The sequence below is a fragment of the Ahaetulla prasina genome, chromosome 6 (assembly GCF_028640845.1).
Source record: "Ahaetulla prasina isolate Xishuangbanna chromosome 6, ASM2864084v1, whole genome shotgun sequence".
In the NCBI taxonomy this organism is placed as follows: domain Eukaryota; kingdom Metazoa; phylum Chordata; class Lepidosauria; order Squamata; family Colubridae; genus Ahaetulla; species Ahaetulla prasina.
This window is the reverse complement of record NC_080544.1, coordinates 55118369-55190457: the sequence shown is the minus strand read 5'-3', so window position 1 is coordinate 55190457 and position 72089 is coordinate 55118369.

The following is a 72089-nucleotide window of genomic DNA, read 5'->3' as shown; positions in this document are numbered from 1 at the left end:
TTGTTTTAATTTCCTGCCAACTACAAATAAAATAGTTTTCTTCTTTACACCTTGTAATTATAAAACATTCTTGTTCTATTTTTTTTTTCTTTCAGTGCTTATCAATTGAGCCAACAAATTCTTCATTTTTTTTTCGTTATTTATTCATCATCAGACAATTCCTTTTTTTTTTTCAGGGAAATGTCATGTACAGTTCCTGCTTTTAAAAAGTTCACACATGTTGAAGCATTACAGGTCTCTTTTGCATGTATGCAGAGTTAATCCAATTATGGCATTGTCTGTGTTTTATTAATTTGGGCTTCTTTATTTCTTTTAGAGATTTCCTCATGTTCCTCTGAGGCTCAGTTTGGCAACTTACAATACATGTGTTGCACTTCTTTATTCCAGTTGTAGGAGCAATTTTATAGCTTATGAGGGTTGTCTTATATTTGCCTTGGTCCTAATAAAATAATTATTTGTTAAACAACTCATGTTCTGTTCAATCATCATTTCAGAGTTATTCCCTCACCTAAATAGAGAAACAGAATGACTGAGGGTAGGCAAAATAGCAATAGGAGAAAGAGTTCAGACTATCTTCCAGCTTTCCCATTTAGTTCCATTGTGAAAATCTTACAGGGAGCATCTGAAATCTTATTTCCTCCTGTTTCTTCCTTTCTCCCTTCCCTTCTCTTTCCAGCAGGCAAGAAAGTAGCTACCACTAAGAGGAGAAGGGAGCAAAGTATTAGGAGACTGGCAGGGAAAATGTCACAGAAGATTGAAATAAAGATCACATGACCGCAGCAACACATAGCAGCTAACTTTCCCTCAGATATCATGGGTCTTGGATCTGGGGTACATTCTGTCAGTTAACAAAATTGAGGTACCTTGGTTCAAAAATGTTTGCCCTATGATGCACTGTTTTGTCCAGTTAAATGTCCTGACAATTAAACTTTTAGTGGCATATAGATTTATAAAACCTCTATCCCAATTATTATGTTTCCAGGGAAGGGATTGTCTTAAATGTGGCTCCACATTTTTTATTTTTAGCAATCTCAGTTGTCACAAGCTCCTCTAAGAATGGTTAAAGTTACTGATTCTTCTTTGTCAATAGTACTTTTAAAAATTATGCTTTATTATATTGCCAACAATCAATTACTATATAAACCTGTCATTTGTCATTTCAAGTTTTGTCAATAGTTGTATACATAAGTGGTTTTCTCTCCAGATCCAGTATTCATTTTCCAAACTTTGAGAGTACTCATCAAGTATGCTTAATGATCACAAGCCATGGAATATCCATGTTCTGCCTGCATGTATCTGTCAACTGTCCACACAACAAAATAGGTAATTGTAGTATCTGGGGAAAAAATCATCTTACTGCATGTTTAAGGAATAGAAGTTTGTTGACAGAACTTGCAGCTGCAGCTGCTATGTTAAGATCAATAGAGAGTGATGCTGAGTATATTTCAGCTGGGTAAAGTATTCAAGATGAAATGTTGAAAAATGCAATAAGAAGGACCATAAAGACAGAATTCAGAGTCACTTCTAATACTATTTTCATAGGGAAGGGACAAAATAACTTCATACCGAAAGTTAACATAGTTTCCAGATAAATGTGAAACTCAGAAGAGTAACTTACCATTGAGCCCATTGTTATAATTACTGCTTTCTTACATACAGATTTTTGAGTATGCTCATTGATAATACACTGTAATCTTCTCTTTTTTACTAATATAAAGCAAAAGACTATTAATAACCCAGTGATAAGCCACAGCAGTCCTAACTAAACAATTACAATGAATTATAGATATTCAATGGAATTTCTTTTGAAGATTGTTAAATAATCCATAAACTACTATTTCTATGTGGTGCAGCATTAATATGTCTAAAAATAACCTGTAATTCTTCAACTATGCAATTTTTCCATTTCTATTCTCCTTTTTTTAGTGGCTAATTCAGTGAAAAGATAAAGAATGTTATGGACAGCTACCTTAATTCATAAACAGAGTATAAAAATAAAGCTAATAGAAGAACATACACATTCATACAGTTTTTAATAAATGAATCTTAACTTTGTGTGAAGTATTTATATAAACATATTGATGTAGAATAGTCTCATTTCACAGATAGATTTCTTGCTTAGGGAAGTTTGTCTATATGAAAACCCAATAGTTTTTACTTGCAGTGCAGTTATATTTCAATCATTTATTATTACTTTGGTTATGGTAGGGATTCCAAGATCCCCAAGAAAGTAGATGGAATGGATTCTTCCAGAGTTTGGAATCAATTGTGCAGTTATTTTACCACCCACCTGATTCACCTTAATTTAGCATGAAAAGTTTACAAAGGAATAGTAAACAAATAGTATTTTTATATCACCCATTCGTCAGACTTAGAGTGGTATACAGAAACATGAAATCATACCATAGGGGGGAAAAATATCATATCTCCCCAAGCCAAAGTAAAATAACTCTCCCCAAAACTAAACATATATAAAAGAAACAGTACCATCATTCTTTGAAGCTCTGCGTAAATAATCATTTCACAGCTGTACTAAATGCCAGTAACGAGGCCAAGTAAAGTAACCAAAGCACTGGAACCATCACAAACAAGGACTACCTTCTAGTCCCTGATCTTTACCTCCAAGGACTTGGAAGAGCAGGATCATTCTGTAATACGCAGTTCTGATACAATTCAGAGCTATTGTCAGCCTCCACTCCAATCTTCGTATACTTTTGAATGATTATATCAGTAGATAGAATGTGAAATGTTTATTTCTGTATTATAAAACTATTAAGGGAATGAGATGTATCATACCACCGTACGGGGTAAGGGAAAGGTATGGATATATCATTGGTTCAGGTTTTCTTAGGCCTCACAGCCGGGAGAACTTGACTTGACTTTTTTCAGTGCTACATGACAGACATGATTAATAGTACCCATAGTTCTGATTTCCCTGAATTAGGTTTCTATTCCGCCTAACCTTCCCTGAGTTAGATGCATAGTTTTGCTCTCCCTGATTTGGGCCCCTAACTTTCCCTGAGTTAGTTTTACATTCCTGAGTTGGGTTTCTATTCAGGTAAAATGCATGATTTCCTGAAAAACACGTGGTATTTTGCTAATACGTATACTCTAAACGCTTGCTGATTGGTGATGTTAAGTTTCTATATGCTAATTCCCTCCTTGCTGTAGTTACCCCTCCCTGCTAAAACTGCATAATAAAAGAGACTGTTGCGATCTAAATGGGACCCCCCTTTTTTACGATTCCTTTCTACAACCCCTTTCTTCGTGCTCTCTCTCTTGAAGAACTCCTGGTGTGGTGTCTTTTATTTGGCTTCTTTCGTCCTTGCGAGGACCCACTAAATTGTCTCAGCGAGGGCTGAGACCCGTTCCTCGGAACCCAGGACAACATTAACAGGGAACCTAGGACAACAAATAAGTGTTGCAGACCAACAGCAACATCTGGGGGCTCGTCCGGACCTGTTGTGTTGTCCAGAGGCGCGATCGTTGTCTAGCGGTGCGTCACCTTCACCCTCATTGCTTACCCGTCCGGGACGCGACACGTGCACACGTAAGTAATGGGCTCCTCGAACTCGAAAGTCTCATCATTGCATAGGAATGAGCTTTACTCTCTGGTGAAGAAGGCTAATTGTTTGCAAAAAGTTAATGGCACCACTGTCTATCCTCTTTCTAAGAAATCTCTTACCTCTTTTCTATCCTATGTTCATGAAAAGTGCCCTGCCTACCGGAGGAAGGTACTCTTAAGAAGGCTACCTGGACGCGCTTGGGAAAATTCCTCCATGACCACCCTCGAGCTCCGCCTGATATTCTAGTGACTTGGCGGGCTATTACGGCTGCTCTTGGCACCCTCTATCCTAATTCTCCTTCTACTGATTCGGCTGCTCCGCTCTCTTCTACTACGGATGAATCCCTACCAACGGTCTCTTCACCTCCGTATGAATCTTCTTCTGTCTCTGTAGCTGCCTCTGCTCCCCCTGCAGACACAGCTCTTTCTCCTTCTGCAGCGTCTCCCCCCCCGCCGGAGGATACAGACATAGCTGCAGGCACTCTTTCTGCCTTGGTTGCCCTTTCTTCTCTTTCTCTAAGAACTGAACCCCCGATATCGGCTTACCCTTTAAACCTCAATCCAGCAGGAGGGGGACAGCCGATACATGAGAACATCAATGTACGGGTGCTTAAAAATTTAAAAGAAGCTGTTACTTCCTACGGCATTCACTCTCCTTCAGTTCCTATGTCTGCTCATTCCTTTCCCTCCTCCTCCCTTTCCCCCCACTCTGAACCTTCAAAGCATATTGAGCTAGAAAGCATATTGTACCAAATACCTGTTTCTTCCATCCCTGCTTTGAAAACTGCCTCCTTTCCCCTGCCTGCCTCCCTTCCCCCAGAGCACCCCTCCCTTTCCCCCATGGGTGCTCAGCAACTTATTTGATTTAATTGCTTCTCTATATCTGGAAACAATCTGGAAAAAAATTTGCTCACAGCGACTACATGGGAAACATTGGGAACTTTTTTCCATGAAAGTCCAAGAGCCCCTGCAAAAATTTTGTCCATCTGGCACATGATCTTTGAATGCCTCATTTTACTTGCAGACGTCACTTAGATCAAAAATGACTTAAAAGGATCCACAATCACAGTCATGATTTAAACTGCTGAGTTTTCTCAGACAATGTTCCCCAGGTCTGTAAATGTTGTTTGATGATGTGTGTGCTTGTGTATGTATGTATGTGATCATTTTCAGACCTGCATAAGAATTGTAGAGATAATTGTGATGCTTGATTTGCATGGAATGTGTGTATGTGCAAAACTCATTGAGAAGGTGTGAAATTTCTGTGTTGTCTTTTGGATTTGCAAGAAATGTGTGCATGTGTGAGAAATTGTCTCTGCATGTGTGTGTGTGTGTCTGTGTGTGTATCTGTCTGCATAAATTCCGTATGCAAGCAGCCAGGTACTTTTGGAAAAGAAATAAAACATTTTTTTTTCCTTTTGCAAGCAAGTGAGTTACTTTTGGACATTTTTTTCCTCTTTATATGCATGAGAATGTCTTTCCAGTGAGTTACTTTTAACTTTTTTTTTCTGCCCTCTGGCTTATCTTAACTACTCCCCCCTTTTGTTCCTTGCTGTGCCAGGGAAAAGGGTGGGCTACGGGGGAGAACCATTCACCCCCACTCCATTTTTTTTTCTTCTCTCTCTTCTTTCTTGTCTGAGAAGGGAGGGACAATTAGGCTCTCTGGAAGCATTGCTTTTGTAAAAGGCTATGTAAAAAACTATGCAGATGTATTTTCTTTTTCACCATGAAAACAATTTTGATTTTAATTTTTAATCATGCATACAATTTTGATTTTGCTTTTAATTTTTAATTTTTATCTTTTCTGGAACTTTTTGAGGTTTAACCTGCCTGATTAAACCTATACCTTTATAAATGTTTTCAAAGCACTGAGTTGACTAAAAATGTTTCATTTAGCTTTGTATTTTTGCAGCTGTTCACATACATCATTAGAGTTGGAAGGGACCCTTGGAGGTCTTCTAGTCCAACCCCCTGCTCAGGCAGGAAACCCTACAGCATTTCAGACACATGGCTATCTTCTTATGTATGGATGCATTTTTTTTAAGCGTAAATCTGTTTTTTGGAAAATGCATTTAGGTTTTCCACACAAACTGACTCACCCTTATTTGCTGTTTGTATTGTTTCTTTTTCTTTTTTAGCAGCACAATATGTGCCCTGTTTTAGGAACTATTTCAGAGATGAGTTAGAAAGTTATAGGATGTGATAAGTTAGAAGGTTGTGGTTTGTTTTTGGAAGTTTTTGATAGCATGGATTTGTTAGTGACCAACTTCCACACATGAATAAGGGTGGGAGTTGGGTTTTTATTGATTGATTGTCTTTTTCTCTGTCTTCCACATAGTATGTTACTCAAATAGTAAAAACTATTTTTCAATCTTACTTGTCCCCTTCTCTTGATTCTAATCTCACTTCTCTTTTCACAACTTTACAGTCTCTCATTTACAAACGTACACATCCCTATTTTGTTATGTAGCAGACGCTGCGGCCTCTGCCTCCTCTCTTTTGACACTTTCTCCTGTCTCTCCTTGGGACAGTCACTCCTATTTTCATCAAAACAAAAAGGCGCTCATGAAACAATTTGGCTTCACGGCTGCTGAGGCATCTGATCATACATCAATGCCCTACTTGCAGCCGCCAAGGTAACTCTCTTCCGATGGGGGTCAACCCCAGAGGCCTGCCAAATTTGGCAAATGGATGTAACTCAATATCCATCCTTTATACATATTCAGGTTTCATCATGGCAACCTTGCAAAGGGGTGAAACCGCAAAACAAGTTATTAATCATTGTATTCGGACTTTCGTAACGTTGGGATGTCCAAAAACTCTAAAAACTGACAATGGACCAGCCTATACGAGCTCTGCCTTTGCACAATTTTGCCATCGCTGGTCAATAATCCATAAATTCGGCATTCCTTTCAATAGCCAGGGCCAGACTCTTAAACAGGCCTTGGACAGACACTTGGGGTCAAAAGGCATCAGCCCCCCGACACTCCCGGCGTTGCAAAATGTATTAAATGTTTGCTTGTATTCATTGAATTTTCTTAATCTAACCGGATCTCCTGCCTCCACTGCTGCCTCGAGACAGTTTTCCGCTCCTCCCCTCCCCTCTTCTCGTCCTCTGGTATATTATAGGCATCTTCCGGATCCAGCTTGGAAAGGTCCAGCTCAATTGATTACCTGGGGAAAAGGCTACGCTGCAGTTCAATTGCCTGATCGAGTCCTGTGGGTTCCAGCTCGCTGTGTTCGCCCCTGTCATCTCAATCAACCAAAAAAGAAAGATGAAGATCCTCCTGATCCTATCCCTGATCTCTCTTGCCTCTTCTGTCTCTAATGCCTCTTCCTCTCTTCCTAAATGTACTTTCCTTGAACGTTTAAGTGCTTATATAAGAGTTCCTCATTGTAGAATACTAACCCCTCTTGGGGGTCGTGCGGAACTTGTTTGCAGACAACGCCATCCCTTGCTGCATCCAGCTCAGTGGACATGGCTAAAGAATGGATATCCAGTCCATCCCTCTAACAATACTTACATTATATCTTCTCCCTGTTCCACTTCTCTGTTAATTTTTAACATCTCAGCTGAAGACTACAGCACTTATGCATGCTCCCTGTTTTTCCCAAAGCAAGAAAGATCTTTTGACATGAAAATTTCTCTTCTCTCTGCTACTCATTTTTCCCCTGGCATATTTCGCTCCTTGCCCTCTTCCCACGTTTCTACCTCTGCAGCTCTCCGTTTGCAGCGCTCCTTATCCGGAGCACAGCAGAACCTGCATCGTCCCGCAAATTATACTTGGACTATTTTGGACTTCCAAGGAAGCGTCCTTCATTCCATCTCTAATCGAACTCTGTGGCCTTGGTTTCCTGCACTCTACTTTGACTTTGCTGAAATGCTGGTCGGCGCCCATGGATTTAAACATAAAACAAAATGTAATCCTTCCCCTCGGGACGTCTGGTCAATTGGTCCAGGCCTGTATATCTGCCCAGGACATCTTACTGATCTCTCCCACCTAGATGAATGTGGGACCATCTCTGATTGGTATTGCAAGTCCTGGCAATGTGTGTCAACTGGAAAGATTTGGTGGACTGCTCCCTATACTACTGACTATATCAAAGCTGTACTAGGCCCTGATAACAATTTGCCTTGGAATTCCTGCTCCAATTGGGCCTGCTGCGGCGTTCGCCTCAATCCTATGACTGTTACTTTTACATCTCATGGAAGGAGTCTTCCGATTACTGAATGGCTTAAAGGGAAAAGATGGGGGGGAAGGTCGGGAGATAATTCCGATTACAGACATCCAGGAAATATATTCATAATTCGTCTTACCATGTCCTTAGAAACATCCCCACCTGTGGGCCCAAACAAACAAGTCAATTCGCCCTTTTTACAGCCCTTGATTAAAAGCAACAATCCATTGGTGTCCTTGGTCTCCTCTGCACATGATGCCCTTGTGGCAGCCCGTACTTTTCCTAACAATGATAGTAGATGTTGGCTGTGTCTGTCTTCTCAACCCCCTTTTTATGAGGCCATAGGTTCCGCCCTACCTTTTACCAATAGCACCTCAGATACCGGTTGTAGGTGGTCTAACTCTTCTATAACAATATCCTCAATTGAAGGTCAAGGTTGTTGCCTTGGGTATGTACCCTCTAACTTTTCTCACTTTTGTATCAATGCCTCCTCGGATGCCTATACTTCCTGCACAATATACTTATCCAAAGAAAGGCTAGGACTTGACACTGGAGGGTGGACTATAATATACACTACTCTATCAACTGCAGATCTTTCCAAACGTTTAAACGGTCAGTTTTTTATTCCTTCCAATGGCTCTATTTGGGCCTGCTCTACGGGTGCTACTGCATGTGTCAGTGGAGACATTTTACACATCAAACACGCTTTTTGCATTCAGGTTTATCTTCTCCCTAAAATGTCTGTTTTTTCCAATAATGAGTTCTTTTCTCGCATAGAAACACCCCAATACCTTCCACGAACTAAACGGGAGGTGGTTACTACTATGACTTTGGCCCTTCTCCTGGGCCTAGGAGCCACTGGTGCTGCAACTGGAATCGCAGGAATGGTTGTGGCTGACAAAAACATCCATGAGCTCAGTATTGAAATAGATGCTGATCTCAAACGCATTGAGCAATCTATGGTTGCCCTCCAAAATTCCCTGACCTCTCTCTCCGAGGTTGTATTACAAAATAGAAGGGGTTTGGACTTGCTATTCTTAAAACAGGGCGGTCTGTGTGTAGCTTTGAAAGAAGAATGTTGTTTTTACACTGAAAGTTCTGGTGTTGTGCTTGACTCTATGGCAGAATTAAATACCCGATTGAAAGATAGAGAAAAAGAGCGTTCTCAATCCCACACGTGGTATCAGGGAATGTTTAATCTCTCTCCCTGGTTGACCACCCTCCTCTCTGCCCTAGCTGGTCCTCTGATTTTGTTGCTCCTTGCATGTACAATTGGCCCATGTGTCATGGGGAGAGTTCTAGCATTCTTGAAACAAAGACTAAACAGTATTGGAGATGATGTCCTCTTGCTAAAGCACACTGTTGAAAATGAATATAAACAACCTCTTTTAGAATTAGCCTCTGAGGCTGATGAAGACTCTGAATCGGGAACCATTCCTTTGGAAAAGCGTACTGGCTCCCTGCGGGCTCTCCCGGAGGGGGGATCCACTGGGGATGTCATAGCTTTAGAAGAATATTACCCATCTTAAAAAATAAAAACAGAGGACATATGGATATATCATTTACCCATCTTAAAAAATAAAAACAGAGGACATATGGATATATCATTGGTTCAGGTTTTCTTAGGCCTCACAGCCGGGAGAACTTGACTTGACTTTTTTCAGTGCTACATGACAGACATGATTAATAGTACCCATAGTTCTGATTTCCCTGAATTAGGTTTCTATTCCGCCTAACCTTCCCTGAGTTAGATGCATAGTTTTGCTCTCCCTGAATTGGGCCCCTAACTTTCCCTGAGTTAGTTTTACATTCCTGAGTTGGGTTTCTATTCAGGTAAAATGCATGATTTCCTGAAAAACACGTGGTATTTTGCTAATACGTATACTCTAAACGCTTGCTGATTGGTGATGTTAAGTTTCTATATGCTAATTCCCTCCTTGCTGTAGTTACCCCTCCCTGCTAAAACTGCATAATAAAAGAGACTGTTGCGATCTAAGGGGGACCCCCTTTTTTACGATTCCTTTTTACAACCCCTTTCTTCGTGCTCTCTCTCTTGAAGAACTCCTGGTGTGGTGTCTTTTATTTGGCTTCTTTCGTCCTTGCGAGGACCCACTAAATTGTCTCAGCGAGGGCTGAGACCCGTTCCTGCGGGAACCCAGGACAACATTAACAGGGAACCTAGGACAACAAATAAGTGTTGCAGACCAACAGCAACAGAAAGGAGCCTATTAAGAGTGTCGGCTGACATAACAGTGTGGGAGGGGGGATTAATGGCTGATTGTTGCCAGCGCGGGGTTTTTCCAACAGACACTGCATTCCTAAGATGACTGACAACTAGAGACCTGTGGAAGAAGATTACCACGAGGGGCCGAGAAGGAGCTGGCATTGGACCAGACCAGCCTGACCTCCTGAAGGAGGAGGGACAGTTGGGGGGATATGATATGTTAGCCATATTTTGTCTCAGATCCAACTTAGCTAAGCTGCTATCAAGACTGTAAATAGTAAAAGTACTTTTCTTCATTCCAAATGAAGTCAAGGTGAATTCTTTCCTAATTATAGTCGGAGGTAGCCTGACAGCTATATTTTACAGATGATAGCACAATTTAAGAGAAATTAAGGCTTGAGCAATCTGAACACCAGACCATTTAAGGTTATTTTTATCTCTACAATAATGGAATTGTAGTGACTTCCTTGTCACAGGCTTGTGGGCAATAAGGAAGACGACATTCACAGGGTTATGCCAGATCTATTACCAAAGTGATAAGAATAAAATGATGTGATGCAAAACAGGTAGAAAATATGCATGAATGGCTTTGACTGATACCTTCCTAATACATATTGGTATAAGAAAGTAAAGAGACATACCACAAGTTTATGTCATTATAGCTATTCTCAATAAAAGAAAACTTAGCCTTCTTGTTGAATTGATGCAACTGAACTACCTAGTGGAGCTGAAAAATTCCATGTACAAAAAGAATAATTCGTCATAACTTATGTTATTATAAAATCACATCTGATTATTCTACAATCCTATTTTATTTTATTTTTTCTTACAGAGACATTACTTAAAGGTTAATAGAAGCAAACATGCCATCCACGTGTCTCTGCCAATCATCTAATTTGGAAAGTGCAATCAACAGTGCAACATCTGCTAAGCAGGTACAGTTATCATGGGACATTTATTCTTACAGACCTCAAAAACTTTTTACTATATTTATTTGCAGAGCTAAAATTATAGCTGTTTTAAACCAAGCTTTTTAAAAGGTTAACTTCATTTGTAATTGAATTATTTAGATATTAATAAGTATAACAGAGTTGTGTTTTCATTGTCGCACAGAGCTATGATTTTACTTAATTATATATTTGCCAGCTATTAAGTTGGTTTTATTTCCCATGTTTTTAGCAATTGCTGTTACTTGACAAATATGATGATTTCCCAAGATGATTTCTCATTGAGATAAGCAATCAGTGAGATCATCAAAGAATGTCTAATATGGCTAAATCAAAACAAAAGCAATATTTATGAACACTTTGGGGGGGGTCTCAAAAAATGCTTCCATTTGGTCTTTCAGTGGATAACAAAGGTCAGAATTAAAATAGATTCTGTATGCACAGGTTCATTTTTAGGGCCAAAAACACCACAGTAGCAGAAACATTTTCTATATTCTAAGGATTGATTATCTCAATATAATGACTGGAATGAAAAGCCTGAGACTGGAATTTCATAAACTAAAAACAGGCAGAGCAAGAAATAAATAGGGGACACAACAGAAATTCCTAAACATCTATTTTATGGTTACTTAGAGTATATAGGTTACATAGAGTAATTAGCTACACTCTCAAAATGCCCTCACTTTTAGAAATTATTGCCTTCCTGTTACTTACATCCATTATTGAAAGTTCTATATTCTGTGTGGTATTTTTTCAAGTGTGTTGAAATCACAAAACCATAATCCTCATACAGAACACAACAGGTCAAGATCTTTAAAGATGATGAAGTTATTGTAGTAGAATTTCAGATGGTAAAGACTTGGTGGAATCCTTCCCTTTTCCTGTATGCATGTTCTTTTTCTTTGTTAAAAAAATCCCTTTTAAATGCATATTGGTTTTAACCAGTAGTTGATGTGTTATTTCATGTGCTTTTGTTTACAGAGTGTGATATAAGTATAGTTTTATCTCAGATCCTTAAACTAATGTGAACTCTAATCAATTTTAATGCTCATCATCTGCAAACAGATAGATTCAGTAGTGTACTGAAGTCTTTGTTGTTGTTGTATAGCCAGAAGCCAAACCCCTAGTTTTGAGATAATCACTCACAGATAACCTCAGTAAACCAATAGAACTGTATCTGGGTTTTGGTACTCTAAGAAAATGAAAGATGACTAGTTGGCAGCTGAGAAAAAATAAATCACCATAAGTGTATTTGTGTGAGAGCACATGTTTACAACTTGCCAGAAGAGCTCTGTTGTGTGGTGAAATGTGCTGTCTGAAACATCAAGAGAGCTAATGGAGGTTTGAAGTCTCGTTCTGATAAATTTACATTGCATTTTACAGAAACAATCAGTCACATTCAATCCAACTTGGATGTTATTATTTTGCAATTTAATAATGATGAGACTCGCCACCTGTTCTTTGGATCTATACTAACAGCTGCCAATACTGGGTTTAACATTTGAGATCATAAGTAATTAATGCTTCTTTGGAGCAGTATATGGTTTATACAAAATTAAACATCAAATGACTGCTTTTTTCACATTTTCTTGCAATTAATGTAATTAAAAGATATATTTTATATCTTACATTTACACCTATAATCTAGAGTCTCAGCAGTTTTCAGTAAATAAGAGCAACAACAACAGCAGAAATCATAAACAGCAAAAATAAAATTACCAAAGATATAAAAACACAAAACAATAATGTTGCTAATAATTAATCGAGGGTGCCATATCACTCTCCCTAAGCCCTGTAAAATAATTTCATTTTTAGTACATTTTTAGAGGGTAAACAATGTGGGACATGTTTAATTTATAAGGAGACATTATTCTGTAGCATAGGTGCAGCTACCAAGAACTGCTCCAGTGAGCCTTAGCTCCCATAATTTATGAAAGCAATGGATTTCAAGCAATTTCTCCCAGGGCACACAGATGAAATATGTTTATTCTGCCTAGAGATGATAACCCTGCCAGTACATCAGTGCCATGTTATATAGCAAATCCAGATAATTAAAAAAACAACAATAGAATGTTTGTAAAACACCCTTTCCCAGTGTACACATGCAGTGCAGAAGTCTACCATTCTAGATAATATGAAAGGCCACCCAAAAATCTAAAAGGACCAGAAGGGGTTCACTAACTCCAATCAAATCCTTGACAAGTTCTTCAACGTGGATAAGCATTCAGTGCCAAGATCTAAATCATGCCTAAAAAAGGTCCAGATAATCTGCAACCTCCACAGTTGTCCAATGATCACAGTGTCCTTCCTGTTGAAGACTACTTCAGCTTCAATCGCAACAATACTTTTTTTATTTATTTATTTATTTTGTCACACAGTATATATAAGCATAAGCATGAAATAACTATAACATATATAAGCATATATATAAGCATGTGTATGTAATAACTATATTAATTGGATATAAGAAAGGAAACAATAGGACAGGAACGGTAGGCACACTTGTGCTCTTATGCACGCCCCTTACAGACCTCTTAGGAATGGGGTGAGGTCAATAGTAGACAGTTTTTGGTTGAAGCTTTAGGGATTTTGGGAAGAGACTACAGAGTCAGGTAGTGTATTCCAAGTAGTAACAACTCTGTTACTGAAGTCATATTTTCTGCAATCAGGATTGGAGCGTTTAATGTTAAGCTTAAATCTATTGTGTGCTCGTGTATTATTGCAATTGAAGCTGAAGTCTTCGACAGGAAGGACATTGTAATAGATGATTCTATGAGTTAAACTCAACTCATGCCGAAGACGGCGTAGTTCTAAATTTTCTAAACCCAGGATTTCAAATAAACACGCACACAATAGATTTAAGCTTAATGTGAACCGCTCCAGTCTTGACTGTAGAAAATATAACTTCAGTAACAGAGTTGTTAATGCCTGGAATGCACTACCTGACTCTGTGGTCTCTTCCCAAAATCCCCAAAGCTTTAACCAAAGACTATCTACTATTGACTTCACCCCATTCCTAAGAGGTCTGTAAGGGGCATGCATAAGAGCACCAGTGTGCCTACCGTTCCTGTCCTAATGTTCCCTTTGATTGTATCCAATTTGTATGGTTATTTCATGCTTATACTTATATATACTGTTGTGTTTGACAAATAAATAAATAAATAAATAAATAAATAAATAAATAAATAAATAAATAAATAAATAAATAAATAAATCACCATTCGTTTAACTTCACTTAAAGGACTAAATTAGACAGGGGTAAAAGTTGTCAAAAATGATACGGGTTCAAGAAGTGCATCTAGATGCTAGCAAAAGATAAGACTTTCAGTTGCCATTTTGCTGAACATTATCAGCAAACTGAATTCATTCCAATATTATTTAACCTTGGTTTTGGACAGAAATATTGTTGCGGCTGATAAACAACTCACAAATGAATGTAATGTAAGCTTGTTTCTCAGCAACCTCAAGTGCTACCAACCAGAATATTTTTCTAAACTAAATTAAAATATAACACTGGGTCACTGCTTTCTAGAGAAATATTCTAAGTTGTTGTAGTTGTTGTTTTTGACCTTTGTCCTAAAGTTCATATTATTGTGAATAAATGAACAAATTCAGATATTAATTTTAATCAGAAGGATGTGTATCATCTTGACTCTTTTTTCATCTTGTTAATAGTGGCCTATAATGCGATTGCTCACAATATTTGTTTTACTTCCTCAGATTTCTTCAGGCATAAGTATTTCACTAATATAATTATGACCAAAATTTCTAATATTGCCTGTTGGATTCTAAAATCCAAAATATAATGTAAGAGCTTCTTAATGGGTATATGGATTGCATACATCCATATTGCTCATTGGTATACTTGTTCTTACAATATGGCTAACCAATGGAGAAACTCTCTTTTTGTCTGTCAAACAGTTATTGATTTACAACCTGAAATAAAGCACCTACAAAAGCATTAAAATTAATTATACGGCAAATGAAATGAGGACAGTGTATAATAGTTTTGATCATTATTTTTTAAAAAAATTCATAAATTTCTTCCTCTTTAATAAATCAGATGTCAGACACAGAGTAATAATAAAAAATGTGATATAATTAATAAGATTTGTATTGAAAACATCAGATAAAGCACACAAAAGCACTATTATCCTCTTCTGTATGAATCCCTGCTGATGAATTATTTGAAATAGTGTAGCCTTTGGCTGTCCACTGCCCTCACTTGGTCTGAAACAGCTACAAAGATACAGTAGATTTGGCAGAAGTTAATGGGCAGTGATAAGAGAGTACAAAATATATTCTGGAATGGAAGAAATGATGCCAAATGTAAAGAGACGCAATGAAATACAAAACTCGGATAGGTACAAAACCTTCGAACAGCTTTCAGCAAACCTCAGACCTACAAAACCTTCGAACAGCAAGAAAGCAAACCTCAGACCTGAACTGAGTTTAAATATAGATAGAACCTGATAGTTACCTTCATCTTGAAATCTAACCCTCCAATTTTCTTTTGTTGGACTATTTGCTTTATTAAGTTACAAAAACTGTAAGTATGAGGTTTTCAATTACTGACAAAAATCACCTTTTGATAGTTGTATTGTGGGCTTGAGTTCCCTTCTGAACTACAGTTTCTCAGCTCTACCATCAGTTATATTAGTATCACTCTTATTTCACACCGATAAGGATCACATCGTTTTCCACCAGTTTTTCTGACTCACTGTTTTGAGCTATGAAATTCCCACAATGATTTCTAAAATATATTACATTCTGTCCAAATGTAAACTACTTTGTATCCATTCTAATAATATTTTCTGGTTGAGAAGAAGTCAGCCAGCCATTTCCCTGGAGCTTTATTCCTATATCCAAGATATGCTATTATAGTATAATTCCATTTTATGAGACCAAGCACCATGGCAGCACAATGCACACTGATACTGGAATTTCCCATCATATAGATCTCACTATTTTTACATCTTTCTGCATCATGGTGATTAAAAGAAGCAGCAGACAGGGATTTGCTGACACCTTCTGTGGGACTTCCATCTCTCCATGACTTCTGTGATCACTTGGGATGCAGGCTGTTATTGCATCCTAATCAAGGAGAGCAGCAACCTAGAACTAAGGAGAAATTTCCTAACAGTGAGAAAAAATTAGCAGAGGAATGACTTGCCTTCAAAGGTTATGAGCCTCTGTCGCTGGAGGCTTTTAAGAAGAGACTGGACAGCCACTTTCTGGAACAGTATAGGGTCTCCTGCTTGAAGAGGGGATTGCACTAGAAGACCTCCAAGGTTCCTTCTCTCAATGTTATTCTGTTATATTACTCTTTCTACATATTGAGATCAATTGGCCTATGAAGAACAACAAAAGAATAATCCACTTTGGAGATAAAAGAAACTTTAAAGTTTCCATAAATGCTCAACTGTTTTGCAGACATGATAAGAAGAATAAAGCATTATACTCTGATTTCTAAGTCATTTTCTTTTCCTTTTCCATTCTTCTGTTCTTTTTCTTCTGTGTTATGCCTTTTTAGAGTGCAAAACTGTAGGAGGCAAAGAGATTGACTACAGAAACTGCTTGCACTGTTAACATAAATCAATCCAAAGAGCATTTCTTGGTTTGCTTTTACATACTTTTTTATGTATTCTGTTATTTGACCTCAAGATGGATGGAATATTTTATTTTTGTATCCCAGTGGCTAAGTGATTAACATTGTGATATATATATTAGAAGCAAAAACAGCTCCCAAATTAATTTAGGGCATCACCATATTCAGTCTTATTGAGCTATGAATATTTAAAAAATGTAATGGAAACAGATGTACAAATTGAAGTGCTGAGCAATTTGTGTAGTTGGTAAACATGTAGAAGTTCACCTTCATTTATTATCAAGAGATCATTGTTCAAAAAAAGTTCATCCTTCTCATATTTATTCCCTCAGTCTGAGAGCCAATTTCCACATTAATTGCAGCAAACATAGATACTGTATGCCAGGAAAGTCAAGAAGTAGCTAATTCTGTATGATATACATGTTTTATATACACTGATATATCCTTCAAATGGTAGCACTATTTTTTTCCACTATTCAGCCTTCAGTTGATCAGCTGGACAGCAGGAAGACATTGGTGGAGACCAAGCACCAATTCAACCACATAAAAAAAAAATCATTTCCCATCTATGTTTAACATTGCAAGAAAAACAATCTATAGTCCCTAACTTTTCAGTGTTATTCATTCTCTGAGGCTCTATAACTACAGATATTCACTGATTGGATAAAATATATAACATAAATTAATAAACATGATATAAAAGAAAAGCAGATGTGCTTTTTTAGAACATTATAAAACACCTGCTATTTATACAAAATGTATTATAGCCGTCATCAAAATATAAATTCACAAAAATTAGAACATCCTAAATTTTCATGTTACTTAGAAACTTTTTGTGTGCACTGAAAGACACAATTTTCTTTTGACAATGGAAGAAAAGTTTGATTTGAATCTTAAATCAAAGCTAGAATTTAAGTTTTTTTTAAAAATTGATTATGATATTCAAGTTTTGAATGCTGCCAATTAAACAAAGGAAAAAACGCATCTCAGCTAATGTGTATTGTTAATTTTTTTAACAACCATAAATGATAAATAAAGCAAGAAAGATATTATCACAATCATGCATCCAAATGAATGTTTTTCAAATCAAAGTTCACAGCTGTTAACTCCTGATGGAGACTTACTTTTAAGCTACTGACTAAACACTTTAATATGGATTTCCCCCAGTTGTAATGAACTGGTGCTTTCTCAAGGTGAAAAAGAGCATAAGCATATGGAAGGAGACATGTTATTCTGTTCCCAAAAGGAGAGCATGAATTAGCAGTGATACCCTGCCTGTGCAGTCAATATGCCATTCCATGATAAATGGAAGCCCAGTCTGTCAACAGCTTTCTGAACTGACTTTTGCTCTTGATAGAGGAAACCAGCTCTGCTATCTATCTACAGCAGCTCTTTCCTTGCACATAGTTTTAATTGCTGGAACAGAATGAGCGGTGGTGTAGAAAACAGCAGGAACAAATTGCCATCTTTTGTCATATCACTGTTGATGGAGCACATCCATCTGCTTTGCTGGAACTCCTTTTTGAATGAATATATGGTAAAAAATGTATTCCTAGTTAAGAGAGCTTATTTGCATAACTAATTCTTAGCATGTTCATTATTTAATACTTAGTATGTTGATAAGTACTAAGTGTGAACATATTTAGTATGTTCATTATATTATTTAGAAGCAGTAAAAATATTTAGTTATAGTGGCTGGGTTCCAAAGCACAGGATCAAGAAAAAAGCTTAAACTAACCCTGTGGAATTTGTGACTTTGCTCATATTCAGACCTCTGCTTTACTATGTATTCTCTCATCTTGGCACCAAAAGATGAAATCATGCCATTGTAAATATTACTACTCCCACAGTTACCAAATTTTCAGAACTGATCTGTCCATACAGTTTTAATTGCAACATTCTAAGGAATGTGATGGTTGTTCCTCTAACTCAAATTTCAGCCCCATCCAACATCATTCAGCACATAAAAAGTCTTTTCCAGTTGTCATGCACAACATTGGTAATTCTATACACAGCATTTTTTTCTTTTTTCTTTTTCATTGTATCATCAACTGATTCATTTTTTTAATTCCTTGAAATAACTAGGTGACAGTAAAGAGATTTTTCATCTCCTGAGTGCTATTCGTAGTCATGCAACTAAGATAACTCCTGTTTGGAGAAAAGGAATTTGAGAAAAAAATTCCTTTCCTTGTGAGCAGATGTCATTGAGAAGAAAGTTCCTTGCCAGACTGACTAAAGAAATACAAGTACCAAATGCTTTCAATTACATTTTCAGCAACATGTTAAGCTGGGCATGGGATGGTAAATTTCAAGGCTTGTATTGTTTTAATATATATGAAAAATACTGACTGTTCTATTCTTTTTGTAATTATAAACAAACTTAAGATTGCCAAAGAGACCAGGACCAGACTGAAGGGGTTAGCCTCATAAGAAATGACAGAACTAGTTAGAACTACTTTATAAAATTAATATCATGGAGCTGAAGCAGGTCATTTCAAGCTGTCTCTCTGAAATATGTTATTGTTTCTACATTACTTCCATATAGCATTTTGTTGCTAGATATTACAGAAACTGCACTTCCAGAGCCTAGCAAATTAAGTTATCTTTGGCCAGTCTCAGCAACCAGAGAACATTGAGATAGAAAAGGAAGCAAATAGAGATATAGTCAGGTAATCTTCAGTTGGCTATCTTCAGAACAAGGAAGCTATGTGTATTTGAACTTACTTTTCTTTCTTGGAGCCATGTGCCTTGATCTAACATTGGCTGCTTCTGAAACTATCCTCCATTTCAAGCCAGTTTGCTATAGTCTAAGAATATACAGATCAGTGTAAATAAAATCTTTACTTTCTAATATATAGAGGATATTTGCACTCTGACAGATTTATGCCTACAATTTATTCAATATCCAAACATAATTCACTACTCTATTTACAAACTGAAGTATAGTCTTACTTTTGAAAATGTATGGTGTAGCCAAGAATATTGTAGTTTTTTTTTCATTCCATGATAAAATTTCCTCATATACTGTACTTATAGTATATAGACAACTCCTTTTTGTTGTTGTTTTAACTATTGTGTATATTTGTATTTTACCTGCCTGTTCACCGCCCTGAGTCCTTCGGGAGAAGGGCGGTATACAAATTAAAATATTCATATATTCATTCATTCTTTTGTCTTTCCAGAAAGTTCTGCAAAGATAAATTACTCATTTCAGAGAACTGATCTGGTATGAACCCAGACAGAGGATTTTCCAGGAAGGAAGGAAGGAAGGAAGGAAGGAAGGAAGGAAGGAAGGAAGGAAGGAAGGAAGGAAGGAAGGAAGGAAGGAAGGAGGAGGAGGAGGAGGGAGGAGGAGGAGGGAGGGGAGAGGGGCGGGCAAGATGGGATAAGAATTTCTAAAGAAGAATAAACACTAGCCAACTTTAATGTTTATTTTTCATTAAGATCTTTGGCAAGATTCATGTTTGAGAAGGAGAAAAAATTAAAGGCCAATGCATTTTTAAAACAAGTTCATTGGATTCTGACTTTTGTGCCCATGGGCACAAAATCCTAACTTCATAATGACAATTTTTTGCTGATACTCTAATAACAAATCACAATGCTAATAAAATGTTAGTAGGAATAATTAGCTGAAAAAGCCATTAACTAGGGGGGACATTCATTTTCTTTCAGGAATGCAACAATATATGGGGTTTTCCCAAAGGTGCTTTTTCAAGAGGCAATTGGACTTTTGGGTTTTTCTTTGAGGCCTTGAGCTGAAGGAGCTTCTTAGATGAAAAGCAAAACATCTTCAAAGAAAAACAAAAAAGTCCAGTTGCCTCTTGAAATAGCACCTTTGAGACAACCATGATCTGGATGACTGAGAATCTTCATAGACATTCAACATATGGAGTTGTTTCAGTATTTCCAGTTTCCACTATCCAATTTCAGAAAAAAACGGGCTTCCTCACCACTACATTAAGATGCTCTCACACAGTGCATAAACTGGAAGAAAAACTGCCTCGTTAACAAAATACTGCCCATACGTACAACCACTATTTTTCCTTGGCAATGGAGTATAATAGGGATTCTATTTATACAAGAAGCAGAAGAAGAGAAGAATATTTATTTTGGATCTTCTGCTGACTGTTTTCTACCATTACAGAATAATCAGTAGACAGGTCCAAGAAGACATTCTCTGCCACTTCTCTCCCCCATTATTTCTCTCCTTACTCCTTCTCGCCACCTGACACAAAAGATATATGGAGAGAACGATGGAAACAAGATTGGAAAGCTGGCACCAGAACTGCCATTCTTCCCATTCTTGTGAAGCAGAGAAGGTGAAGAAGGGGATAATTTTCATACTAGTTCTCTTGACATGCAAACACCTGCTTTTCCCCACAGCTGGAGCCTTTACTTCACATTAATTTTCACAGAGAAGGGATATAGAATCAGTTGGCTTGTAGACAACAGCTCCACGGGGAAACCAAGGGCAACTTTATCACAAACATGGTGGCTGCAGGACCACAGCTTTTCCTCCATCACTGGAGTCACAGGCACCTTCACCATCATTTTGCCACCCATAAGATCACTTTCATCCCACCCAAATTTAATTTACCCTTTGGTAACTTAAACCAAATTAAAGTGTTAGTCTGGAACTGCTGTCTTCAGAGTTAAGGCTTTTCTGACAACAGACCTTTGACAGATCTGCTTATACTTCCACTCTGATGTTGCAGTCAGCAGCAACCACAGTCAAACTGCCCAAGACTATTGCACAGAAGCAAAGAACACTGCTCTGCCTTTTTTTTTTTTTGTATATCCTAACATGAGCCGGCTGTCATCATGTGCTTTACATTTAGATAAGCAGGTTCTTATTTGTCCAACAATAATAAGTAGATCACTGTAAAGGGTTGGATATTTTTTTGCTTCCATTACAATCAGTCTTTAGCCTGTTAAAGGGGTATGTTCTTTTCAACCAGTTTGAGTAAAAAGGATAAGTAGTAGTTAGCATACAAGTGAAATGAAATGAATACATTTGTTGCTAGGAGAAGTTTTAGCTGTGCCATTCATAATGTGCAAATATAATATCTGTCTTATCTTTAAAAATAAGATCAAGCTTTAAAGAGATCAAGCTTTCTGTTTCACAGTATCACCAAAATATTTGGCTAGAAATGAAAACTACCACAATTAAGCCTACTGACTCAGGAATATACAGGTGACCCTTGGAGCGAACAACATAGATCCCTGACTCCAGGAAGGACAGTGTATTGGTATACTATGGAACACAAGGAATTAGGGTTGGCTCTGAAATAGGAAATGTAAAGCTTTCATTGTACATCTCTTGTGAGGACAAAATTTCTCTTATAATACATTTTTATGAATAACTGTGCACACTCTGTATCTTGACTGGCTTTGCCTTTCCCTGCGGTCTATGGCAGAAGCTTGCCAAATGTCATGCCTTGCTGGCTGTATGAGACAAAGATTTCCCACAAAATAGACTCACATACCCCAGAAAATACACACTTATACACAGCCATTCATACAAAATCTTTCTTCTGTAGATAATGCAAAGTATTATTTTTACATTCTTGGTAGGAAAACTATCAAGGAGATAAAAGTTGTACGATGCCCTGGTAATTCATTGTAAGAATAGAATTGTTAGCTTCCCCCCACTGGGGAATATGCTAACAAAAAGGGTCTTCTATAATTTGCCAGTGACCTGATAAACCACTTATCTGAATTACGGTATTTAGGAGATGGGTAGGCCCTTCTTTATGTGCACCATGGACATAGTCTACTCACTCTTGCTATCTGGACTGCTTTACTAGTTCACTTCACAGACTTCCTTTGCTTTACTCTACACTTTTGGGATATTTATTCCACTGAAATTTAGAAACAGATGCCATTTTCCCAACCAAACTTCTGGTAAGTAATTAGAACAGCTAATAAAATTGAAGTAACATTTATGTTTCAGATAAAATAACTAACACTTATACTGAATCATGTTACTAAAGCCTCCAAAAGAGGAACCACATAAGTGAAGTTTTCTTCATGCCAAAAAGACACTGTTCTCAATACAGGAAAACATTCGTGCGTGATTTTCTCATTTCACCCAAAAACACTACTAGGAATAACTGAAGGTTGAAGCAACTGGAAAACCTGAATCTGCAGTGCTTCAAACTAATATAATAATTTTGCTGTCTGTTAATTTTCTGTAAGCTTACTTTCAGTGACATCATGTTAGGTTCAATATGAAAAGAAAAGAATATGATTCAGGTCATGGACAATCCAGTAATCAAGTACATTTTGATAGACATTTTGATGATTGCATCTATCTACTTTGCTGGGTGCAGATGATATGGGTCATTTAAACATTTGATGAGAATCTGATTCATGGAATTGCACTTGTGCAGTTATAGCCTAGGAAGTAAAAGATTGCAAAAATTTCTTTCTCCACTGCAAAGTGTGATTTGTGAGAACCCCTGCCAAGGAAAAATAGTTCTAAGAGTGGTATTGCAAAATTTATAGGCATTCTTTTCAGACAATAACTATGGACATAAACTCAAAGGAATCATTTTATGCACATTGTCTTTAATATTAACATTAAAGTACACAGATTTCTAGTGTTGCTCATTTCTTGACTTTAAGTCAGTCTTGTACTTTTTCTGTTTGTTTGTTTGTTTGTTTGTTTGTAATATTAATAGAAATAAGATAGATAGATAGATAGATAGATAGATAGATAGATAGATAGATAGATAGATAGATAGATAAGCATATAACTTTTCAGCTTTTAACAGTTATATAAAACAAAAAGTCTGAGTATGTGTGTAGTCTGTATCCTTGCAGGTTGGAAGACTAAAGACAATAATAAGTTTGATGTATCAAAAAGCTAATCATTAAATTTAAAACTTAGCTTAATGTGAGCATGCTCAGAGTAAAACTGGTCTTATGCCGCAGTGGCCAAAAAATGATTGTTATTCTCTTTACCATAAGCAGACTGCACAAGGCATTGGTTTAACATACTATTCTCTATATTATTAAAAAATATCGTTTAGTGGTGTGTGGAAATGCCTTTTAGGAAGAATATAAGAACTGTTAAGTAAGTAGTAATTTAATTATCAAAAGGAAGATGTAATAAAAAAGAAATTATTTTCTTTGATTTTGTTTCATCTTTTATATTTTTATGTATTCAGATTTTGTGTATGACCAGATATGATCAACAAAGGCACAGTAGAGTTCTTCCTAATCCCAGAAACCTCTTAAGATATTTTATTTAGGGGAACTCAGAGATAGTTTCCTTCTTTTGTTTGCTTAAAGAAGTAAGATGTTTTGAAGGAGGAGCTGCCCCTCCTCCAATGACATCATTTAATCTAAATTTGTTTGTTTCTTCATTCATTCAGTCAATTAATTATGTTGCTGCCTTATCTATGCGTGACTGGACGGTATGCACAATTAAATCAATAATAATATTTTAAAATGTTAAAGCGTAATAAAATAGAAGTAACTCCATACAAACAAAAATAATCAAAGACCATCAAAGATGACATACAAATTTCTGACACAAGAAAATAATCAAAATTGACTATTGGGAGGAATTCTGTTCCATAGTTCAGGCACAACGATAGAGAAGTTGCATCTCCTGAGCCCCACTAAATGAAAATACTTAAATGATGAATGATGAGCATGTCTATTCTGTCCAATCCTAGTAGATGGGGGAAAATAATATGAGACAGGGGATTCTTCAAATAACTGAGCTCTGTGCCATGCAAAGCGTTAGAGATGATAACTAGCTCCATAGATTATGTACAGAACCTGCTGGTAACCAGTACAGCTCAAGAAGCAGTAATTTTACACGTAATGGGAGGAATACTGAGCTGTGTCCAAAACTAATTGTAGACTGGCTGAAACCTTTGAGTGGTCTTCAAGGCAATCCTCTGCACAGTGTATTTCAGTAATCCAGATGCATGAAATTGGGTGTCCCATCCCAGAAATGTGCAAAATTGGCTTATAAGATGTGAAAAGATGTGATTTGTGAAAAGGCCTTCTGAACCTCAGCTATCATCTGCTATTTAATCAGGAACCATGATTTCAAGAGGACTCCCAATTTGGGAATCAGACCTGTTTGGGGTTATCTTTCAAAATCAAAGATCAAAACTCTCTGAAGCCAAAGGGCACCAAAACTAGAGCTATCAATTGTATCAGAGTTGAATCTGAGCATTTCCTCCCCAATCAAATGATGGAAAGCCTGTATTTTGGATTAGATTTTGTTTTGAATATGATGACTTAGGAGTCATAAGTATCTAGTACTGCCTTTTCAGAAATAATATTGAGAAGGCTATCAAGGACACACTATTGTTCACAAGCATCAATATCTGAGAAGAGAAATAACGAACACCATTTTTCACAATTTATAATCATACAAGAATATATTAAATATAGTTACACCATTTCTTATGGTTTAAACATCAACTAAAATGTCTTTGGATACAACATATATTAGCTAAGTATTCAGTGCTTAAAGATTAATCGCAATAGAAATAGTACTTTTACCACTTCATAGTGCTTTACAGCAATTTACAGAGACAGCATATTGCCCCCAAACAATCTGGTTCCTCATTTTACTGACCTCACAAGGATAGAAGGCTGAGTCAGCCTTGAGCCATTGAGAATCGAACTGCTGGCAGTCAGCAGAATTAGCCTGTAATACTGCATTCTAACCACTGTTCTACTACCATGGCTCTTACAATGTCACTTCTGCTATTTTATGTGTGATCACTTGATTTATGAGATAATAAATTGTTTAGTTTTTAAAATGCCTTGTGATAAATTGTGATTTTTGCTTCAAAGACTTAGATATCTCATGTGCGTGTGTGTGTTTATACACATACACACACACACACACACACAAGACACTTCCAATTTTACATGTAATGGGAGGAATACTGAGCTGTGTCCAAAACTAATTGTAGACTGGCTGAAACCTTTGAGTGGTCTTCAAGGCAATCCTCTGCACAGTGTATTTCAGTAATCCAGATGCATGAAATTGGGTGTCCCATCCCAGAAATGTGCAAAATTGGCTTATAAGATGTGAAAAGATGTGATTTGTGAAAAGGCCTTCTGAACCTCAGCTATCATCTGCTATTTAATCAGGAACCATGATTTCAAGAGGACTCCCAATTTGGGAATCGGACCTGTTTGGGGTTATCTTTCAAAATCAAAGATCAAAACTCTCTGAAGCCAAAGGGCACCAAAACTAGAGCTATCAATTGTATCAGAGTTGAATCTGAGCATTGCTCCCAGAAGCACGGGCTGAAGCCTGAAGATGACTTAATGAGACTTCGTCAAACGCCGCCAAGACACTTCCAATTTTACACACACACACACACACACACACATATATATATATATATATATATATATATATATATATATATATATATATATATATATATATATATATATATTCTTCATTTGATAACAAAATGTGTATATCCTTTTTTTCTATTTGTCATCCCCTATAGGTTGAGACGACATCCGAAACAAAATGTAAAATGTAAGAGCAATGAAATCTCTGTTGAGAAGCTAATTGCCTGAATCTTTAATCTTCTACCAGATTGTTACTTAGTTACTTAATGCTCATCTTTTGATATACTTCTGGCCCAAGGAATGCACTGCGTGGCAATGCAATTAACATTAAGTTAGGAATTAAGAGCTACTTAATAATTTTGTGTTATAGGCTCTATATCCAATCAATTTAGCAGCTTGGTGATGTGAGATTTTTATCAAGTAAGCAGTAAGTACTAAATAAAGTTAAGAAGATTACATTAAGAAAAATAAAACAACCTTCCTTAATTTTCTGGAGTTGGAGTTGGCATATACAGTACCTAAAAAGGGACAAGTATCTGTCAGCACAGAAATTGTCATGACAAACTAGAGAAAACTGGATAGCATGAATTTTAGAGGCTTTGGAATTAGTAGATATTCTGCTTGAATTTCTCCATCCTGATGACCCAGCATTTCTTCCTTTGGATTTTAGAGACTACTGTTGTCAGGAATAAGACATCTTTGGTGTTGACTGGAATTGCATTACCCCAGACAGTCCAAATGCACAATCAGGGTTCCTCCTGTACTCATGACTCCTGTTCAATGATCAAGTGGCAGTTGTGGCTAGGCTGATCTTTGCACAGTCTTGTTTATCATTGCATCTGTTCCTGAATCAAACAGACCCTCTTTTCAGTCACTCATGGTCTAGTCACCTCCAGATTGAACCACTGCAATGTGTTCAAAATAAGGCTGTCCTTGAAGAGGCTCTAGAAGCTTCAGCTGGGAAAGAATGAGTGATGTTGGCATTTATGAGCATTTCTAGAACAGTGCATGCTACATCTCTGCTCCACCAGCTGCATTGGTTGACAAGTTTGCGTCTAGGCCCAATTCAAGGTGCTGATTTTAAACTTAAAATCTCTTCATGGCATGAAAACAGGGTATCTGAGGAACTGCCTTTCCCTGGTTATTTCAGCTTGTCCCATTAGATCTGTCAGAGATGGCATCAGCTACATTTGATAGGCCCAGGAGATCTGCCCTCTGTGTCACAGCATCCTTATGGAACATTTTTTTCCCTGGAATTAGATGAGTTCCATCTGGAAACTAATTAGCTCACAACCTGGAAGTTCCTCAAGACCTGGTTATATGATAAAGCTTGGGGCTCCCAGGAAACCAGAAATATACTTAGATGGCTTCAATGCTGAGATGGCCATTTTTATCTTCTTTTTACCTAGGGGTTTGTATATTTGTTTTATGCTATTTATTTATTAATGTAGATATTTTTATATCTATAGTTTTTATATCTGTGGCTTTTATCTCACTGTTATGCACTGCCCAGAGTCACTTGTGGTGTATACAAATTTGATTAATAAATTAAAGAAATGTATAGTGCCATCCTAGAAAAAGAAGTAGCATTATACTGGCATATTTAAATAAATTAAAAAATAGATGGGATGGGATGGGATGGGATGGGATAGGGTTGGGTGGGGTGTGGAAGGGTAGGGTAGGGTAGGGTAGACTAAACATATAAGTTTCTCTGAGTCCAAATGGGATGCACTTGCTGGTAACTACACACAAATCTGCAAGTTGGAATTTCAGAAGGACAACTGAAGGTGACCGTGCTATTTTTTTCTAGAGATTTAGACATTTTTTCACACAAAATTCAATCTTCAATAAAGTGTCTATATATATTTTGTCTATTTAAAATATTGCAAAATAACTTGTGTAAATACAATGTAAGTGGTTCTAAACTTAGATTATGAAGCAAAGAATTTGTTCTTTAGAATCACATCCATTTGCACTTTTATCCATTTATTCTATTTCTTCTTGAAATAAACCATATAACACAGGATGAATGGCTAGATATTATATTTTCTTGTAATGGTTTAGATTTTTATGAATTATAAATTAGAACTGTGCAAAGCTTCAAAGGAGTGTTTTACTCCAGTGAAACTTTGTGAAAACTTTTGAGGTTGCTTCATAAAAGAGTACTCAAGTACTTCTAACAATAAAGCAACATTGTTTCTTCATTTTAATGACTCCTCTGACATTTGTAACAGCCAGAAGAAACTTCTACATATGAGCAACAGATGCTAGTGAAACTCACACAGGGGCTTCAAAACTTCATAAAGTATTTCACAGAGGAGAAACACAGCACCACATAAGACTTTCACAGCTTGAAGCACTTCAAGGCAAAGCAGACCCTTCCATATAGGCTTAAAAATATTATATTCCCTATCTATCCACATCCCTGTAAACATACTATCCCATTGTGGTGTACATTTTCTATGCATTCTGTTAGAATGAATTTGGTTCAATTGAGGAACTAAAACAGAAGTCTTAGAAGGACTTCCTTCAAGACAGTATAAATTATTTTATTTTATTTTGTACAAGAGCTTCATTTATGATTTATCGGAAACATTAAACAAAAAACAAAAAACACAAAACAAAAATAGCCCTGATTTAAACATTAAAACAAAAGTTTTAGAGCATGTGTTAGATACTATTTGTTCATCGAATTCATACAGCAATTGATCTCATATGTGATTCTGAGTACAATACACAGATCTTAAAAAATAGGAATAATCAGAACAATTAAAACTATTAAAATAAATTAGAACAATTAAAGCTATAAATATAAAACAAAACAATACAACCATTTTGCAGGCTCTCAATTTCTACGGGATTCACAGTTTCACTGAAAGAACCAAGTTTAAAGGGACTTCTGGGATGTCAATAGGATTGGGGCCAATTTCTCCTCCCAGGAAACGATGTTTCAAAGGGCATGTGTCACAGAGAAAGCTTTACTCCTGGTTTACATCAGGTAAAATTCCATAGCAGATGAAACTCATAAAATGGCCCTCCTGTCAACTCTGATGGGATGGGATAGTGTAACCAAGGAAAGGTAGACCATCAAATAACTTAGCTTTGTATGCTTTAAAGGTTGTAACTGAACTGAAGCCAGAAACTGACTGGTAACCAGTGCAACTCATGCAATAGAGATGTAATGTGTGTAGCTCTCTAAGGGCATATGCAGTGGTGGGATTCAAATAATTTAACAACTGGTTCTCTGCCCTAATGATTTCTTCCAATAACTAGTTCACTAAACTGCTCAGAAAATTCACAACCGGTTCTCCCAAAGTGGTGCAAACTAGCTGAATCCCACCACTGGGCATATGTACAAAATTGTCTGTGCTGCCACATTTTGCACCAATTGAAGCTGCTGAATGCTTTTCAAGGGCAGCTTCAGGTATGCTGTATTAGAGTATATGAGAAGTGATCATGGCATGTGTAAGATAAAGCCTTCAGAATAGGTGCAACTGGAGCACAGCACGAAGTTGTACAAAGGCCTCCTAGCACTGAGATATGTTAGTAAATAATTTCATGATCTGAATGTCAACTCTGAAACTGACCTGGCTGAAGCCATCTTTTCCTGTCTCATAGTTGTCACGAGGTTTGAAAGGGGGAAGGGAGGGGGGAAGTAGAGAGACCGGCTACCAGTCAAAATGAAAAGTTTTCCTATGGGAACCAAGATCATCTCAAAAGGTGGTACTGAAAGAGGAGGAGAAAAACCAAGCAGCCTGCCAGCTATATTCATTGGACAATGTGACTGGTGGTATCTGGGAAGGGGAACTTTGTTCTTTTTAATTAGGTGAAAACCGTGGGAACTTTTAGAGTTGATTTTCACTAGCTGTGCTGATATGATGTTTCCAATAAACATGTTCTTTGAGAAATCTACCTGCCTAAGTGTTCTGCTTTTGGTTTGGGTTGAGCATTATTCAGAACCCTAACACTGAATACTGGAATTAATAATTATAAGGGGATTCCTTTGGAAATAGCATCACAGTCCTTGACTTAACAACAGTTTGTTTAGTGACTGTTTGAAATTACAACAATTACAACAGAATTGAAAGGAAGGACTTAAGACACTTACAATTGTTGCATTATCCCCATGGTCATCTGATCAAAATTCAGATGCTTGGCATATTTATGATGGTTGCAGTGTCCCAGGGTCATGTGACCACCTTTTGCAAACTTCTGACAAGCAAAGTCAATGGGGAAGCCAGAGAACTAGTAACTGTGTTACCAGTTTTACAACTGCAGTGATTTGCTTAACAACTGCAGCAAGAAATTGGACAAAAGACACATAACGATTGTCTCACTTAGAAATGTTGGGCTTCCTTGTGGTCATAAGTTGAGAACTATCTGTAAACACTGGTATTTTTCCTTCATAAAATTCTGGCACTTCTGGGTCCCCATAAGGAAATAGAAGTCACGTGTATCTTTACAAGTAAAGTCTAAAGATATTATATACTGTATATTTTATTTTGTCTTTTTCCATCCCCCTCACCTCAATTTTTGTAGATAAGTGATGAACATGATTCCACATGTTTCTTGGGCTCGACAACTGCTTAGCTGCTGAGATGCTGAAAGAACGCTTATCAAACTTATTCACATTTCTTGTCTTGGCAATGCTTTTTTGACAGGTCTAAGTTATCATCTATGTTATTACAGCTGTAGCATCTCAGAATGACCTTCTCACTAATCTTTGATAGGAATCTGTTATTTAGTTGAGCTATTTAGTTATTTAGATTTTTTTTCCTTTGGGAGCAAACTTTTATCCTTGAACTGAAGTGCAGAAAAGCAACTTTTGAACTCATTCTTTCTCTGCAACAAAGAGCCTGATCAGCATTATCAGCTAGTTAACCAAAGTATATAATTATTTTTAATATTACTGCATATTTGTTTTATTATTAATAATCTCACTTCTACTCAAAACAATAAAAACAACTGAAGAAGTAGCCATCCATGCTTTATCTTTATGTTGCTTAAAGCAGTTGGAATACATTTTGGTTAAATCCATCTTAAGCTTTTTGTTGTTGTTATTTTGTTATCATTTCTGTTGCTGTTGTTGTTTGCTTTGCTTTTTGTTTTTGGCATAGCCTTAATGAGAACAGATTCCACATTTTGTTCAAGTATTTTTTCTGAGAAACATTTAGCTTCCAAGAATCTCTCTCTCTAAACACTTGGTGTTGTCTGACTAATTGATTTTGGCTAATGGTCCAGTGGCTTGTTTTGTAGCTTCTCCTTGGTTAAATGAAGGAGTGAAGCCCTAGAGCATCAGGTCACCTTCCACAGTGGAAAAGTATAAAAGTAACCATGCATTTCAGATTCAGCCATCTGGAAAGAACAATTAATTCTCAAGGAAAAGAATTTTAAGAAACTTTAAATGCCGATTTTAACCCTCAACAGATACCTATACTTTAATATGGTAGAATATATGTCGTACAGCATTAATTAAAAAAAGAATATTTGTAAGTCAGAGTTGAAGTGGAGTCTTTGGTGATCCCTGAGCTTGGTTGTTTTCTTGCAGACATTACCAAACTAGTAACATCATCAATGTTAAAAGGGATTTATTGCCCTGTCAGTGTTGGTAGGCATGATCTTGGTCATTCCTTGATTGGACAGTTGTGCTAATTCAAATGTTTTTCAGAGAAAATACTTAGACAAAATGCTGAATCTGTTCTCATTAAGACTATACCAAAAGCAAAAACATCCCTGGAGGTTTTTAAGAAGAGATTGGGCAGGCCTTTTTTCTAGAATGTTACAGGATCTCCTGCTTGAACAGAGGGTTGGAGTAGAAGACCATCAATGTTCCTTCCAGTTCAGTGGTGGGTTCTAACCGGTGTTACCACCGGTTCGCTTCGTGCTCACGCTTTGCATGCAATCGGCTTTGCGCAAGTGCATTGAATTTTCTGAATAGCTGAGGCAGTGCAATCAGTTCTGCCGTGGCTTTCACCTGGGCTAAAAATGGAGGAATAAAGGTAGGTATAACACAGGGGCGGGTGGGAGGGCCCAGATGACAGTCGGAGAGAACGGTTCACTGTCACTTCAACATCTCCACTACCAGCTCTTCCGAACTGGGGAGAACCGGTAGCAACCCACTACTGTTATAATTCTGTTGTTCTGTATTTTGTATGTCTTCATGCTGTTGGTTGGTGTTCATGGATGCACTCTGCTAGTTTTATTTCTGTTTATCCTACATAATGGTTGTGTTTACACTGTATGTTGTAGATGACTCTTGTTTTGTTTTGTTTGTTTTTGTTTTGTTTTGTTTTGGGGAGGCCACTAGTATTTTGATTCATGTAGCATATTTTTCTAGATGTTTCTAGACAGTTTATGTGCGATGGGCATACCATGTGGTTGTAATAGTCTGTTGATGGTTTGTGAGATGTTTTTGATATATGGTAGTGTTATCATTTTCATAGATAGTTTGGCAATGAAACATCTGCAAGAAAACAACCAAGCTCAGAGAGCACCAAGGACTCTGAAATACAGTATATTAAATCCATTTTAAAATATTATATAACTATTTATTTAATCTGTGCACTGGGGATAGAAAACATACGACCTCAATGCTGTATCTGGTCTCTTCAGAGCCCATCCAGAAATTTATGATGTATTGTAATTTTTATTGTGAAAGAGGGAGTACATTATTATATATTATACATGGAGAATAATTGTATTAGCTATAATTCATTAGTTTTAATTTTCACTAAATGAAATGTGAATTAGACTCATGGAGTACATAGAATTCAATCTTCTGCACAGTGTAAGAATCTCAATTAAGGATCCCAGACAAATGACTCTTTAGCTCTGTTGGAAGATATGGGGAACCCATGGTCACTCTGGGTAATTGGTTAACTGTTGAGCAACTTTTTTAACATCTGCCTTCCTATAATTTAAATTCATTATTCTGTTTCCTGCAATCCACCCCAAGAAAATTAGGTTTCTACTTTTTCTCCATATAATGTATTTTCAGGTATTTTAAAATTTAATTTTAAAAAAAATTAAACATATCTAGCTCTTTCAATTGCTCGTCGTAGGACTCAGGTTTTAGTCTCCTGATTATTTTTGCTGCAATTATTTGAACCTATTGTAATTTTATGAATCCTTCTTAAAATATAAAACTGAAAAATGAACACAGTACTCAAAGTGGAATCTGATTTAAAAAATAGAGTGGAACAATTACTGAAGGTTATATTGATGCAACCTAATATTGCTTTTGCTTATTTATTTATTTTTTCAGATTTATTTTGTCAGGCTATATTTAGTTTTGAATCAAATAGTGTTTCAAGAGCTTTCAAGATCGGTAAGTGGGAGAGGCAGATATGACGGAAGGGGGGGGCCACATCAGGTTCGGGGGTACGCCCTCGCTATTTAAGAGCGATCGCGTGCTCCGGCCCCCCAGGATTTTCCCATTCCCCGAGTGGCCAGAGTACTCAGGACCTGGGCCTTTGGCTGATGTTATGTAACGCTAGATCCGTGGTTAACAAAGCCCCCCTGATCTCAGATCTAATTCGGGAGGGGACCACGGACGTTATGGGCGTTACGGAAACCTGGTTGGGCACCGAAGGGGGGGTTCCCCTAGTGGAGATGTGCCCACCAGACTTCCGAGCATTCCATCAGCCGAGGACCCAGGGTAGGGGAGGCAGGGTGGCGGTTATTATTAAGGAGAGTCTGGAACCGAGGGAGACCACTGTGCCTCAGATATCTGGGTATGAATCCCTCTTTGTGAAGTGGGATCATAGGACTCAGGTGGGCTTGTTGATCACGTACCTGGCTCCTTGCTGCGTGACAACAGCCCTGCCCGAGCTGTTGGAGCTGCTGACGGGGTTGGCAGTTGAAACCTCTAGACTGTTGGTCATGGGGGATTTCAATCTGCCATCAACTGGTGCGGCGTCTTCGGCGGCTCGGGAGTTCATGGCCTCCATGACGGCCATGGACCTGACGCAATTAGTTGACCACCCTACCCACATCGGGGGTAGCACCCTAGATTTGATTTTTATCTCTGGCCAGTGGTTAAATGATCTGATTTTAAGTGATTTAGTGGTCGAAACTTTGTCATGATCAGATCATTTTCTCCTTCGTCTAGACTTTCTGACCATTACCCACCACCACAGGGAGACGGAACCAATGCGTTGGTTCCGTCCCAGGCGCCTGATGGACCCAGAGAGGTTCCTGATGGAGCTTGGGCCGTTTCCCGAGAATCTGCCCACGGCACGACTGAAGAACTAGTCGCAGCCTGGGAACAGGCCGTGGCTGGAGCTTTGGACCGTGTCATGCCTTTGCGGCCTCTGACCCGGCGCCGATCTCAACCAGCTCCTTGGTTCTCCGAGGAGCTGAGGGAGATGAAACGCCGGAGAAGACGCCTAGAGAGTGTCTGGAGATCCAGCCGCTCCAAAGCTGACCGGACACTAGTTAGGTCCTATAGTAGGACCTACCTAGTGGCATTGAGGGATGCGAAGCGTTCTTACATTTCCTCCCTCATTGCGTCGGCAGATAACCGCCCGGCCGCCCTGTTTCGGGTGACCCGCTCTCTCCTTCAACAGGAGGGGCGGGGGGACCCATTATCAGGGCGTGCCGAGGAATTTAACGGTTATCTATACGATAAAATCGTTCAGCTTTGGGACGGATTGGATCAAAATTGGGTAGATCCGGGCGAGAGTTCTGAGGCCCGTCTTGTTGAGGTTGTTTGGGATAGTTTTGATCCTGTGACTCCCGAGGACATGGACAGGTTGCTGGGAAGGTTGAATGCTACCACATGTTTACTGGACCCGTGCCCCTCCTGGCTGGTGCTGGCCACGCAGGAGGTGACACGAGGCTGGCTCCAGGGGATTACAAATGCTTCTTTGCAGGAGGAGGTCTTTCCTGCTGCCTTGAAAGAAGCGGTGGTGAGATCTCTCCTCAAGAAACCTTCCCTGGACCCAGCTGTTTTAGGTAATTACCGTCCAGTCTCCAAACTTCGCTTTACGGCGAAGGTTGTAGAGAGTGCGGTGGCATGTCAGCTACCCCAGTACCTGGATGAAACTGTCTATCTAGACCCATTCCAGTCCGGCTTCCGACCTGGATACAGTACTGAGACGGCTTTGGTCGCATTGGTGGATGATCTCTGGAGGGCCAGGGATAAAGGTTACTCCTCTGCCCTGTCCTATTAGACCTCTCAGTGGCTTTTGATACCATCGACCATGGTATCCTGCTGCGCCGGTTAGAGGGGTTGGGAGTGGGAGGCACTGTTTATTGGTGGTTCTCCTCCTACCTCTCTGACCGGACGCAGACGGTGTTGACGGGGGGGCAGAGATCGACCCCGAAGTGCCTCCTGTGTGGGGTGCCGCAGGGGTCGATTCTCTCACCCCTCCTGTTCAACATCTATATGAAGCCGCTGGGTGAGATCATCAGTGGTTTTGGGGTGAGATACCAGCTGTACACTGATGACACTCAGCTGTACTTTTCCACCCCAGGCCACCCCAATGAAGCTATCGAAGTACTGTCCCAGTGTCTGGAAGCCGTACGGGTCTGGATGGGGAGGAACAGGCTCAAGCTTAATCCTTCCAAGATGGAGTGGCTGTGGATGCCGGCACTCCGGTACAGTCAGCTGCAGTTGCGGCTGTCTGTCGGGGGCGAGTCATTGGCCCCGATGGAGAAGGTGCGCAACTTGGGCGTGCTCCTGGATGGGCGGTTGTCTTTGGAAGATCATTTGACGACCGTCTCCAGGAGAGCTTTTTATCAGGTTCACCTGATTCGCCAGTTGCGCCCCTTCCTGGACCGGGATGCCCTATGCACGGTCACTCATGCTCTCGTTACTTCTCGCCTGGACTATTGCAATGCTCTCTACATGGGGCTCCCCTTGAAGAGCACTCAGAGACTCCAGTTAGTCCAGAATGCGGCTGCGCAGGTTATTGAGGGAGCAGCACGGAGCTCCCATGTAACACCTATCCTGCACAGACTGCACTGGCTACCTGTGGTCTTCCGGGTGCGCTTCAAGGTATTGGTGATGACCTTTAAAGCGCTCCATGGCTTAGGACCGGGATATTTACGGGACCGTCTTCTGCCGGCTTCAATCTCCCAACGACCGGTGCGTTCTCACAGAGAGGGACTCCTTAGGGTGCCGTCAGCCAAACAATGTCGGCTGGCAGCCCCCAGGGGGAGGGCCTTCTCTGTGGGGGCTCCTACCCTGTGGAATGAGCTTCTCCCTGGACTCCAACAACTGCCCGACCTTAGGACCTTTCGCCGCGAACTTAAAACCTATTTGTTTTGTCTTGCTGGACTGGCTTAATTTTTAAACTTTTAAATTGATTTATTGGGGTTTTTAAATTTTAGTGATTTTATAGGGTGTAATTGTATTTTAGCTTGGCCAATTGAATAAGTTTTTTATTGGTAATTTTTAATATTGTATGGGTTTGTTTTTTGTATTTTAACTGGCTGTTCACCGCCCTGAGTCCTTCGGGAGAAGGGCAGTCTATAAATTAAAATATTATTATTATTATTATTATTATTATTATTATTATTATTATTATTATTATTATTATTATTATTATTATTCACAAGTAAAATTACAAAGTCAGGTGTCTCTTACCTTTTTACATTAAATTTATTAAATTTATATTTCATATTTGATGTTTTTTTCCTAAATTATTAACTTTGCCCTTGTCACTTTATGAATGTAAATTTCATTCTCTGACTCTCATTCCATGCCTCCATTCCACTGAGATTATTTTTGAATTTTATTTTTGCCTTTCACAGTTTTGGTTGTCGACTCTATTTTTTATTGTCTGCAGAATTGTTAAATGTTCCCTCATCCTCTTCTTCCAAATCATTAATGAAAATATGCAAAGTAGGGAAACCAGGACTAGTTCTTGCAGTATCCTACTTGATACAACTTTTGAGTTTAATGAATAGGCATTGATTATCATCTTCGAGTATGATTTTTGAGCCAACTATGTACCCACTTAATCAAGCCCTCAGTTAAATAGTTTGCTAAATAGCAGGTCATGAGCTGTTTAGTCAGATGCCTTGCTGAAATCAAGGTACATGAGGTCTTCAGCATTCCTGTTGTTTATGAAGGAAATGGTCTGATCGAAACATGAAATAAGAATCGTGTGACAAGATTTATTCTTAACAATCTATGCTAAAATTGGTCATTGCTCCATTGTTTTGCATTGTTCATAAGCTACATAGAGTCACTTCTAGGCATGATGGGCAACATGCAAGTCTAATAAATGAATTGTTTTCTAGGATTTTACATACAAATCTCTTTATTATTCATTCTGTAATGTTCCCAGGCATTTATGTTAGACAGACTTTGTGACCTGCTTCTCTTTCTCTGTCTGTTGGTTACAACAATCTTAGATTCCATATGTCTTCTTATTTTTCCTTGATTAGATGATTGGGTCTTCAAGGGGATCTATTTTCAAAATTGACAACAAAGTCCTGCATGTCTACTCAAAAATAAATTGTTCATTACCATTAACTCCTTGATGGTTGCAGCCTTAAAACAGTGACATTCTGTAGTTTTTACTCTAGCATTTTAATCCTTTATATAGAATGAAATGAGGTAACAAACCTTAAAATTGCAACCTTCTTTTAGAATTGTTATCTTGTCTCCCCATTCAGTTGCTCCTTTCTTAAAGGGGCTTACACAAGATAGAGAAAGGAAGAAAAAAAAAAAGAAATTAAATTGTTGAGTGGAAAAAATAGAAAAATAACACAGAACTTTCCTCAAGTGAAGCATCTGAAAGCTGTAAAATAAGATAGGATGTGGAAAGGACAAATGGGGCCTGACAGGCTTATCTAAGACTGAATACAGAGTGGACTTTTAGAAGATTTTGCTATTACTTAGTACAATGGAAGAGAACGAGATTCTTATCAGCTTTGCCCCATAGCTACACTGTTATCAAGTGGTCAGGAACTGGAAGATAGTTACATCCTAGAATGTACCGTATTTTTCAGAGTATAAGACGCACCGGAGTATAAGACGCACCTTAGTTTTTGGGGAGGAAAATAAGAAAAAAGCTGACTGGCAGGTGGATTGGCCTCTTGGAATGCCCTCAATCAGCTGTTCCCAGAGATGAATTTTAGCAATAGGTTCCTTGGTTGTGAGCATTGTGCCTTGCCTTTTTTTGCTTTTTTTTTCTGCCTATGAAACTCAGTTTCAGAAAAAACTTTTTTTTGCCTCTGAAAGCCTCCAAAACAGAGCTTCAGAAAAAAAGCCACTGAAGCTCTGTTTGGGAGCTTCTTTTCTGAAACTCCATTTGGGGCTTTTTTTCTAAGCTCCATTTGGGGCTTTTTTTCTGAAGCTCCGTTTCTGATGCTTTTTTCAGCCTCTGAAACCTCCATTTGAGAAGCTGGGTGGGGCTACATTCGGAGTATTAGGTGCACCCAGTTTTCACCCTCTTTTTTTGGGGGGGAAGGTCTTATACTCCAAAAAATACGATATGCTTAATATCATATGGAAGATAAAAATCAATGCCCAAAAACAATATAGAAAACTTGTTTAACCTATTTATTTTTATCTTGGAAGAAAAGTAGCTATGAACCTAAGTTAGCATATAACCTGATGAACTACTTACAGCAAGAGTAGGTAAGATGTCTTCTGTTGAAGGCCACTTTGCCTCATGAGTAATTTGATGGGGCCCACCTAGTAGGCAGGATTAAACAAGCAGAGTAAAGCAAAAGGAAAAATCCTTGTTTTATATGAAATCAGTCTGATGGTTACATATTACCCCCCAGTTACTTGTACTACAAAACTTTAATCTCCATGCTCTGAATTCTGGAAAAGCTCAGAAGTTCATTATCCCCATGACCATCACAGAATTATCCCAATTAAATATCTGATCTGAGATACACAATAAGACTCATTTAGGCCTAGCCTTTACTTTGGAGTAGATAATGTATGATCTGGATATATAAGACATTAGACTGAGTCCTTTGTTGTGTCAGATTACTTCCTGATCCTGACTAAATTTGTTACTGCTATTCCCTCCCCAATTTGGAACAACCTATTAGGACAGTCCAGAGTGCAGGAGCCTATTAGAAAGGCATTAAATGGTTTCTGAAGGCTGTTGGAAAGTTTCCCAATGATCCTGACAGGCAGCTTATTGAGCATCTGGCTGGAATTGGTAAGCAGCAGGTTGCTTGACATAATAACTCTCATACATTTTCCTACTATTAGTCAAAGTTAAGGGCATTGTCTGGTTTACTGAGGACTGTTAGGAGAAGCAGCAGAAGTGGCCCCTGGAGCACTGGTGGAGGTAGACAAAATGTGAGTCTGATTAAGCACAGTATGAGTTCATATTAAAGCTTCTACCACTAATGACTGACTAGGAACTGCAGTTGGTCCAAACTCCAGCAACCTATCCACTGGCAAAGCAGAGTGATTATTGCCATATGACATTTGTTTGGCAGTAACTGCATTGATTGCCGATAAGTTTCTAAGTGCAGCTGAAAATGCTGGTCTTAACCTGTAAATTCTATAAAACTTGGTACCTGACTATGTTCCAAACTGCCTCCTTCATTGAGATGGCCTGTCCAAATACACTCTATTAAAAATGAAATCTAAGTCTAACTCGGAGATTGAATTTATACATTCTGCTAAATCATCATTTTAAATAATTGGTCATAGAAGTAAGCATCTGTGGCAAGATTTTCACATTGTATTAAGACATGAATTATGATTTAGAGACTCCAGTGACTGGACATTAATTCAGAAGTAAGCAAGCTACATTTTGCCTTAGTCTAATGTGTAATCCAAAAAAATGTATAGTACTGCACAATTAGTTTCTTAATATTGTATAATATAAAGATGGAAGCTTAGTTTCTTTTTTTTATTATTCAAAAAGTTTTACAAAAAAATTTCTCTCCCTTTCCCCCAACCCCCATCCCCCCTCCCTTCACAAACCCCCCTCCCCCCTCCCCCCTGACTTCCCGGAACAAACACAAGGTATAGTTAAAAATAAAACAAACATATGCTAAAAAAAAATTTTCCCCCAAAACCATTATACCAATTTTCCCGCTCTAACTCTGACTTCCTCCTTACAAAACCAAAATCCTCCAAAATAAAAAATAAAAAATTAACAATTAACAATAATAAAATATATAAATCAGTAGAACAAATTAATCCTAAAGTATTTAAAACCAGCTAATGCGTAAAAGTCCAATCCAATTCAGAGAATATCTCCCTTATAGCTTCTATAAACATATAATTTCCCCCCCAAATCTTTCTTACATAAGATCTTTCAAGAATATTCTATTTGCAATTCAGTAGAACACATTATATAATTTGAATACAAAAAATTACAGTATTTCAACTTTATATTCAAAATCCAATATAAATCCAAATATTTAGTCTTTTATGATAGATGTGAAACATATAATCAACCCATTTCTTCCAGATCTTTCTCACATAAAGTCTTTCAGGGACACTAATATTTTTATCTGTTAATATTTCAAAAAAAGCTTCTTTCAAGGATAATACTTTTATCTCTTGTCATTTTATTTGATGCATTAGTTTCTGTCTTTCCTTCATTACTCCTTTTAAAAAGTCCATCACAATATTTCCTAATAGTTCCTTATGTCCAACAATCCACAAGTTACTGCCATATATTCCATCAGTCTGGAAAGAAAACTCTTGGAAAGATTAACCCTGTGAATTTTTCCAATTCGGGAGACAGCCTCTTGTAACACATATTCAGGCATTTCATCTAAACTTTTTGAAAAGAGCCTTGTTATATCATCTTGTTTATTCATGATCATATCTTCATTTTTATCCATTTTTGTTTGTTCTTCCATTCCATCCAAGTACTGATTACACTGGTTAATTTCCTCCAAGCTCACATCCAAAACATCCCCATTTTTTATCAATTCGTATTTTTGAATAATTAAATAATTCTTTCTGTATAGTCCTGTATAAAGTCACGAATCCATTCTTCTGAAAGAACCTTCATGGCGAAGTTCTTACGGAGAATCCCCTTATGAAATACTTAAACAAACTAATATAATCCAACAGTCCACAGTCCAAAACAATAATATAAAATCTCCATTCACTTTCACATTCTCAGCAAATAAACGCCTTTTTTCCTTTGAGAGCTCAATTCGTTACAATCCACAAATAGTGTTTTCCAGCTTCTTAATTATGCAGCTTGCTCCTTTTTACTTTACTTTATTTCCCTTTACTTTCACTTCCTCTCAAACGCCATTTTAAACAGTCAGTTAAAGCAAGGGGGGGAAAAGTTTCTCTTTTTAAAAGGTGGAAGTCAGGAAATCAAAAATACTTGCAATCCAATAATTGTTCACTCATGCTTCTTCTGTCTGCATATAGGAATCCACAAAAAGAAATCATCTGAGCAGAGGTGGACACCTTCCTTTTTTCCTGCTTTTGCAGGAGCACACTGAAGACCGGAGATAGCAGGATTTCAATGGGATTCAAACCCTTCGGGACTCTGCATTAGAAAAACAAAGTGCCTAGGGGAATCTACCACTCCCCCCTACAGCTCTATTCTCTCTCTTTCAACCAGAGAGAGAAATCGAAGCCAGGAACAGCTGTTTTTCGCTGTTTTCACCGGCTTTTACGATATCCAGTGCGGAGTGCCTTAAGTTAGGCACCCAGCGAGAAAGGTGGGGCCAACCGGAAGTCCCAAGATGGGATCTTAGTTTCAAATGAATTGAATGATTTTAAAAAAAAAGAATGAGAGTACATGAAGGCTTTTAAAATTTTCTTGAAATTTCATATCATTCTAGCTGCATCCAATTGAAGAAATTCTTTCCTTACTTTCTTTGAAAATTAATTATTGCATCTGTCACACAATAATTCTGGTGTAGTCTTGATATAAACTCTAACTTTCTAATCTATTTTTTTAGTTCTTCATTTAATTGTGTTGCATCTCTGAGCATGCTTCACAACTGGAAGAATAGATGAATTAAGGGTATTGAGTACATCTCATTAAAGTTCCTTAATATTCATCTACCTTAACCATTCATCTACATACTTTAGCTTTTATTGTGTGCCAGATTATGGCTAGAGCTACATATTTGGCTAAATATTAAATCTAACCATGAAGAGATTTAAAGTTACAAGTATCTACTTCAACATTCAGCTAATTGAATTCAGGTGCCAAATACTGTATAGTATTGAAGGACAAGACCAAAATCAAATTGGAATTAGGATGAGCCTGCTATCTTGCTCATTGTTCATGTATTCATGCAAAAATCCAGACTAAACAGTTTGCTTACAGGGGCAATTAATTACCCTTGCAAAAAATTACAATTAATTTTGCTTACAAGGGACTAAGAGTAATTTTTATTTTCTATTGTCATACATTGTTTGATAGAAAAATAGGCAGGTATCAGTATCAGATGCTACCCTAGACCTGAAGAACTTTTATACAATCCAGCAGGACTATGGAAACAAGAAGCTTGAAAAAGGTCAAAGTGTGAAAATGATGTGATGTCTGGCAGCTAAAATAATGAACATTGACTTAACTATATTGGCAGTTGAAGATGGCCTATTGGCTTCAATCCAGAGAAAGGATGACTAGCAAGCCTAAAATGGACTCAGTGGTGTTTACAGTGTTAAAGACTTTCTACCTATAGATAACTAGAAAGATTGGTTTGGAAGTTGGAATTTGAAATAATGTGCATGTATGTTATGTTTGTATCAATTCTGTACATATATACATGCTTTGAATTCACTAGAGCTGAGCTCAAGGGAAAATGCATTTTTAAAACATCTAAAGAAAGGTAAGGAGATTGTCTTCACTGGTATCCCAAGCAATTGTACGTGTATGGGGTGTTCAGGGAGGGGTAGCTCCTGTGGTGTAGGGGCATGTCATGTCCTTTTAGGGAAGCTCAGTTCAGGGCAGCTTTTAGGGCAGCTCATCCACCTTTGATCCCCACCTGTCACTCAGTCCTCACCTGTGGCTCCTAGTAGCTATAGCATGCGCAGCAGCCACACCCCAGGCAACAGCTTCGACAGACTGGCCAGACCAAGTTGAGAGTAGCTGTTAGGTCATTGACCTTCGGTGAGATAGGGACTTGCCTATCCCGAGCTTCTGAAGACAGATTCCAGCGGATGGAGCGGATGCAACCTACTAGAATAGGACAACGGTCATGAAGGCGGTCTCCACAAGCAATGTGGTATGCTAAGAGCATGACAAGACACAAAGATGCCCTGATCAACCACTGCACCCAGCCCATCTCCAACTGTCTTGACCCTTGTCCTGCTATTGGAGCAAGATGGAATCTGGGAAGAGAGAGTGAAGCTGACTATGCACACCTCTCCCTCACTTTAATCCAATTCACGCACAAGTCTTGACATTCCCAATTCCCCTGAACCTTCAAAGTTCTGTGGTGATAGACGAATGATGAAGCAGCAAGTGTGGATATACTGGGAGCTGTAGCCACAGACCTGCACACAAGTGACTCAGGTCTAATGGTCATCTTTCTGACAGCTGGATTCGGCATCTACCTGAGTGACTGAGCAGTCCTTTTTAGACTACACTGCTCGCCTCCAGAGTAAAAGGAAGGGACTAGAAAAGGTACTCTAAACATTTTGTTTCATAAAAACAAACAGAATAACAAATAGAAACAGCTTACCATGGCTGGAGGGGATCCCATTTCATGAGGTCAAAAAACAAAACTTCAAAGAAAATGTAAGGTGACACCACTCACCATTGGCACACTAACACTTCAAGACAACCCTTTATCAAATTGATAGAAGAACAGCCCTGATCTCTGCTGGAATCTATAAAGATGGCAGCGCAGTCCTTCTTGACAAACTCACTCAGCTGTTCCAGTCTTTCCGGAATCAAGGATTCATTCCTCAGAAACTGAAAGATGTGTCCATTGTACACCTCTACAAGAGGAAAGGGAATTGACAAGTCTGTGATAATCATAGAGAACTATCACTGCTTTCCATCGCAGGCAAGTTCATTGCACAAGTGTTGCTGAACCGCCTGGCTGACCACATGGAACAGGGTTTATTACCCGAGACACAGTGCAGTTTCCGCAAAGAGCATGGCACTGTGGACATGATCTCCACAGCCCAACAGCTCCAAGAGAAGTGTCAAGAGCAGAATCATAAATTATACACCACCTTTGTGGATCTCACAGGCTTTTGACACTGTCAGTCATGAAGGTCTGCGGCGCATCATGTCGAAGTTTGAGTGCCCTGATAGATTCATCCTGACAGTACATCAGTTCCACAACAGTATGATGGCTTATGTTCTGGATGACAGAGAAGCTTCAGAGGCCTTTCCTGTTACAAACGGTGTCAAGCAAGGGTGTGTGTTGGCACCAACCTTGTCCAGCAAATTCGCAGCAGCATGAGACAACTTTGGCCTCCTTATCAACATAAAGAAGACCAAAGTGATTCATCAGCCAACTCCAAAAGCCCAACACCAAGAGCCCACCATCACAGTGAAGGGACAAAAGTTGCAAGCAGTGGACCAATTTACTACCTTGGCAGCACCCTCTCCCATGCAGTGACAATTGACATTGAGCAGAATCTCCAAGGCAAGCTCTGCATTTGGCAGACTACTGACCAATGTGTGGGGCCAATGTGGAATAAGCCTTGCTACAAAGATCTCAAAATCTACCGAGCAGTAGTGCTAACTACCCTGATGTATGCCAGTGAGACTTGGATTGTATACAGGAGGCATGCTAGGCAACTGAAACACTTCCACACAACTTGCCTCCATAGAATTCTGAGGATCTGGTGGCAGGGCAAGGTGCCAGACACAGAAGTCCTCTCCAGAGCTGGTCTGCAATCAATTCACACCCTGCTGATGAAAGCCCAGACACACTGGGCAGGCCATGTTGCAAGGATGCCAGACCATCGCATCCCTAAACAGCTCCTCTATGGTGAGCTGTCTCAAAGAAAGCGATTGCAAGAGGAGCAAAGGAAGCAATACAAAGACATGTTAAAAGCCTCCTAAAAAGTCCCTGGATATCAACACCACCTATTGGGAAACCCTGGCACAAGATTGATCGACATGGCAAATGCTGATCCACCAAGGTTGCCAGGCATCTGAGGACAGAAGAACAACCATAGTGCAAGAGAAGCAAGCACTCTACAAAGCCAGAGCTGCAAATGCTGCAACAATGGTACCCACACATGTCTGACTGACATGTGGCAGAACATTTCATGCCCATATAGGCCTTACCAGCCACTTGCGGACAAATCATGGACATCTCACAACCTGTTAGATGTCACAGTCCTCTTTGAACTCAATGGATGAACAGCATGCCGAGCAATTAACCACAAATTGTACATGCAAAGCTTAATACTGAGTAAACGAAACTGTTTTTTCTATGTTTTATAACCAGGTTGAATAAACATTAGGAAAAATACTATTATGATGTTTCACGCTGTGTTTTTCAACCAAATCCTTCAAACTCTTAAGCATATTCCATGGCAGGAGCTCCATGGTACCGTGAACTTTTTGTCATATCCTTAAAGCCTTCTACTAGGACAGCCCACGTGTACAAATTTGCACTACAGCAGTGGTTTTAATAGCTTACATCCTAAATCTCCTAATGCATTTTATTATTGCTATTGTTAACTATGGATTCATGGTCTTCTGAATTATGCAAATTATGTAAAAGAGAGCAAGTGGCATACCCAAGTTAACGTGTCTATATGCCTTCTCAAAAGATAGGATGAATGTATTAACATGATTATTAGATATGCAATTCACCTTTTTTGCATAATCAAGATTGCATATGTAATAATCCTACCCCATATTTTACCCACAACTATCTTGTGAGTTGGGTTGGATTGAGAGAGTGTTGCAAAGTCACCCAACCAGTTTTCATGCCTAAGAAAGGACTAGAACTCAGAGTTTTCATGCTTTCTAATCTAATACTTTATCTTTCTTTCTAGCAATAACCTACTGTTCTTTAGCAGACCTATTAAATTGGTCCAGAATTATTCTCTTTTATAGATACTAGAGCTCCACCTTTCATTTGTTGCTCCACCAGTACTACTCAGTTCAGTCTCCATTCAGTTCAAGAAATTAAAATAGATGGCCTATCACCCTCTACTTTGCATGTTTTTGTTTTAACCTGTAATATTTTGGAATACATTATGCAATAACTTTTTTGTTTTGATCCTCAAAAGCAAATACAATGAACCTAGCCACTTTTGAGCATGCTTCATAATTAGGGAGGAGGGGGCTGTTAACAAGCAAAAAAGTGGCATTTGGTATATTTAGGAGTTCAATCTATATGTAAATTTCAGCCACATCCTCAAATGAAAAATAATTCACAACAATTTATGCACCCAGTTTATCATGCAATTCCTTTTGTCATTAATTAATGTTCACACAATAGCAATGCCATATTTTATAAAACAACATCAAAGCATTTCAGAGGAACCACAGAAAGTGGGCTTAGTCCTGCATGAATAAATAAGAACCCAATCAAACCTTTATACATGGGGGAGGGTAGTGTTAGATTACATGCTTTTCAGTCATTCACAGGAAGGTCATATTAATGAAAGCTAAGGCTCAAAAGTCATCAGTTCCAGAGCCTCATCTGTCTAGCATAAGAAGACCTTTCTTCTGTGGCTCCAGGCTATGGAACGTTCTCCTACAATTGCCAAACATCGGTTTCTCCAAGGTGAACTGACAATCGCTTCTAAAATACAGCCAGAGAACTATGGTCTTTGAATTCTTAGATTTTATTGCCAGAAGTATTTTTATACTTACAGTAGCTCTCATATCTTTCATTTGTCAAGTTAAATAAACCCTAATTCTTGTCTAAACCAGTCACTTATTCATTCTTTCAAAGATAAGAGACCGCATGCTTTTAAAGCTTGCTTTTTCTGCAATCACCAATCCCAGGCCACAAAGTTCCCACCAACACAGGGATGCTGCCAATGAATATGTAGTTACCAATGTATTTATAAAACTATGTGCTGCATTTCCCTAAGTGAAATTTATAAAACTATGTGCTGCATTTCACTAATTATTAAAATGCTTTAGGCAATACATTCTGCAATGTAGCATTCATTGTAAAATAGGGAATGAAGAAAAATGGAAATATTTATAAGAAAGTCTTAATTTCATTACTGACGAAAGCTAATACGTTAGCGTTAATTTCACAAACAATTCAATATTTACATAGCAAGTTAAATAGTTTATTTACAGTCAAATTCATAAACAGACTTCTTTAAAGGCAAGGAGTAGGTAACCAGATATATACGCGTGGCTGATAAATTTTGAATGTTCTTATTTACTTTCTATTCATATTTTTTGCTATAATCCAACATCTTGAAACAATAGTGCAATGATAATCAAACCTGTATTTGAATGCAAAATGTATTTTCTGAAAACTCATACTTCATGTGGTGTATTCAAATTAAAAGCATATTGTTCTGCATGCATAAAAGCTGTTCTTACAAATGTGGCTTGTTTTCCAAGTTCAACAAGAAACATAGCTGTCTGAGAAACTAAGGTTTTCATTTTCAGACTTCATTTGATTTTTCTGGTGCATACAGGGGAGATGAAAACACATGAATTATATTCTAATTTTGAAGGAACATGAAGAACTTTGAATACATTCAGATTACCAGGTACAGTTTATCAAGTTTAAGGTCTTGATATTAACATTTATCATCTACCCAAGGGTGGAAATGCTTCCTAACTATCAAGATTTGTCTGTAAATAGTTGGTAGTTCAGAATCCATTTCTCACCTATTGTCTTTACATCTGTTAGACCAGTTTCCAGTTTCCAGCTCACACATGTTGATTGAAAAATCTGAAAGTTGTAATCCAACCTACCTGGAACTCACTCTAGGTTTAGAAATGAGAGCATTTTTGAAAGTTTTATCAACTGCAGATTCAACTGGAGTCAGCATTTAACATTTTTTCCAACTTTAGTGCCTGAGGATACCTTCAGTTTGTTACTTGTAAGTTGGTTAATTTAACATTTTCTCAACTGAAATATATTCAGGTCTCCATAAAACAGGTTGGATTTGAAAGCCGTTAAACATGAAGGGGGATATTAACTAGAAGAAGTTCTGACATTTTCAGAACCTTTCTGAAAACAATTCAGAACCAAGAAAAACAATGAAAAAAAAGCGGGAGGGGAGACACTTGACATGAATCTTGACTGCAGAAACAGATTTATTAAAAAGCGATTTTTCTTTATGTAATCAGAAAGCAAAAATTACAGCAAAGCAAAAATATATATATAGCAAAGTCTGAAGGAATAAAGGAAGCATTATGGGATAAACCTCCTACTGCATTAGTAAGAAAAATCAAAAATCAAAGTCATATTTAATATATAGCAAACCACCAGTCAAAATATAACTGGGGAATATTTAGATCTGTTTTAAACCAGCCCCTGTGTCTTGAACATTTTACACTTAATAAATTCCATATAGGGATTTCACATTACTTCAGTCTGATATTTTGCCATTAGCCACATGGAAGGGTAGGCTCCAAACAACCCTTAATGCAGAAAAGATTTATCCCTGTCAGTACAGAACATTGAATTACTGATTCACATTTTACTCTGTTGTAATTCCTCTAGAGACACTTGGAGCAAACTGCTAACACCCTTCATTAGACTAATCCCTACATGACTTTTATGTGAAGCTCCCCTTGGCAAACAATGACCCCCAAATAACACTAGCTGTTGCTAAATTTGCATTTATAGTTTCCAGAGCTCATACTTTGCTCTCAATACATTAATCTGGCATTGGTTAGTGGCTGTATTAAGTTGATATTGTTTATATAACTTTACTGTAGTATATGGCATTTTATTTTGATGCTCTACTCGATCTTTGGTGGGTTATGAACAATGCAGTCAAATTATTTATTAGACTTGATAAAGAATGCTGACCATGAGACAAAGGATTGTCAGAAAGGAGGGTCTTTTTCGTAAATCTAATATGTAAGGCAAGCATTCCATCAAGCATCAGATTTCAAATTTATTTATTTATTTTATTTATTTATTAAATTTGTATACCGCCCTTCTCCCGAAGGACTCAGGGCGGTTCACAGCCAATAAAATACAAAAATACATATAGCACAAGTTAAAAACGGTATAAAAGATTAATTCAATGTATGGCCTAAAAATTTGAATACAATTTAAAACCCCAATTAAAAACCCCAATTAAAAACCCCAATTAAAACTACATTTAAGCTAGCCCTGCACGCTGGAACAAAAGCGTCTTCAGCTCGCGGCGAAAGGTCCGGAGGTCGGGGAGTTGATGAAGCCTCGGAGGTAGCTCATTCCAGAGGGCAGGAGCCCCCACAGAGAAGGCCCCCCCCCTGGGGGTCGCCAGCCGACATTGTTTGGCTGACGGTATCTGGAGGAGGCCCACTCTGTGGGAGCACACAGGTCGGTGGGAGGCTACTGGTGGCAGTAGGCGGTCCCGTAGATAACCTGGTCCTAAGCCATGGAGCGCTTTAAAGATGATAACCAGCACCTTGAATTGGACCCGGAAGACCACTGGAAGCCAGTGCAGACTGCGCAGGAGGGGTGTCACATGGTAGCCACGAGGTGCTCCCTCTATCACCTGCGCAGCCACATTCTGGACCAGTTGGAGCTTCCAGGTACCCTTCAAGGGGAGCCCCATGTAGAAAGCATTGCAGTAGTCCAGGCGGGATGTAACAAGGGCATGAGTGACGATGCAAAGGGAGACCCGGTCCAGAAAGGGTGGAAAGCGTATCAGGCGAACCTGATAAAAAGCTCCCCTGGCGACGGCCGTCATATGTTTTTCTAAAGACAGCCGTGCATCCAGGAGGATGCCCAGATTGCATAAATAACAAAATAATAAATAACAATTTCAACAATGGCTGCAAACAGAACAGTTTGAAATGCTGTTATAATATTGTATAATATACAGTAATACAATAAAATCACATCTCCATCCCATTTAATTGAGACGGTTCAAGAGCACATGAAACCAGGATTGTGAGCAAACAATGAATCCCAATAAAACTTCTCACTCAATAAAATTTCTCCTTCATTTCAGCTGAGAATACTTTTTATTAGATTATTAATAAACTAAACAAGACACCATTAAACTGGATTGCAGGTGCCAATCTGAGAATGGAGTAGTTACACATATTCTAACCTGTATTGTCCTTCATGTCCACAATTTTGAGCTTCTGTTAAGAACAGCATCTTCCTTTTCGCTCACTCTTATGTGGCAATTTTAGTATATTGTATTTTCTATCAAAGTATGGCTGTGATCTCTAAGTAGTTCAGGAATGTCCAGGTAGGTAGATTAAATTAAAATAAATATTATTTTAAGGATCATTATTCTAACAAAGATCTATGAACATCATAGAACCATAGGGCTGCAAGGGACTTTTGAGTCTTCTAGTCTATATCATCCCAGGCAAATGGTTGTCTAATCTTTTCTTGAAAATCTACAGCAATGGAGCACCCACAACTCTGAAAGGCAAATTGTTCCATCGATTTATCATTCTTTCTGTTAGGAAATTCCTCCTTAATCCCAGGCTGAATCTCCCTCTGACAAGCTTCCATCCATGGCTTCTTGTCCGGCCCTCAGCTGTTATGGAGAATAAATAGATGTTCTCTTCCCTGTGACGCACTTTCAAATATTGGAAAACTGCTATCATTTCCCCCCCAAGCCGTCTCCTCATTAGGCTAAGCATACATAATTCCCTTAGCCATTCATCATGATTTAGCCTCCAGACCTATCATTTTTGATGCTTTTCTTTGTACTTAGTCTAGGGCTTCAACCTTTTTTGAATCCTGGTTAGCAGAACTGGATGCAGTACACCAAGTGTGATCTCACCAGTGCAGTATAAAATGGTACTATCACTTTCCATGATCCCATTCCATGATCCCATCCCTCTGTTGATACAGCCTAGAACTGTGTTGCTTTTTTCCACAGCTGCAGCACACTGCTTACTTATACATAAGAGATGATCCACTAGATCCTATCACAGTTACTAGTATAAGCCAGGGACCTCCTATTCCGATCTTATGCATTTGGTTTTTCCTGCTTAAGTTTTCTCATGACTGAATTGCATCTTGCTGGATAGAGACCAATGTTCAAGTCTGCCAAGATTTTTCTGAATCTTGATTCTATTTTCCAAAGTGTTGGCAATTTCCCAGCCTGGTGTCATCTGCAAATCTGATACGTTCTTCTGTTCCCTCATCTAGATCCCCTCATCTAGATTATAAAGTTGTGGAAGAACACCAGACCCAAATGAAAATCTTAAGGTACCTCATTGTATGCTTCCTTCTGTATAAATGTATCTTCATTGATGACTATACACTGATTGTGGCTGGTCAGCCAACTGTGAACACATTTGGTGGTGGTACACATTGTTCTATCTTATCAAGAAATAGTTTACATCTACTTTGTTAAATGCCTTATTGAAGTCAAAGTATACGCTATCCACAGCATTTCCCTGATCCACAAATTTAGTCACTTTATCAAAGAAGACAATAAGGTTTGTGGTACTTCTTGTGTCAGTGAAAGAAAGCTAAATTCATCTACCAAAGCACATGATGCTCTAAGGACAGAGAAATCTGGAGTAGGATCTTCCTGTGGAAGTGTCCTTAAAGCAGCATCCTAGGATATTGTGAGAAAAAGAAAAGAAAAAAACCTCAACAATCAGTGCTTGTAAGGATACACAATTTTTAATAGTTGCAGCAAATCAACTTCACTTTTAGAATTCTTTTAATTAAAGAGGGATAGAAATATTGTTAATAAAATACATTGTCCTCAAACTGTAACTGTGCCCTTCTGATGGCTATCCGGCCAAGCTGCAGTCCCAGTTTACTAGTTCCTTTTCTTTCTAAATCTGAAACTTCCCTCTTTACCATACAAACTCACTCCTGCTTGACTGATTAAATCTGATGGACTTGCAGCCCAGTGTCTTACCAACACAGGTCAAATAGCCTCTTTTCAACAGATGAAACAAAGCATCTAAAAGCATTGATTCCTGATAAGACAGCAGTTCTTATATCATGGCATACTATAGAACTGTCTAAAGAAATGACTTCATAGGATCAATACTCTGAAATAGATACAAGATTTGAACTAAGGCATTGTGCAGTCAGAGGGGGGGAACACATTGTCAAAGCTCTTATTGCTGTTTCTGCAATTTAAAGAAAGCATCTCAAATGTACTTAACTGCTCAGGGAAATGAAAGGACCCAAACAGCTGTAAAAATGCAGTTTTGAACTCTGCAAGCTCTTCATTATTACATGACCTCCTTTTATCTTTAGTGACCATAATTATCCTCACAGGCACTTAATTGTTGAAGCTGTACTCAAGAGAGCCTGCAGAGCTTAGGGCACACACTGTTACCATTAAAACTAGAAGACCTAATAGTCAACCAATATTAATAAAACTGTTTACCTTATATTTAGATGTAAGAGGCATTCAGTCACTTTATTACAACATTTTAAAGCTGCATCTAAATTGGGGTTATTTTTGCTGAGCTGCAAAACTGGATAAGCACTAAATAATATTAGTTTTCAATATTTCTTTTATGTCTTTTGGGAGTCATTTGAGGTTTTAGCAGCTCTAATCTAATTTTTTTAAATCCCATAACTGTTCGAAGTCTTTGCTTGAAATTTTGGGACTGAACAACAGAATTTTGATTTAAGTCCAAGATTTAGCTGGAAAAACAGGCTGGCTTTATCTTTGAATTTTGTCCAGAACACGGTTCTCTGTATAGAGGTAGAAGGAAGAATATCTAATGTCAATTTACCCAGCCTGGAATTTTTTTGCTTGAAATTCTTTGTCCAGAAATTGTAATACCAACTTCTGTGATAAATTGGGGATCGTGGTTTCCAGGCCCTATCAAGTAATCCAAACAGGAGATTAATCAGGAGATTAAAAATTTAAAAGCTGAGCTTTCTACTATTTAATCGTTTCCATTGAATAAGAAATACCTGAAATGAAATGCCTTACAAACAATAGTGGAAAAAGAAAATTCTATTATATCGCATCTACTCTTTTTATACCTTATGAATTACTTCCAACATTCAGTTTCAGTTTTTTTTCTCTTTCATAACTTGAAGTCACTCCAAAACATATTATGAATCCAGCCAATTCTCTAGTATTACGTTTCTCTTTTGAATCTCATGTTCATATACAGACACACACCTACCACGCATGAATGCTCCTCTCAGATTGAAATGTCTGCTAGAAGGGTGAATAGGTCTGCTTACTGTCAAACTAAATACACTACATGACTTCAGAAATTGCTTCTGCCTTGTAATCTCCCATCGGCAGGAGTAATCAGCAGTGAAAGTGCAGGAAAGAAGGTAGTTCTTAAACCACCTGCAGCTTGAAATGGTATTGCTCATATGTGCATTTGGCAGGCATCTTCAAACTCATATTTGTGATGCTATCTGCATTAGAAAATTTGGAAAGAGGGATCATCTCAAAGGTAATTGTTTTATGATCTATGTATTAAATTGGAGCAATGCACGGTTTGCAAGCCAACCCAACAATGCAAAGAAAACGCAATAACATTTCCTATTACTATCAGCTTTTTCCTCTCTAAACTAACTGAGTCATTGGAATACTTATTTTTTTGTTTGTTTCTCTGTATTTCTTTAGAAATTTTACTAGTACAATAGGCCCTTTTCCAATCAAAGTCTTTTTGTCTTGAATTACTGATTAATAAGGGGAAAGAACTAGCAGTGCTGACATGAACTTGCTGCAACATACTCCAGTGACAATTAACTGGAAAATGCATTGCAAAAGTCACTCTGATCTGATTATACAGTTTAAATCTTTGATATTCAACTGTATAATGAGAACAGAGTGACTTTTGCTATGCTTAAAAATCCCCTTTTGTCATGTTTACTTTTTACTAATGCATCTGAAAATATGAATGAATCATAATTACTAGTTATTAAACTTCTGGAAAAAATTAAATATGATCAATTGATGTAATTAGAAATCCTTCCCTAATTACCCAAATGGTTATTACAGAATCAAAGCAGGAGAATTAGATGCCTCATGTCATATGTAAAATCAAAGTCTGGGGATATCTAACTCATTTGTTCAATGTTTTCTTGAACAAATGCAGCATTTCCAGATTTTGTGGCATGCACAGAGAAGATCTATGCATTTCATTTTAACAAAGCTGCTTTTAGAGCAGAAAATGACTTATTAGCGGAAAATGACTAGTGTCACTGGTTTTAGAGCCATATCTGGATGTTCATGACATACAAAAGACTACAGTCCAAAACTGTGTATAACAAGCAACTGGGTGTTCAGGTTCCTTGGGTTATGGTTAGGTTAAGTTGACAGCATGTCCCACTGCAAGGAGGAAGGACCTGCTAGGATCAGTCCATGTCCAATGACAGATCGACCCAGATTGTGCCCATGCCGCCTCTCCTTTATTGTAAATCCCATTGTTCCCCATGGTTTACAGAAGAGCTGAGAAAATGAAATGGTAGAGAAGACATTTAGAGCACTTCTAGAGATCAACAAAGGATGAACCTGAAACACAGGAGAAAGCCACTATTAAGGCATATTTTGACAGAATAAATACACCAAACCCACAAATAACCATCTTTCACTCTTGTTTCATATCAAGCTTATTTCAGATCAAGTTCTTCTGGGCAAGGGGAACAGTGATCCACTTGCAAGGTTGTCAGAAGAATTTTCTATCAGTCAATCAGACATGAAACATATGCTAATTCTACTGGATTGTAAGGCTACATTAACAGAATCTCACAAGTCTGAAAGTACAAATCTCTGTCACCACTTTTAACCACCATATCAATTATGACAATTGCTATATTTCTTCCTCTGAACATTAAGACACTGGAGGCTCTTCCACCCCCTTCTCTGATTGTTTCCTAAATAGCATCTCTTCTTCTGAATCCCTCAAGGTTGTTCTCACATTGCATAACATTTTGCACTTTAAAACTGTACATGGCTTGGGGTTAAGTTGTCTGAAGCACTGCTTTGTGCCAGCTACATCTACCAGCCACATCTGGTCTGGTAGGAGAACCATGCTGCAGGACCCATGTGCAAAAGAGTCCTGTCTCAAGGAGGTGAAGCTTTTTCTGCTGCAGTTCTTGCTTTCTGGAAGATCATCCCTGCCAAGGTGTGGTTAGCTCCAATCCTTATGATGTTCTAGAAAGTCCTTTTTCAGAAAGCCAGGGGATTCCCAGGTAGTAGGAAGTCCACATGCTGACTGCATTATATGTAATATCTTCCCACTCGTGGTCTTGTTTTAGTCACATTTATGTTTTACAGAATGTTTTAATTATTGGTTGTATTGTATGCTGCCCAGAATTATTTCCTATAAGATGGGCAGTCATAAACTTTTGACAAATAATGTTTTATTCAGTAATCTTTTCCTCAACAGTTATTTAGTTAATGCACCATCAGAAATATAATGTTGCCCAGTTCAATTTAAATTCACCTATTGCTGTTTAGTGAAACCAAGAACAATTCTTCAACAGCATAAGCATTGTTTAGAACCAACCTTCTTTGTGCCAAGGACTGTTTCCACTCCATGCAAGCACTCCTTCCAGATGTTCTTCAAGGTTGTCTTTAGCTTTACAAGACCCCATCTCTGATGTCAACCCAATATCCCCTCTTCCTCCAATGAGAACATCTTCCTATGAGAAACAAGAAGTGTTTGTTTGGTGATAGGGTGAAACTGTGACCAGGGAGTCATGGTTGATATGTAAAATACAAGATGTATTCTTGTAATCATACAAGAGCTGTGATGGCACCATGCTTAGAATGCATGCTGCTTCTGCTGCTGGCTGCCTGCAGTTCAGCAGTTTGATTCTCACCAGGCTCAAATTTGACTCAGCCTTCCATTCTTCCAAGATGGCTAAAATGAGGACTCAGATTGTTGGGGGCAATATGCTGACTCTGTAAACCTGCTTAGAGAGATTTACAGTGCTGTAAAAGCACTGTGAAGTGGTATCTAAGTCTATGTGCTAGTGCTACATGGTTGATATGTATTTTACTGTAGATAAAAAGTCACTGGATGTTTTGTTTTCTCTCTAAGACATGAAAGCAACTCATACTGTCATTTATTTTTCTACTATCCACATAGCATTGTAAGAAATATCAATATAAATGTGCAAAACAAAGTGCTGTAAATTACAAAATTGCTATACCTGTAACCTATAACATTGACTTTCTAAACCTTTTATTACTGTAGCAAGATTGAAGTTGAATCCACAAATGTTGATTTAAAATGTTGATTGATGTCAGCTCAGATTTGAAAACACACTGGAGTGTTTTTGTGCTGGCATACTTTTGTAACAGCAAATGTTTAAAAAGAGCTTTTTCCACTTGCATCTATGAGTGGCAACTTATAGTCTGTGAAATGAAAACTTGTTTTATACAATTAATTCACAGTATCAGCAACATATCTTCCCTGAAGTTTTAATGATGCTCACTTCAAGTTTCCATTACATCAGTCTATTCACACTTGTCTTTCAATCTGTTAATTAATGAAATCTCCCTTAGTTGGCTGACTGGCTGCATATGGAATTATGTCGTTTCTGTATGATCTTAGAGGGGGGGGGGAGAAGCAAAAGTGAAAAACAAAACAAGTGTATAGCCTTAAACTTACCATATCTTGACTCTCCTGTTCTGATATTTCTAGCCTTCTTTCCATCTGATGTTTGTTCCTGCTCCTTTTTATATTTCTGAATACACTCCAACTTTGTTCTGATTTGCCCCATTCAGAATACTGTTTCAAGTTTCTTTTAGTCTGTGTAACATTTTTCTTTCCCAGCTATGACAGTTTTCATCATCATAGCCCTCACTTTTGCAGGCTCCCAAAAAGCTGCCAAAATGGGACATGAATATCAGAACTCTCCATTACCACTATACATCTACCACAGCAGTGCTATAAACTGCTAGGGTTCTATGGATGATCAAACTAAATTTAATTATTTAAATATTTCTGAACCTGTAACAAAACATCTATAGCAGGTTTGCAGCAGGACTGACTACTCACCTCCATTTTGATAGCTAATTCTATTTCTTCATACTGGCCCACATATTGATTCAGACTGTCCATCTAGAATTAATTATAAGGCACTAGATTGACCTGACCTACCCTCAATGTCCTGGTTGCAAGATGTTATCCTGGAGTTTTTCAATCACAATATATATCTCTCCTATTTTATCTGTGAATAAGGAAACTTTTGAGTCCAACAAATGCTGTTTCAGAAAAAGCAACATATTGCAGCCTTATGTTTCAAGGTATAGTCTGTGCTTTCATTGGAGACTAATTTTGCTTTGTTTCACCTCCCAGTTTCTGGGTTCACATTGTAACAACATACTAAATAATTGAGAGAAATTATCCCCAAAATTGTTTATATAGCAGCATTGCCAGTCATGGAGGTTAAAGAACAATAGAGGATTGCCTCTGTGATGACTAGGAAGTTTTTCGTTTATATTTCTTAACAATCTATAGAATTAGAATTCTTTAGAATTAGAATTCTTTATTGGCCATATGTGATTGGACACAAAGAATTTGTTTGTTTGACAGCCTTCTAACAGATTCTGAATTTTTTTCCAAAACAAGATATTGGTCAATTTGAAATAATAGTAAGCAGGTTGTCAGCTTGCCTCAGATCAATGTTTAAGAAAATAAAGACCCAACTCCATTATTTTGAAGAAATTGGTAATTTTTACTAAACACATCTGAATGCAATGGAAGCAAAGCCAGAACTGAAAGTATACTAAAACCACAGACCTCATATCCTCTCCTGAGCCCTCCCCCGCCCCCCACTAGAGTTCAAACAGTTATAATCCAATGTCATCTTCCTCCTTGGCCACGTGTAGTTTCACTTCCGATATTCTCCCTCTGTCAATCTTCTGGATGGAATGTGAAGCAGGCAACTGCCATTACATTCACGCGCCAAATCAGTTCAAACGTCTGTTTAAAAGACTATCTCCCTCCCACACACATGCAATGTCAAGCCGAACGCTAGGAACCTCCCCTCTCCTCCATGAATCATGTAAGACACTCAGTAAGAGCAAACCTTTAACAAAGTAATAAAACAGTAAAACAGTCTAGTAGGAGAAATACACTTAATTAAAGCCAAGGCTGACACAGGTACTAATTGGCTAGCAGTTCTTCGTACTTAATGAATGGTCAGAAAGGTAAAGATCAGCTGATGTGTCGTGTCCCACTCCTCCGCTGACGGCCGGGTCAGGGAAATCCGAATCAGGCTTGCCTCTGCAGCTCTGCCCAAAGTCCTAGCAAAGTCCTCAGAGCAGGCAGGAGACCAGTAAGTGACTTCAGCAAGATAAGTTCGACTTTGCCTGACTCAGAGACTGCCAGAAAGCAGATCCTTTATATAGGCCATGGGGTGTGGCTCCATGACTCAGCACTCATTAAGGCATGCCCCTCCCTTCCTTCTGTTGCCTCCGCCTATCCAATCTTCAAATGCGAGGGTCACTCCAATCAGCTGTTGGAAGTAAACTTTCCTCAGGCTCACATGCTGTGGAGGAGGGGGAGGGGTCTAGCTGCTCCGTTTGCCTGGGCATGGAGCCAGGGCTGGGGCAGGATGCTCCTCCTCTGCAGCCTGCTTGGGCATGGAGCCAGGGCTGGGACCGGAGGTGCCCTCCTCTGCAGCTTGTCTGGGCATGGAGCCAGGACTGGGGCCGGGAGGCATACATTCCTCCGTGTTCGGGAGCAGATAAGCAGACCCCGGCTGCGGTGAGAGCGGACAAGACACAACACTATCCCTCACCGCAGGGCCCTTCCCCCGGGGCTGACGATCGGGATGCGGTCGGGTCGGGTTCTGCTCGTGGAAGGCCCGCACCAGGTCCGGGGCATGGACGTCGGAGGTGTTGACCCAGATGAACTCGGTCCCGTACCCTTGCCACACAACCAGGTATTGGAAGCGCCCCTTCAGCCAGCGGGAGTCACGTATGCTGTGCACCTCGTACTCCTCCACCCCGTCTTCGTCAACAGCGATGGGCGGCGCCGGGCGCCGGAGGGGAGACGGCGGGGCCTCAGGGACCAGCAAGGACCGGTGGAAGACGGGATGGATCCGCATGGAACGCGGCAGGGTCAGCCGGTAGGCCACCGGATTGATGACTGCCTCGACGGGGAACGGACCGATGAACCGGTGGTCCAGTTTCTTCGCCGGCCGGTCAGATGGGAGATGCTTTGTGGAGAGCCACACGCGGTCTCCGACCACCAGCGGGGGTGTTGCCCATCGGGAACGATCGGTGACTCGCTTGTAGTCCTCCTTCACCCGATTCAGCTGCCGACGCACCATCTGCTGGACCGCGTGCAACTCGGAGAGAAAGGACTGTGTCTCAGGAACCGGGGAGTCCGGGGGCGCCAGAGGGAAGAGCCGCGGATGGTACCCCAAATTGGCCTGGAACGGGGTGGTCTGGGTAGAGGTGTGTTGGGAGTTGTTGAATGCGAACTCCGCCAGGGACAGGTAATCGGCCCAGTTGTCCTGCTGTTGGTTCACGAAGCACCGGAGGTACTGCTCCAGGACACCAATGACCTTCTCCGTCCCACCGTTGGTCTCCGGATGGTGCACCAACGACAGGCACACCTGCACCTCCAATGCGGCCATCAGGCTCTTCCAAAAGTGAGCCGTGAACTGGACCCCACGGTCCGACACCACCCTGTCCGGCAGACCGTGGAGGCGGAAGACGTGCTGCAAGAAGAGACGGGCCGTCTTGGTGGCGGTGGGCAGCCCGCGGCACGGGATGAAGTGTGCCATCTTGGTGAGCATGTCCACCACCACCAGCACTGTGGTGAACCCCGAGGACGGCGGCAGGTCCGTCAGGAAGTCCATGGAAATCGCCCCTCAGGGTCTGTCAGGAGTCGGCAAGGGCTGGAAGAGACCGGGAGGGGCCCCCGTGGCGGCCTTGGCTTGCCGGCACGGCACGCAGGACGTCACATAGGCATGGACATCATGCCGCACCCGGGGCCACCAGAAGGTCCGCGTCACCAGGTTGAGAGTCTTGAAAAACCCGAAATGGCCCGCGGCAGGATTGTCGTGGCACTGGGCTAGGACAAGGACGAGGATCCGTGGGCACATACAACTGCCCCCGGAACTTGAGTATGTCGTCTTCCATTGTCCACGGAGACGTGGGGCCCGCCTCCGCTCGCCGCTGCTGAGACCAGGCGTCTTGGCACTGCGCCTCTCTCACCCGGGCCCGTAAGTCCACCAGTATCCGGGCGGCGGCCAAGGCTTCCGCCGGCAGTACGGTCCGTGGAGGAAGAGGGTCTTGGGCGCTCAGGTACTCCGGCTTACGGGACAGGGCGTCCGCCCTCCGGTTGTGGCCGCTGGGGATATAGGTGACACGGAAGTTGAACCGGGCAAAGAACAGCGACCACCGGATCTGCCGCTGGTTCAACTTCCGAGCCGTGGTGAGATGTTCGAGGTTCCGATGGTCCATTCGGACCTCCACCTGATGCCGGGCCCCCTCCAGGTGGTGCCGCCATGCTTCGAACGCGGCCTTGATAGCCAGCAACTCCTTTTCCCAGATGGTATAGTTGCGCTCGGAAGGATTGAGCTTCCGCGAGTAGTACGCGCAGGGAAAAAGAATGCCGCCATCCGCCGGGGCCTGTAGCAGCACCGCTCCGAGGGCGACGTTGGAGGCGTCCGTCTCCACCACGAAAGGCCGGTGCAGGTCGGGATGTCGCAGGATGGGCTCCATGACGAAAGCCTTCTTGAGAGCCGTGAAGGCTTCCTCCTGCAGGGGACCCCACCGGAACGGGACCTTCTTCTGGAGGAGCTGGGTGAGCGGAGCCGTCAGCGTGGCGAAGCCCGGGATGAAGGTCCGATAGTAATTGGCGAAGCCCAGCATCCGCTGGACATCCTTCACCCGACATGGGGCTTCCCAGCTGCTCAGGGCCTCCACCTTGCGCGGGTCCATGGCGATCCCCGGTGAGAGGATGTGCCCGAGGAACTCGAAGGACGACCGGAGGAAAAAGCACTTCTCCAGCTTGGCGTAGAGCTGGTGCTCCCGCAGGCGCTGCAGGACCAGGCGGAGGTGCTGGAGGTGACTTTCCCTGGACCGGGAGTAGACCAGGATGTCGTTCAGGTAGATCACCATGAACCAATCCAACATGTCCCGGAACACATAAAATGTTGGAAGACAGCGGGGGCGTTGGTCAGCCCGAACGGCATGACCGTGTACTCGTAGTGTCCGTACCGGGTGCCGAACGCCGTCTTCCACTCGTCCCCCCGGAGGTCGAGCTTGGTAAAGATGGAGGCCTCCCGCAGCTGGTCCATCAGCTCCGGGATGAGCGGCGGGGGTAGCGATTCCGCACCGTGATGGCGTTCAGCCGGCGGTAGTCGCAACACAGGCGCAAATCCCCCGTCTTCTTTTTTACGAAGAGGACTGGGGCCGACAGAAGGGACTTGGAAGGCCGGATGAACCCTCGGGCCAGATTTTTGTCCAGAAAGTCCCTGAGGGCGGCCAACTCAGGCTCGGACATGGAATACAGGTGTCCCGTTGGCAGCGGGGCGCCGGGTTGCAGGTCCACGGGGCAGTCGTAGGGCCGGTGCGGGGGTAAGCGGTCCGCCTCCTTTTCGCTGAAGACGTCAGCGAAGTCCTGCAGCTCAGGGGGCACGGCGACGGCCGGGGTGAAGACGTCCTGGCCGGTGCAGGTATGACGGATGTGGTCGACACACTGCAGGCTGGGAAACGAGATGGCGTTCCGCGACCAGGCCACCTGAGGGTCGTGCGTCCGCAGCCAGGCCAGTCCGAAGATCACTGGGAAGTGGAGGTCCGCCATCACGTAGAAGCAAATCGCCTCCTCGTGGTCCCCGATGGCGAGGCGCAAGGGCTGCGTGGCGAAGTTAATGGGTCCGGCCACCAGCTCCCTCCCGTCGATGGTCTCGACGCTCATCGGAGGGTCTACCGGAACCAAGGGGATACCAAAATGGTCCACGAAGGCCCGGTCCATAAAGTTCGTGGTGGCCCCCGAATCCACCAGCGCATGCGCCGGGATCCCTTCCGGCTGGTCACCCACCCACACCCGGGTGTCCAAAATCAGGTGCCGAGGGGGCCCGGGGTCCACGTCGGCCATGTCTGGCGGGGGCTTGGTCCGTGCCCGACCTAGGGTTTCCCCTGGGCCGGGCCTGCCCCGTTTCCCGACTGGCCAGGCCAGGATTCGGGGACGGGCGTACGTGCTCCGCCGCGCTTCCTGGGGCATGCGGCGGCGAAATGGCCGGGCTCCCCACAGTACAAGCACAGCCCCCCTTGGCGCCTCCGGCTCCGCTCCTGGGCCGTCAGGCGAGGCCTGGCTGCTCCTAACTCCATGGGCTCCTCGGCGGCGGCCACGAAGCGCGGGGCGGCACGGGACGGGGGCGGCACGGGTCGAGGGAGGGCGACGGTCTTTGACGGTTGCTGGCGGTGACAGGACGGGCGTTGCTGGAGACGGGTGTCGAGGTGCAGGCAGAGGGGCACCAGGTCAGGGTCTAGCTGCTCCGTTTGCCTGGGCATGGAGCCAGGGCTGGGGCCGGGGGATGCTCCCTCCTCTGCAGCCTGCTTGGGCATGGAGCCAGGGCTGGGACCGGGAGGTGCCCCTCCTCTGCAGCTTGTCTGGGCATGGAGCCAGGACTGGGGCCGGGAGGCATACATTCCTCCGTGTTCGGGAGCAGATAAGCAGACCCCGGCTGCGGTGAGAGCGGACAAGACACAACATGATGCTTATCTATAAGTTCTAGAATTGCAAACATAGCTTGACTCCTTGATTCTTAATATATGCACAGATTTGCAAATTGTCAGGGTAACCCAGATCAATCTTGGCTGTTTTTTTAATTAGTTTGATTGGAAGATGGAAAGTCTGAATGTTTAGAAAGAGTCCTCAACTTGATAGAATTCCCAGATATACAACATGACCATAACCCGTATAGAAATAGAAATACTACCAATCTCCCAAAGTGCTCTGTGTGTGTGTTTAATTCACTTTTTGTTTCTTTGTTTCTTTTATTTTATTTTTATTTATTTATGTATTTCGTCAAGCATGTATTTGATAACAGATACAAGTGTAAACATAATTATGAATTCATGCAATGGATACGAATAAAAGGAAACATTAGGACAGGGGTAGTAGGCATTCTGGTGTGCTTAAGCATACCCCTTAAAGACCTCTTAGGAATGGGGTGAGGTCTACAGTAGACAGTCTAAGGTTAAAGTTCTAGGGATTTGGGAAGATACCACAGTCAGGTAATGCATTCCAGACATTGACAACTCTGTCCCTGAAGTTGTACTTTCTACAATCTAGTATGGATTGGTTTACCATGAGTTTGTATCTATTGTGTGCTCTTGTATTGTTTTGGTTGAAACTGAAATATTCATTGACTGGTAGGACATTGTAGTAGATGATTTTATATACTACACTTAGATCAGACCGAAGACGGAGATGTTCTAAGTTGTCTAAGCCAAAATTTCAAGTCAGGTGGCATAAGGTATTTTGTTGCGAGCAGAGGAGTGGAGGATTCTTCTCGTGAAATATCTCTGGACTCATTCGATTGTATTAATGTCCGATGTGCAGTGTGGGTTCCAGATAGATGAGTTATATTCAAGAATTGGTCTGGCAAAAATTTTGTATGCCCTAGTTTGCAGTTCAATATTACCAGAGAAGTTACACAAGATTAGGTTAACAACTCTTAATGCTTTTTAGCAACATTGTTACAGTGAACTCTGGCATTTATTTATTTATTTATTTATTTATTTGTCACATCAGTATATATAAGCATAAGCATGAAATAACTATACGATGTATAAGCATATATATAAGCATAAGTATGTAATAACTATACGAAATTGGATATAATCAAAGGGAACATTAGGAAGGAACGGTAGGCACATTGGTGCTCTTATGCATGCCCCTTACAGACCTCTTAGGTCAATAGTAGATAGTTTTTGGTTAAAGCTTTGGGGATTTTGAAAAGAGACCACAGAGACCATTTGAGATGAGTACTCCAAGTTTTTGAGAAAGTTGTTCTTCAGGAAGTTCAAAACAAACTTGCAACTAGCTGGAAAATTTACAAGTTGACAGTGACTTGAAAAATTCTGACACAATAGATTTACAGGAATTAAGACAGGGTTTTCTAACATTTGCTTTAGGTATTGCAGAATAAGTCTGGAGCTTTTCCATGCTACACAACTATTCGGGCTCTAACCTCTCTTTTTTCCTCTTTCTTTCCTATCTTTGTGCATAATTCAACATCATTTCTAAGAGTGCTTTGACTCTTGTGTACGTACAGCCTCTCTCTGCTGTTCAACAAAGCAGCTCTTTCTTCTAACCAAGCCTGGAAAAAAACCCAATCCTGAATGAGCTATAAGAATGCAATGAACTTTTTAAAGTATCTGTCCCTTTTTCAAAGTCTGGGAGGAAAGCCAGTGTGATGTAGTGTTGTAAACCCAGGACTACCACCAGTCAAGAAAGCCCATGTTTCTCCAATCATTGTCTCTCAGTCCAACCTACAGAAAAAAATTGAAAGAGAGAGTGCTATGTATATGTACTTCAAGCTTCTGAGGAACATCTAGATATAAACCGAACAAATAAATAGGAAGCTGTCACAGGTCTCCTTCTTACAGAAGTTATCATGTTATACAAATTGCCAGTCATTGCCAGTGTACAAGAGTATGATATATTTTTCTTCTTAACACGTTTTCCTCATTACTGCACACTGCCATTAGCAGCTCATGGATTCCCTTGGAGGGAAAGACACTGTATAGCCCATCGCTTCCAACCAAAGATTAATTTTAAAAAAATGAATAGAGGAGTCCTGTCAAAAGCTTTCACACAGTCTTTATTTCCAAATATGCTTTAAGCAGTACAGAAAATAACAAATCCTATGTACAAGTATAAGCCTTTCTGGAAGAAAATATTAAGGCTCTTCATCTTGCTTTCTCTCATTTGTTCCTCAGATTTTAGACTTGTCTCTTGTTACAAGGACTCACTCATCATACTTGGACATATTTTTTAAATTGATGTTTTCCTTGGAAATTGCAGGCAAACACTTTTTCATGTTTGCTACTAAGAAAGAAAGATGTGGTAGATCCATACTGTAAAAAATAAAAATCAGAAAATCCCATAATTTTAAAAAGCATCTCCCAAGGTCTTCATTCTTTAGAATGATGTTTTTCAATGAACACTTGTACTTTCAAACAGCTCTCTTCTTGGTGAAAGCTCAGATCACCATGAAATTTTCAATTAAGTTATCAGTCATTTTCAGGATTTTGTCATCTTGGACCCCAGATTTCATTAATCTTTTGAGAGTTAAATCCAGGCAAGTAATAATCTAGACCTATGTTGCCACACCGAAGACTGGGCAGGAAAAACTGATTGATTCCACTAATATTCATCTATAAGTGCTAGTTAACATAGCTGGAGAGAACAAATTCTCTAGTCATAAATATCTGAAATTTATTAGATAGTCCATAGATGCCTGAAGATCAACTATTTATCAAATTTGTCAGATAATTAAATGGACATAATCTTGAGCATATCAGCTGTATTATTCCTTTTGTTACAGAAAAAACATAACAAATGTACATTTATTTTACCTTCAGTACCCTGAATCTTGAAGAAAATCTTAGCAGGGCTAAGCAGATTATTGCACAGTTTTGGATGGAATGTCAGAATCTAGGATTCCACTCTATGGATTCCATTCTATGGATTCCAGAATCCCAGTTGAGTTGGTAAATTTGATTGGCCTAATTATTGTGAATGACTGGTCAGGGCCTTTGATAAATAAAGTTAATATTATTTAATGCATCTCAACGTTTCCTAAGTGGGCAATTTGCTGGCACCATTGGGACAGGGAGCACTAGTCTGATTGAGCAATAACATATTGCCATGGGAATGGATGGAATGAGAGAAAGCTATACTATTGGAATTCAGGGAGTAGCACAGACCATTTTCCCAAATCATTGTAGTAGGGCTTCTGTCATATAATCCCTGTGTTTATTAGTGGTGTTTTAAAAGTGTCAGCACAAACTTGAGAAGCAACAACATTGCCATTCAAGTGGAAACTTTAAAATGATTTGTAGTTTGAGATATTACTCTCAGGTGCCTACACACTCTGAAGCATGTTTACTAAATAATTTTTGAAGCATGCACATCAGTGGTGGGTTTCACTTACCTTTGCTACTGGTTCACTTGTGTGCACTCCACTTCTGCACATGTGCAGAAACTTCTGCGCATGCTCAGAGAGTATTTGATGATGTACGTGCATGTGGGGGGAGCCTCTCTATGCCACTACTACCGGTTTTCCCAAACTGGGGTGAACTGGTAGCAACCTACCACTGATGCACATCCCAAATGCTACTGAAATGTACCATTGGTGTTGCATTCTGCTGTGTGTATGAATTAATAGGGAAAGAAGTATTTCAGGCATGTAAGCCCAATTCTTTGTCACCAAACTAAGAATTCTTCAATAGTTTTTGGCACATGGACGAAGATAATCACATAAGAACCGTGGTGGCACAATGGTTAGAATGCAGTACCGCTGCTAAGTCACTGCTCATGCCAAGAGTTTGATCCTGATTGGCTAAAGGTTGACCTAGCTTTCCATCCTTCTGAGGTCGGTAAAATGAGGACCCAGATTGTTGGGGGCAATATGCTGACTCTGCAAACCGTTTAGAGAGGGCTGGAAAGCACTGGTATATAAGTGGTATATAAGTCTAAGTGCTATTGCTCTAACAGTTAAAATCCAGATAGGCAGTGCTGTGAACATAGCATAAACAAAGAAGGTAAAATACCAGTATTCTGAAGGATGCCATTATGGATCAAGCATCATAAAATCATAGAGTTAAAAGAGACCTAAGAAGTGATCAAGCCCAACTACACACTGCAGAATTCACTACACCATTCCTGAAAGATGACTGTCCATCATCTTTAGATATTTATTTGGATAATGAGAAAAAATAAAATACTAAAGGGTTCCTAACCTCTTAACATTTTTTTTAATTTTTTTTTTACATTTATATCCCGCCCTTCTCCGAAGACTCAGGGCGGCTTACATTGTGTAAGGCAATAGTCTCATTCTATTTGTATATTTATATTTTTAACTTACAAGCATCCATTTAAGCATCTTGGTGGAACCTGGCTTTCTGATATTTCTGGTAATTATTTTAATATTCTTTTAGAACTTTTAGAACATATAAAAAGTCAGACTTATTTCTGAAGCCACAATCTTTATCAAAGAAAGGGAAAATGGAAAGATTGCAGTTTGCATCTGTGTGTATATATGTCATCTTGCTTTGGACAAAGAAATGACATTCTGGATAAGGAACTCATTATTCATTATGACAGTTGGCAATTTTTTCATTTGGCTTGCCATATACCATACAGAATAAAGAGAAAAAACACACTGCAGGCTAAATGCAGCAGTAACCTCCTGAAAAATGAATTCAACTTAACTTTAACCATGTTCATAATTATGTAACTCATTTCCAGATGTAAATAATTCAGTGGGGCTGAAAGGCACAATTCAGGAGTAAGAGATCTGTCCTTTTGCTCCTCCTAATCATAAGATATGAGTCCATTAACCTTTGCAAACAGATATGGAGGGGAGAATCTCCCTCTGGGGCAACCACGCTTGCCCTTCATTTCTATCTGACATTTGTTTTATTTTTAATCTAGGCATTTGTCTAATTAAAGAGATCGATTGGCAGCTTAATTTTCATATAAACTCTTTAACATCAGTGGGACTGCGTTCTGCAAACCAAAGTAAGATTTATTAAGGCAATAAAGCAGGCACTTCATAAAAATTTTAGTGCCTACTCTGTGGCATCTTTTACATGGATGGAAGCCGGAAAGTGGCTAAGGAAATTTCTTAAACGGAAAAAATAATAATAAAGCCCTATAGGATGCTCAAAGACTTTGCCAGCCTTGCAGCTTTATATATGTCTGCTTCCCCTTTTCCCTTGAGAATTCAGTAAGATTTCAAATTATGTGCCAGCTTTGCACCTTTTCATGAAAAGAGTGCAGTAGTACAAATTAATTAACTCATTTGCAAAGGCCTCAATGATGACAAAGAAAAAAACAGATTAGATTCTCTCTCTTGTGCTGTATCATCTGTTTACAGCAATGTATTAAATCAAAACCCGAAGAACTAAAGCATATTTTTTGTCTGTGCTGCAGAAACAGCAAGAAAGCTTTAATTGACCCCTCAAGAAGCAGACACAAAAGGCTTTTACTAGAAATATTATGCCTTTTACACAGCAATATGGTTGTCTCTTCTAAACCTGAGTAAAAAATTGTTGTAGACATCTTCATTATACTCTGCCCTGGTCCTTACCTAGGTCCTTAGTAAATAGTATCGCAATATCCTGTTGCACCCCATGAGTTGCAACCATCCATGTTTATGAAAAAATATGTTTTATTGCTAAAGAAAACTTCTAAATCCAAAGGCTTTTGTGAAATCACACTAATATATTCTGAGCCTCTTCTCTGTGATTAAATGACTATGGCCTCACAACAGAAAAATGTGTTGCAGTTCCCTTTCACACTCATATTTTAATCTGTTTAAGCAGTTGATATTCTATAATGTACTTCAGCCACAAAAAGCCACACTTTTTGTATATGTGTTTGATTGGATTAGTTACAAAACAAGAAAAGATAGATTTTCATCATTAGTCCCAGAATCCTTAATTAAATAGTGAACATGTTTAAACTGTATGAACATGACTTCTCATAAACAATACAATCTGTATGCTATTGTGCCTTTGCCTGATTTTCAGGAACACTAGATAAAATGGAGAGTCTAAACCAGTGCTTTTAAAACTTGATAACTTGAAGAAGTGTGGACTTTAATTCCCAGAATTCCCCACCCACATGATGGTTTGGAGAAAAAAGAATCCAAACACTAAGTACATACTTGATGGCCATTACCTTACAGATGACCCCATTCCCGTTAAAGACCTTGGAGTTTTCATGTCAAATGATCTAAGTGCCAAAGCCCACTGTAACTACATAGCAAAAAAGGCCCTAAGAGTTGTAAACCTAATCTTGCGTAGCTTCTTTTCCAAAAACACCACACTACTAACCAGATCATATAAAACATTTGCTAGACCAATTCTAGATTACAGCTCGCCTGTTTGGAATCCTCACCACATCTCTGACATCAATACAATTTATTTTATTTTTATTTATTATTTATTTTATTTATTATTTAAATTTGTATACCGCCCTTCTCCCGAAGGACTCAGGGCGGTTCACAGCCAAGTAAAATGCACAATACATACAATTAAAATACTAATAAAAAACTTATTTAAATTGGCCATAATTAAAATTTGGAAGTAAAACCCATTTAAAAACCCATAACTTAAAAAACTAACCCAGTCCAGCGCAGATAAATAAGTAAGTTTTGAGCTCGCGGCGAAAGGTTCGGAGGTCCGGAAGTTGACGAAGTCCTGGGGGGAGCTCGTTCCAGAGGGCAGGGGCCCCCACAGAGAAGGCCCGTCCCCTGGGTGTCGCCAGACGACATTGTCGCGCCGACGGCACCCTGATGAGTCCCTCTCTGTGAGAGCGCACGGGTCGGTGAGAGGTATTTGGTAGCAGCAGGCGGTCCCGTAAGTAACCCGGCCCTATGCCATGGAGCGCTTTAAAGACGTTCACCAACACCTTGAAGCGCACCCGGAAGGCCACAGGTAGCCAGTGCAGCCTGCGCAGGATAGGTGTCACTCGGGAGCCACGAGGGGCTCCCTCTATCACCCGCGCAGCTGCATTCTGGACCAACTGCAGCCTCCGGATGCCCTTCAGGGGAGCCCCATGTAGAGAGCATTGCAGTAGTCCAGGCGAGGCGTCACAAGGCGTGGTGACTGTGCACAAGGCATCCCGGTCTAGAAAGGCGCAACTGGCGCGCAAGCGAACCTGGTGGAAAGCTCTCCTGGAGGCGGCCGTCAAATGATCTTCAAAAGACAGCCGTGCATCCAGGAGAACGCCCAAATTCGCACCCTCTCCGCCGGGGCCAATGACTCGCTCCCGACAGTCAGCCGCGGACTCAGCTGACTGTACCGGGATGCCGCATCCACAGCCACTCCGTCTTGGAGGATTGAGCTTGAGCCTGTTTCTCCCCATCCAGACCCGTACGGCTTCCAAAACACCGGGACAGCACTTGATAGCTTCATTGGGGTGGCCGGTGTGGAAAAGTACAGCTGGGTGTCATCAGCGTACAGCTGGTACCTCACACCAAAGCCACTGATGATCTCACCCAGCGGCTTCATATAGATGTTGAACAGAAGGGGCGAGAGAATCGACCCCTGCGGCACCCCACAAGTGAGGCGCCGGGTCGACCTCTGCCCCCGTCAACACCGTCTGCGACGGTCGGAGAGATAGGAGGAGAACCACCGATAAGCGGTGCCTCCACTCCCAACCCCCCCAACCGGCGCAGCAGGATACCATGGTCGATGGTATCAAAAGCCGCTGAGAGGTCTAATAGGACCAGGGCAGAGGAATAACCCCTATCCCTGGCCCTCCAGAGATCATCCACCAACGCGACCAAAGCCGTCTCAGTGCTGTAACGGGTCGGAAGCCGGACTGGAGCAGGTCCAGATAGACAGTTTCCTCCAGGTGCAGGGGAAACTGATATGCCACCATACTCTCTACAACCTTCGCGCGGCGGGTTGGAGACCGGACGATAATTACCTAAAACAGCGGGTCAGGAAGGCTTCTTGAGGAGGGCCTCACCACCGCCTCTTTCAAGGCGGCCGGAAAGACTCCTCCAACAAGGAAGCGCTCGTAATCCCTGGAGCCAGCCTCGTGTCACCTCCTGAGTGGCCAGCACCAGCCAGGAGGGGCACGGGTCCAGTAAACACGTGGTGGCATTCAATCTACCCAGCAACCTGTCCATGTCCTCCGGAGTCACAGGGTCAAACTCATCCCACACAACATCACCAAGACCGCCCTCAGATACCCGTCTGAATCGCCACAATTTTGGTCCAGACCGTCCCTAAGCTGAGCGATTTTATCGTATAGATAACCGTTAAACTCCTCAGCACGTCCCATAGCGGGTCATCCCGCTCCCCTGGTGAAGGAGGAGGCGGGTCACCCAAACAGGGCAGCTGGGCGGTTATCTGCCGGCGCAATGAGGGAGGAGGCGTAGGAACGCCTCGCTTCCCTCAGTGCCACTAGGTAGGTCCTGGTATAGGATCTAACTAGTGTCCGATCAGCCTCTGAACGGCTGGACCTCCAGGAACTCTCTAGGCGTCTTCTCCGGCGTTTCATCCCCCTCAGCTCCTCGGAGAACCAAGGAGCCGGTTGGGATCTGCGCCGGGTCAGAGGCCGCAAAGGCACGACACGGTCTAAAGCCCCAGCCGCAGCCCGTTCCCAGGCTGCAGCTAGTTCCTCTGCCGTGCCGTGAGCCAGACCCTCAGGAAGTGGCCCAAGCTCCGTCCGAAACCTCTCTGGGTCCATCAAGCGCCTGGGACGGTACCACCGTAATGGTTCCGTCTCCCTGCGGTGTTGGGTAGCGAATGGGTCCAGAAATATTTTACAAGAAGAGTTCTCCATTCCTCTGAAAACAACAAAATATCTTATCCCACCAGAATTTAAATCGTAGGCTTAGAAAACTTGGAACTCCGTCGCCTTCGACAAGACCTAAGTTTAACTCATAGAATCATCTATTGTAATGTCCTTCCTATTAAAGACTACTTCAGCTTTAATTGCAATAATACAAGAGCAACCAACAGATTTAAACTTAATGTTAATCGCTTTAATCTAGATTGCAGAAAATACGACTTCTGTAATAGAATCATCAGTGCTTGGAATACTTTACCTGACTCTGTGGTCTCTTCCCATAATCCTAAAAGCTTTAACCAAAAACTTCTACTATTGACCTCACCCCATTCCTAAGAGGACCATAAGGGGCGTGCATAAGCGCACAAACGTGCCTACCATTCCTGTCCTATTGTTTTTCTTTTCTTCTTCCTATATATTTATTTATTTATTTATTTATTTATTCATATTTTTATACCGCCCTATCTCCCTAGGGACTCAGGGCAGTGTACAGCCATCTAAAAACAACATAAATATACACAGTAAAACATTAATCTAAAAAACTTATTAAATAGGCTGAATATTTAAAATAGACATAAATAATAAAACCCCAAGTTAAAACCAAATCTAAAATTTAAACAATTAAAATCTAAGAATCTAGTCCAGTCCTGCGCAAATAAATAGATGTGTCTTAAGCTCGCGGCGGAAGGTCCGAAGGTCAGGAAGTTGACGAAGTCCTGGGGGAAGCTCGTTCCAGAGGGTGGGAGCC